The sequence below is a fragment of the Capra hircus genome (assembly GCF_001704415.2).
Source record: "Capra hircus breed San Clemente chromosome X unlocalized genomic scaffold, ASM170441v1, whole genome shotgun sequence".
Classification (NCBI taxonomy): Eukaryota; Metazoa; Chordata; class Mammalia; order Artiodactyla; family Bovidae; genus Capra; species Capra hircus.
The window spans coordinates 50,589,926-50,658,857 of NW_017189516.1; the positions used below are offsets into that span (position 1 = coordinate 50,589,926).

Sequence of the window (68,932 nt, forward strand, 5' to 3'; positions counted from 1 at the left end):
ACTGTTGATTTGGCTGGGTGAATGCCAACACTTTCCAGAGGTATTCTGGTAAATCAAAGGAAAAACACCCCTTTTGATTCAAATGGCCCTTCTCACCATCACTTGGAATGGCTAAATCTTTTGTACTTTGAATTGTGCCCACTTCCAGATGTGGGGGTAGAAGAGGACACCCACCGCCCATTCCTACACCTCTAACCAGTGAGCCAGGACCCAGGATGGGGGGAGTAAAGAAGGGAGGGGCCGAGAAAAGGTCAAACCCACTTTTCTTATTGTACCACTGATCTTAAAACGTTTCCATGTCTCTACCAGGAGGGAGGAAGGAGGGGGGTTCAGGATGGGGAACACATGTATACCTGTGGCAGATTCATGTTGATGTATGGCAAAACCAACACAATATTGCAAAGTAATTAACTTCCAATTAAAATAAATTTATATTAAAAAAATCACAAACTTGTTCTTTTTGTTTGAGCAAACTTTTTGTTCTGCGGTTACATTTGCCAAAAAGTTGCAAAGATCATACAGAGGGTCCCATGTACCCCTCCCCCAGCCTCCCCCAGTGTTAACATCTGACATTTTCACTGTCTGTAAAACAAAGAAACTGACATTGGGGCAGTGCTATTAACTCAACTTTAGATTTTATTTGGGTTTCATCAGCTTTTCTATTAATATGCTTTTTCTCTCCCAGAAGCCAATCCCAGGCACAAGATGGCATCTGGTAGCTTTTTTTTTTCTAGCAAACCTCCACTTGTACATGTCTAGCTGATCTTTTCACCAGCCTCCCTGAGCATCTATTTTATGCAGGCCCCTGGCTGGACTGACTCTGAGAGACAGGGTTGAAATGACCTCAAGCAGTCGCTGTCTAGTTGTTGAGCATGTGTGCGTGCTGTCACTTCAGTCATGTCTAACTCTTTGCGACCCCATGGACTGTAGTCCACCCGGCTCCTCTGTCTATGGGATTCTCCAGGCAAGAATACTGGAGTGGGTTCCCATGCCCTCTTCCAGGGGATCTTCCCCACCCAGGGATCGAACCCATGTCTCTTACATCTCCTGCATAGGCAGGCGGGTTCTTCTCTACTAGTGCCACCATATCATGGGATGCACACAGCTAGTGTGGTTTGCAGACAGAAACTCTAGGTTGCAGAAAGAGGTATCACTGAGGACACGTTTGCTATGAGCCCAGGAAAAATCAGAAGTCATTCCTAGCTAGTGAGTGGGCTGGGAGGGATATCTGGAAAGGTGATACACAGGGCTCTGCCCAATTTGACCTCACTAAGGAGGAGAAAATACTGCAGGGGCGTTGAGCTAATCATGGGAGATATAGACTCTTCAGTTCAGTTCAGTTGCTCAGTCGTGTCCGACTCTTTGTGACCCCATGAATCGCAGCATGCCAGGCCTCCCTGTCCATCACCAACTCCCGGAGTTCACTCAGATTCATGTCCATCAAGTCAGTGATGCCATCCAGCCATCTCATTCTCTGTCGTCCCCTTCTCCTCCTGCCCCCAATCCCTCCCAGCATCAGAGTCTTTTCCAGTGAGTCAACTCTTCGCATGAGGTGGCCAAAGTACTGGAGTTTCAGCTTTAGCATCAGTCCTTCCAAAGAAATCCCAGGGCTGATCTCCTTCAGAATGGACTGGTTGGATCTCCTTGCAGTCCAAGGGACTCTCAAGAGTCTTCTCCAACACCACAGTTCAAAAGCATCAATTCTTCGGCGCTCAGCCTTCTTCACAGTCCAACTCTCACATCCATACATGACCACTGGAAAAACCATAGCCTTGACTAGATGGACCTTAGTCGGCAAAGTAATGTCTCTGCTTTTGAGTATGCTATCTAGGTTGGTCATAACTTTTCTTCCAAGGAGTAAGCGTCTTTTAATTTCATGGCTGCAGTCACCATCTGCAGTGATTTTGGAGCCCCCCAAAATAAAGTCTGACACTGTTTCCACTGTTTCCCCATCTATTTCCCATGAAGTGATGGGACTGATGCCATGATCTTCGTTTTCTGAATGTTGAGCTTTAAGCCAACTTTTTCACTCTCCTCTCCACTTTCATCAAGAGGCTTTTTAGTTCCTCTTCACTTTCTGCCATAAGGGTGGTGTCATCTGCATATCTGAGGTTATTGATATTTTTCCCGGCAATCTTGATTCCAGCTTGTGTGTCTTCCCAGTCCAGCGTTTCTCATGATGTACTCTGCATAGAAGTTATATAAGCAGGGGTGACAATATACAGCCTTGACGTACTCCTTTTCCTATTTGGAACCAGACTATTGTTCCATGTCCAGTTTTAACTGTTGCTTCCTGACCTGCATACAGGTTTCTCAAGAGGCAGGTTAGGTGGTCTGGTATTCCCATCTCTTGAAGAATTTTCCACAGTTTATTGTGGTCCACACAGTCAAAGGCTTTGGCATAGTCAATAAAGCAGAAATAGATGTTTTTCTGGAACTCTCTTCTAACTGGGCAATATCCTGGTCTCCAAAAACCCTAATACTGGGAGAATTTGTGTGTGTATGATTTTCAAGCAGGGCTCATTAGGAAGAGACTCCAGCAATCTTTATTCTTCTTTATTACATGGTAGTTGGTTGAACTGTTTCATTTTACAGGCAAAGAACTCACAAAAAAGAGTGCGTTTATCCCCAGCTAAAAGCACAGGAAAACAGCCAAAACCTGTACCACGTCAGCGCACCAAACAGAAAAACCTGTCGTTTTCAGTGGTTGGTTATTCGTTTTGTTGGCAGTGATCATCTCTGCTCTTGCCTCACTCTGCCCCTGCTGACTCTCATCCACGTAGGGACTTGACTCGCGGGCATGGCCGCATTTCCTCCACTGAAACCAAAGGGCTGCAGGGAAATGGGACCAGCTGACTGACACACAGCCTCAGTTTGGTCTCCAGAGAGGATCTCTCGCGAGAGAGAGAGACCCAACACAGAGTTGAAAGCAGCGTTCTCCAAAAGCAGGGCATCCACTGATGTCTGAAGAAATTGCCGTGTTGAAAACCTATGGGATTTCAGGTGGGGTTCAGCCAAAGGGTCCCCAAGTTCTGCTTTCCATATTCAGAGCTTCTGTTCTTCTCATGAGAATTTGCTTTTTTGATGCAAAGATGGCTGAGATGTAGCACTGATACTCTAGCGGTCACATCTTCCACAAAATTCTCAACGTGCCCAGACCACCAGCAACCCCAGACTTCAGTTTTGGGAGCAGGGGTGGGGCTGATGCCTGAGGACCAGCCAGGACTGGGAGGGCTGTCAGGATTCCAGCTGTTTAGCTCCAGGACTTACCAGGCAGGTGGGCTTAACTTCAGGATGAGAGAAGGAGAGGCTGGGGGAGAATGGGGGAGGCCTCCCTGGGTGAGGGCCTGGAGGTTGAAAGGCAGGAAAAAAAAAATGTGCCTTTCATGGCTCATTGGAAGCCAGGGTGCCCCCAATAGCTGAATGAACCTGAATCTCTCTGAACCCTCAGATTTTTTCAACTGAACATGAGAATATTATCATCCACACTGTCTATTTCACAGGGTTCTGGTAAAAACTCAGGAAACACATGTATATAGAGTAAGTATTGGGTTGGCCAAAAGGTTCATTCAGATTTGCCCATAAGGTGTTATGGAATAGCCTGAACGAACTTTTTGGCCAACCCAATATATTACCTGATATAACAGAGGAGCCCAGCTACAGGCTATATGGTTGCAAAGAGTCGGACACGGACTTGAAGTGATTTAGCATGCCCACGTGCATAATGAGTACTGGAGTGGCTATTATTTATATGACTTCATGTATCTTAACATTTTCCTGCCTTTGAATTGCTAGAAATATGAGGGTCTTGTCACAGTACAAAGAGAACAAATGTTATGTTACTAAGGAAAAAAAAAATATATATATATATTGCCTGTTGTGGTAGAGAAAATAATGGTTCTGCAAAGATGTTCATATCCTAAACCCTAGAAACTGTGAAAACGTGTGTGACAAGGCAAAGAGGAATTTAGGCTGCAGGTGGAATTTAAGATTGCTAATCAGGGGAACTTAAAAAAGGGGGGGATGATCCTGGAGTACTTGGTGAGCCCAGTGTAATTCACAGAGGCCTTACAATGTGAAAAAGGAAGATGTGACTATGAAAAGAGAGAACCAGAGAGATGGTGGCATGAAGAGACTTGGCTAGGACAGAGTCAGCTTTGAAAGCAGAGGAAGGGACCCTGAGCCAAGGAATGCAGCACTTTAGACCTAGAAGAAGCAAGGAAATGGATTCTCCCAGAAAGCCTCCAGAATGTAACACATACATAGCCAACACCTTGATCTTAGCCTGGTGAGATCCATGCCAAGCTTTGATCTATAGAGCTGTGTGAGAAAAAAAAAAGTGTCTTATTTTTAAGCCACTAAGTTTGTAGTCATTTGTTACAGCAACGAGAGAAAAGTAATGCCACCTATCCATAGAAATTCTGGGAGCAAGTGCGTTCCTTGGATTAGGAATGAAATGTTTATATAGCTGCATGCTTTTCAGGAACCTCTTTCCTTCTTTTCGTGTATAATCACAGACACATTAGTATTTTTTGCCCATTTGCCTGGCATGAATTGTAGTCGCTGGCTTGAACAGCTATTTACAGAGCTTTTTACACTTTCTATTATAGTTTGCAGAGATTTATATACAAAATACCTTGCCTGCTTCAGGCTCCCTTGGTTGGATTTTGAACTGGGCGTGCCAGGCGCTAAATTAAAAGGGAAATTCCAACTCAAGGGCAAAGTGATGTTGATAAAGCCCTACTCAAAATATTTACAGAAGAAAGATGGGGACAGTCAATGAGCTTTTCCCCTATGATGTCACGCTTTCTGAACAAGGCAGATAATATTGCTTGTCTCTTTGCTTGCTTCTAACCTGAAGAAGCGAAATGCAGCCCACTCCAGTATTTCTTGCCTGGGAAATCCCATGGACAGAGGAGCCTGGTGGGCTACAATCCATAGGTTGTGAGAGGATGAATATGACTGAACACACACACAACCCACACCCACACACCCTAAAAGGAGGGTGAATTACAGAAGCCCAATTCATACTGTTTGACCCCTAGAGAGCTCAGGAGAGGGAAAGGGAAACCTAAGTCCTAAGTTGACATCTGTAAAAGGATTTGAACTGAGGATAAGAAGTTCTGGCTGCTAAAGGGGAAGGAAGGCTTTATGTACTGCGCCATGGATTGTACTTCCTGTTGTGAAGCTCAGCGTGTTTCAATAACAGCTGAGCGGCTCAGTGCATTGTGCGACAAGAGGAAGCCAGCACTCTTGGTTCCCCCACATTACACAAGTGAGTGAGCTCTAAGGTCCAGTGACACAAATGTGGGAAGACGAATGGAACGCTTGCACTGGCTCTTGCAGACATGATCAAATTTTTTTTTAATTGCAGAAATATGGAACGCTTTGCACTGGCTCTTGCAGACATGATCAAATTTTTTTTTTAATTGCAGAAATACTTTGCAAGAACATAATGAATAGCAGCATCTCCTTTGTTCCTGTAATGCTCTTTGCTTGTCTGCGGGATTTAAAAAGGCTGAAAGGGATAAGCACCCACTTAGGGCGCACTATGGTGTGTTATTTGTTGTCACTGCATCAGCTGGGACTAACCAAACCAGTCGTGTCTGTGAAAGAAAGCAGTCGATTTATGTCTTTCTTATAGAGTTTGTCACAAACGCCATTGAAAACTGTTCGCTGCAGCAGATTTGCCTGGCAAGTCAGCCAAGAATCGGGAAACAACATTTTCCAGCTAATGGAGGCAATATCCCCTGCCTGTATTGGCACCTTCTGAGGATCAGGGCTACTGGTGGTCAGCTTGCATGTGTAAAATGAATCGACAAACTACATAGACCTCCTGATATCTCATTGGATGAATACTCAGCCAATCTATGATTCTTTTTTTTTTTTCCTCAGCAAAAGGATCTTTCAAGTTAGAGGATAAGGATGATAAGGGGTTCTATCATCAACACAGTGTGGGTTCAATCTCGGGTTGGACCACTTTCAAGCTGTGTGACCTTGACTAAGTTAATTAACGTCTTGGTGCCTCAGTTTCTCATCTTGAATGGAAGGAGTAGTACAGTGTATGCCAAGTGGCTTGTGAGGATTAAGGGAGGGCAATATATGCGGCCCACAGAATTGGGCCTGAAGCTAGAAATCGCTTGATCAGGTGGTGCTGTTTTGATTAGATGGAATAGATGTATCATTGACGATTGTGAATGAAAGGTACAGAAGAAACAGTAAAGTCACCACAGGGAACAAAGCATTTGAAATTTGGGAGATCCATACATCACCGTGACACGTGGTTCCATTATATCCATGTTCAGGTCTGTATCTTTTCCAGTCTGCTGCCCCACCATTTCATCTTTCAGGAAGCTTATGCATCAGCCACCCGGATCTCCAGGACTTGCCCATCTCCTTTCCCTGAATGCAGACATTTTTTCCCCCTCACATCCATGGCTCATCAATTCTACTGAGAGTTCCTCTGTTTCTCTTCAACATCTCCTCTCCTTTTGAGCTGACACAACTAAAAGCTCCAGGGCCTTTTGCAAACACAATTATGTGAAGGCGACTTCAGTTACCTTGCTTATGCTTACACATTTCAAATCTGGACCAGAAAAGTTTCATCGGTTTGACAGTTTTGGAATTTGGAACTTGGAAGATATAGACTATGGACAAAATTCCAGATTTCAAACTCCCTTAATCACTGGGCCATAGAAAATACTGGGGACCACTGTCAAGCAGTCAAACTCTGCCTGCTATTAGTACCTTCTTTCCTCCTTAAACTTCAGGATTTAGTTTCTTATTTCTCCATTGAATCTAAGTGCTCTAGGGCAGGCATCAGATATAAGCCTTGGATTGCCAAGGATAGCTCTCAAATCTCAGGTCCTTGAAACTGTTGAGAATCTTATTAGAGTATCCCTGACATTTGCATCGTTCAGCATGAGGTGGCTTATTCTCTTCCCTTGCCAACGTCCTTAAGAGGCAGACTCTCCCCCCGACCGCAAAGTGCAGCCATCTCAGAAGTGACCCTGACTACTGTGACTTCTGGCTGCTTTCATCACAGCAGGTGGCATTCTGGACTCTTTCCCTGAACTTGGCTCCATCATGAAGCCCTGTCCTTGCGTTCTGTCCACTGACCACACTGGAGAAACCATAGGCTCCTTTTTTTCATGTCCAGGACACAGTGGATGAGGAAGAAATAAAGGCCAAAAGAGAACAGAGCCGCTTTGTTCCCCTTTAACCTCAGGTTTCCGAGGTGTGTGGATTTTGGGGCAGGCCCTGGAGGCAGCAAAAATTATACCATGTCACCTCCTTTGTAGACTTCAGGGCATGTGGCTTCCAAGTTCCTTTTGAGGGACTGACAGTTTGCAGTGTTCACTGTTGGGATCTTGCCTTGGAACCATAAGGAAGGGCAGGATCCTCACCTGGCATGATGGGCACTTGGGCTGTGGCATGCATATGCTAGCACAGCATTTTCCCAGGTCTGCACATGACTCTGGATGAAGAGGTCCCTGTGGTTGAGGAAAGTTCCCTCTATTGCCTCAATTAATGGCACATTCTATACTTGCCTTTCACGGCCCAAAATGTAAACCTCTGGACTTTTCTCTTCTGCTCACAAGCTCACTGTTAGAATTAATATCACTCTTGTTATTCATATTGACTGCGTCTTTGACAGATCCCAGATACCCCAGAGCCATTGTTCTGCAAGTGCACCCGCAATTCAAGGGGAAAAGCACAGCCCAGCGCCTTTTATGAATGGCCCTCCCCAGCCCCAGCCATTAATACTCTTCACTGACAAAGTCAGTCCCACTTTGCTATGTAATGTTTGGAAACATATATTCCTGACCCAGAGCCAAGGATGACGAACAGAAACCTTGATGCTCATCTCCTCTTCACACAAATACCAACATTCATATCTAACTGCGATAACCTCATGATTGTGAAAAAACTGGGAACCTTCCAAAAAAACATCTTCATACAACTAAAAGACATAAAGAAGGCAACCTTCAATAACAGATAGGAGCGGGTGCGCTTGCATATGAATCAAAATGTGACTTACCTCGCATCCCTTCTAGGAGAGAAGGTTGAACTCAGCCACACACCTATCAGACCCAATACCCCATGAGTCTCTCTTCTCTAGTGTATGTGTCCATGCGGAAAAAGGCGGAATTCGCGTTCCAGTGGCAAGCAGCCTGCTTTCTGGCTTGTGGTATTAAGCGAGTTTATTTTTCCAATGGCCTCAGTTTCCTCATCTCTAAATAGAATGATAGATAAGGTAGCCCTCAAAGCATGTGTGACAGACTTCCCTTTGGTGGTCGCAGAGAGTTAAGACTCTCACGCTTCCAAATGCAGGGGTGCCAGTTTCAATCCCTGGTCGGCGACTAAGATCCCTTCAAGTCACACTGTGTGGCCAATAAAAAAAAAAAAAAAAGCAGTGTTTGAAAAAAAGCTTAATGAGTCAGTGCATGCAAAGCAGAGGACAATGCCTCGAACACAGAGAGAACTGAATGCTTTAGTCTATTAAATTAGTATATTGTGTCAATAACATTAGGTCTTCATGGGATAAAGAAAAAGAATGGTCAGGTGAATCCTTACAGTGACATGTTAAAAAACACTAGGAAAGAGAATAAATGCCATTCGCTGTCATGGAATCTGCCTCTGCTCTCCTTCCTTTGGGCCCCAAATCATTAGCCATTGTTACTGCAAGATTTGTTGTTTGTCTATTCCACTGTATTTCACTTTTGGCATGTATCTGTATAAGTCTGACAAGGCATGGTCATGGTACTTAGAAAATAATAATATATTAACCTGATCGCTTTTATATTTGTAACCAACCGGTGTCCTATGGCAAATAACGGGAGGACGTCTTCCTCCGTACCATTCTCAGGGTGGTCTAATCAGCCTAGGGAAGTGTGAGGACTGCAGCCACACACAAATCAGCAGCGTCCCGAAGTTTTCCCACTGTGACAAACACTGGGAGAGCTTGAGTCTACACGGCACCAGAGCCAAAAGCCTTCTGCGGGACTGTGGAGCTGCGGCCTGCAAGAGCGCGCAGAAGGCGGAGCAGAGCCGGAATATAGCTCCCCCTGGGCAGCATCCTTCAACAGGCCTTTGTCTTCATTTTCATGAGGAACCTCAGATCTGAAAGATGAAGTCACTGTTCGCATCAAGTCAGGAAGCACAGCTTGCTCAGAAGGTCACTTCACTTTCTGAAAACCCCCTATGTCTTTTTTGGGCAGCCATCCTTCAGGCAGGGCTTTGGCTTCCATTTTCATGACGAATCTTCATGGTCTGGAAATGATGAAAATCACTGCTCTTGAGTCAAGTACAGGAGCACAGCTTGCTCAGAAGTGGCCTTACAGTTTCTGAATAACTCACTTGTCTCTGAGCCATGCCCCAGACCCTTGCCGACAGTGTTCACTCATATTTTCACTCCCATAGCCTTCCTGGGCTCTCTGAATAGTCAGTTGCTAAAGAATCTGCCTGCAATGCAGGAGACCCGTTCGATTCCTGGTCGGGAAAGATCCCCTGGAGAAGGGATAGGCTACCCACTCCATATTCTTGAGCCTTCCTGCTGGCCTCAGAGTAAAGAATCTCCTGCAATGGGGAAAACCTGGGCTTCAATCCTGCGTTGGGAAGATCTTGGATGGGTCCAACAGTCATTCATGGCATGCTTTCTGAAAATGAATAGAGGCTTGACTGATGTAGGCTTGCAAATTCTACGACTCATCTTGAATGCGAATGCAAAAATATGCCACCTGATGCCTTACCTTGTGCTCCAAGATCCCAAGTGAAGTAAAGTGCTCAGTTCATCCTCCACTCTTTGCGACCCGCGATGACTGTAGCCCACCAAGGCATTCCTCTGTCCCATGGAATTTGCCCAGGCGGAATACTGGAGTGGTGCCTCTTTCCTTCTCTCCAGGGGATCTTCCCACCCAGGATCGAACTCAGGTCTCCAGCGACGTTGCAGGCAGGATCTTTACCATCTGAACCACAAGCGGAAGCCCTCCATTCCTATCTCAGTCAAATCTCTTTCCATGGAATCTCAATTTTAAAGACTGTGCTTCTTTGCCTTAATTCACATTCAGTACAGCCACCTCTTCCCCCATTGCTCCTAACTACCTGAAGAACATTGCGGCAAAGAGAATGTTAGACACAGCCTCTGTTTGCGTAGCAGACACCACTTCCGTGACAACCAAACAAAAACAAAAAAGGGAGAAAACTATCTTAAAGCCACCCCCTTAATTCCGTTTCTGTCTAAAAACTGGGTACCGTGTCATTATCTGCTGACAAGTTGCTTATTTTTATCGACTGAGATCAAAAAGAGCGACAGAGTTTAAAACAGGTCTTTCTTTGCCTCTATTACTACTAAAACTGGTCGGAGATCCTCAGTACAAAACTATCTTCAATGAATGAATTGCGTGAACTGACTCAATAAACGCTGATTAACTACCTAGTCTATATTTCAGTACATTGTTTTGACTTTTTCTGCACCACTTTGATCTTCAATAAACCTGTATCCGTTTCCCCCAGTGGAGCCTTGTGGATTAGCGCTTAACGACACAGTGAAAGGTGCAGCTGATCTGTACGGTCACAATTACCTTCTATTTCTGGTTTTCCTCCCTAAAAATAACTCCCCACTGAAACTAACATTATCATCACAGGAATGCTCTTTCTGAAATCAATTTACATTTATTTTGCTACACATGGTTCATGTTCCCAGCCATAGTTCTTACCAAAGGCTGACTCACAGCTTTCAATTCTGAGGAACATGCACTATGTTCCCAAGGTGAAAGAAGAAGGCTTCATTGATTTGTCATTCCTCGCCTCCACTGCGCCTCTTTCAAAGCTTTCAGTCGGGATGCTGGGACAGACCCACGTGGAAATCTCCCGCCTCTTTTGCCCCAATCCCCTGCTCCATGTTCTTTCTTCTGTACCCTGGACAGGAACTATAGGAGGTTTCTGCCCAAGATCTCTTCCTCACGTGGAAAATGCCAGGTCACCCCTCAGCCTCAGCCTTAAGACCCTGCCATGGACTGAGATCTGGTGATGGAGAGAAGGGCGTTTGCCTTCACCATTCCCTTCCCTGAGGCTGGGAGGATGTTACAGGCTGGACCTGATATTGACCAGGAAACTAGTCTGTTTCCCTGGGTGGCTTACCCAGGTCGTAGAAGACAGTTCAGTAACTGATAAGAGAAAGGCGCCTTTACTTGCCACCCCTCGAGTTCAACTCCAAACAAAAGAGACTGATGAGAACTCCCTGAGTGAAGTCCAAACTGCTGGGCCACTGTTGGGTGGCTCAGAGGGCTCCATTTGTCCTTACTGAGAGTGTCCGGGGGGAGTCCAACTGGCTTGAGATGGAACAACCATCATATCTGGTCGGTGACAAGTCTTAACTACCAGAAGGAGGAAGGTAGTCTGCAAGATTCTGGCAAATGCAGAGAAATCCAATGTCAGCTCTCCACCACCCACTCACCACCCCATCCTCACAACTCCCACCAGGTCCTACTGAATACAGACAAATGGTCCCAAGTCTCTCAGACTGAGATGAAGCCCCTCGTAGCAATGAAACCCTATGCACACCACGATGGCTTTTGCCTTCACAAGAAAAAATGGGAACCGTTCAGCCTGTGTCTGCTTAGAGCTGTAAGTTTACTTTTTTCTTATTATCACTGAGATCATTTTCCTCTGATAAAAAACTGAGCTCACAAAACGACTTGGGGGGCTTAGTCCTCCCCGGCTCAGCCAGCTCACAGGCTGGGTGCCTGGCTTTTCCCTCCTAAACAGATCTCTGGGGCCACAGGACATGCATTCACATGTGAGGGTTCAGCCCAGGCGATGGACCCCAAGACTTGCAATAGCCAGTAGTGACTTGGTCCAGATGTCAACAACCACAGAAGGCGGGTTTTGTAAGAACCTTGCTCTCTGCAGATGGGCTCTGCCATCTATCCCAAACCAGGGCCCTGCGAATACTCCCCACTCCCTTCAGGGTGGCTCAAGCGAAGGATTGAACAGTGGGTGGTGGCAGCCCCTCACAGAGGAAAAGCCTCAGCATCAGACCAGCTCTTGGCTATTTTTATTTCCCAGTCAAGGATGCACGCTTTCATTTGCTGACAGACTGAGTCACCCTTGCAGCCGAGATTAGCATGCAGGAGTCTCAGCTTGCAATCTGGTGGGGAGACGCTTCCAACATTATTTATGCAACGGTCCTCCTTGCTCACTTCTCCCCTCCCCAGGTTTCTGACCCATGTACCCCTTCTTTTTGTGGCACAAACCGTGTGGCCTCCATCGCCTCTCTGATCAAGTGACTTGACCACGTGGCCCGGGCAGCCGGCGGAGATAACTCCGGGTCTGAAACATCTGTTTCTTGCCCAGATAATTACGTGCTTAACATTGTAATTCGGGCTTGGCACTGGTGTTTCATAACGTTTTCTTTTTTTAAGCTGGATTCTTCCAAGGGAGGGGAGGAGAGTAATGGGGAAGGAAAGAAAGGGAATGCCAGCTTTGACTCAGGTTCTTCTGCAGCTGTGCTGAGGCAAACTGGATCAGGGGCATCTGGCTCTCGCTACTCAAAGTGCGGTCCATGGACTAGCAACATCAGCATCACCAGGCTGCTTGTTAGAAATGCAGAGTCTTCATCCCCAGCTAGACATCTTGAATCGGAATCTGCATTTTCACAAGATTCCCAGCTGACTCTCATGCACAAGACAGTAGGCAGTGTCCTGAGTGCTTAAGGACCGTCCAGTTGGTGGGGTCAACTCTGGACCACTCTGAAGTCACCAACTGGTATACTAACCCTTTCTACTTAGGTCCGTCTAGTCAAGGCTATGGTTTTTCCAGTAGTAATGTATAGATGTGAGAGTTGGACTGTGAAGAAAGCTGAGCGCCGAAGAATTGATGCTTTTGAATTGTGGTGTTGGAGAAGACTCTTGAGAGTACCTTGGACTGCAAGGAGATCCAACCAGTCCATCCTAAAGGAGATCAGTCCTAGGTGTTCACTGAAAGGACTGACGTTGAAGCTGAGACGCCAATCCTTTGGCCACCTGATGCGAAGAGCTGATTCATTTGAAAAGACCTTGATGCTAGGAAAGAGTGAGGGCAGGAGGAGAAGGGGACGACAGAGGATGAGATGGTTGGATGGCATCACTGACTCAATGGACATGAGTTTGTGTAAATTCCGGGAGTTTTTGATGGACAGGGAGGCCTGGCATGCTGCAGTCCGTGGGATCGCAAAGAGTCGGACACAACTGAGTGACTGAACTGAACTGAACTGATTTTCCAGTAGCCATGTACAGATAAGAGAGTTGGACCATAAAGAAAGCTGATGCCAAAGAACTGATGCTTTCGAATTATTGTGCTGGAGAAGACTCTTGAGAGTCCCTTAGACTGCAATGAGATCAAAGCAGTAGATCCTAAAGGAACTCAACCCTGAATATTCATCAGAAGGACTGATGCTGAAGCTGAAGCTCCAATACTTTGGCCACCTGAAGTGAAGAGCCAACTCATTGGTAAAAGACCCTGATGCTGGAAAAAACTGAGGGCAAGAGGAGGAGGAGAGATGGAGGATAAGGTGGTTGGATGGCACCACCAACACAATGGACATGGGTTTCAGCAAATTTTGGGAGGTAGTGAAGGACAGCGAAGCCTGGCGTGCTGCAGTTCATGGGGTCACAAAGAGTCAGACACAACTTAGTGACCGAACAACAACAACATCTTAGGTACCATTACTGCTGGCATAAGTTGGTAGGGGGACAGTGTTGGACAATTATTTTGTACTCATAAGAAAATCAGTACAAACTGATTGCAAAGGGAAGAAATGATAAACCTCGAAATCTCACGATAGCAACCAATTTCCAACTGTGAGCAAGCCAAGAGTGGAAGCAAGAGCTTGGTTTTATTGATCTTGGGTAGCAAGAGCTTGGTTTTATTCCCAGAGGATATAAGTCAGCGGGGGACACTTGGGCCATCTCTCAATGCCCCCGTTTCTTCATCTGTACAGAGGGAGAATGGTGACGAGACTTACTGAGTTTTATGATCCTAATCTGTTTAAAATAGCACAGGTCCCCACCCTCCCATGCTCTGTCTCCTTTACACTATTTTACTTTTCTCCAAAGCATTTATCAATACGTCTAGCATATTATACAGAGAAAGCAATGGCACCCCACTCCAGTACTCTTGCCTGGAAAATCCTATGGACGGAGGAGCCTGGTAAGCTGCAGTCCATGGGGTCGACTGAGTGACTTCACTTTCCCTTTTCACTTTCATGCATTGGAGAAGGAAATGGCAACCCACTCCAGTGTTCTTGCCTGGAGAATCCCAGGGATGGGGGAGCCTGGTGGGCTGCCGTCTATGGGGTCGCACAGAGTTGGACATGACTGAAGCGACTTAGTAGCAGCAGCATACAGGGAAAGATAAATCTCATATGATATCATTACATGAAGAATCATAAAAAAAATTATACAAATGAACTTATATACAAAACAGAAAGAGACCCACAGACATGGAAAACATACCATTACCAAAGGGGAAGGGGGGAGGGGTGAATTAGGAGTTTGGGATTAACATATATACATTATTATATATAATAGATAAACAACAATGACCTACTGTATAGCACAGAAAACTACTACATTCAACATTTTGTAATAACCTATAAGGGAAAAGAATCTGAAAAAGTATATGTGTATATATATATATATATATATGAGTGCTTGTATGCTAAGTCGCTTCAGTCGTGTCCGACTCTGTGTGATGCTATGGACTGTAGCCCACCAGGCTCTTCTGTCCATGGGATTCTCCAGGCAAGAATACTGGAGTGGAATGCTGTGCCCTCCTCCAGAGGATCTTCCCAACTCAGGGATCAAACTCAGGTCTCCCATATTGCAGACAGGTTCTTTACCATCTGACCCACCAGGGAAGCCCATATATATGAAACTGAAGCACTTTGCTATACACCTGAAACAAGTACACCATTGTAAATCAACTATACTTCAATTTAAAAGAAATTAATTGAATGCATCATATCCCCTCTCCTTTTTTTATCACTCACTGAGAAATAGCTCTTCCACTTGGGTCCAGTATTTCAAAACGAAAACTAATTTTCCCTTCCCACCAAAACTTCATGGAAAGCTTGGAAAGGTACTTACGGGCAGATTAGTAACATCTTTCAAAAAGTCCTTATACAAATGCTCCAGGCCTATCAGATGTTGTCTTTCATAGACTCTTCATTTTTCTAAGATGTAAAAATATCAGAGGACTAGCTTGAGATGAATGGTGACAACTATGGAAATTTAGGGATGGCAAAAAAAGGAAAAATTTCCCTGTAGTAGTGTCATATGTTTTTCCTCATTAGTTGTTCCTATTTAAACCCTTAGCATTTCTCTCCATCTTCTATTCACACTCCCAGGCACATTTCAGATGTTCCTCACTCCCTGATTCGTTGTTACATCTAAAGGTTGGTGAGACAAAATCCTGTGGAAACTCACACAGATAATCACTTGCCTGGAACACATCTGTCAACTGGGATTCAAATGAACTTAAAGCTGTAAGCATAGGATTTGCTGGCAGTGTGCTTAGACCCAATAATGACATGGATCTCTGCCTTGGTTGGAGGCTGTAGGAAGCAATGGTGATGCACCATTGTCCAGCATTCTTGGTCCCAGCATGGTCACACAGCCCAGCTCAAGTGTTACTCATCCCACAGAGCTACTTGGAAGATGTTATTGCATGTAACATCGGTTCAGACAGTTTCCCCTCTTAGCACTGTTTTTTGGTTTGTTTTTTGTTTTGAAATCTTGAGACCCAGAACTCATCCTGATACATGGAGGTGTGGCAGCATTGGAAGTAGGTAGGCTGTAAATGTCTATCAACAGGTAAATGGATAAAGAAGATGTGGTATGTATATACAATGGAATACTACTCAGCCATAAAAAAGAACAAAATAATGCCATTGGCAGCAACAGGGATGGACCTAGAGATTATCATACTAAGTGAACTAAGTCAGACAAAGACAAATATCTGATATAGCTTATATGTGGAATCTAAAATAAAAAGATACAAATGAACTTAAACAGAAAGAGACCCACAGACATAGAGAACAAATTTATAGTTACCAAAGGGGAAAGGAACCAGAGATCAAATTGGCAACATCCGCTGGATCATGGAAAAAGCAAGAGAGTTCCAGAAAAACATCTATTTCTGCTTTATTGACTATGCCAAAGCCTTTGACTGTGTGGATCACAAGAAACTGTGAAAAATTCTTCAAGAGATGGGAATACCAGACCACCTGACCTACCTCTTGAAAAACCTATATGCAGGTCAGGAAGCAACAGTTAGAACCAGACATGGAACAACAGACCTGGTTCGAAATAGGAAAAGGAGTACATCAAGGCTGTATATTGTCACCCTGCTTATTTAACTTATATGCAGAGTACATCATGAGAAACAGTGGACTGGAAGAAACACAAGCTGGAATCAAGATTGCCAGGAGAAATATCAATAACCTCAGATATGCAGATGACACCACCCTTGTGGCAGAAAGTGAAGAGGAGCTAAAAAGCCCCTTGATAAAAGTGAACAGGAGAGTGAAAAAGTTGGCTTAAAGCTCAACATTCAGAAAACGAAGATCATGGCATCCAGTCCCATCACTTCATGGGAAATAGATGGGAAAACAGTAGAAACGGTGTCAGACTTTATTTTGGGGGGCTCCAAAATCACTGCAGATGGTGATTGCAGCCATGAAATTAAAAGATGCTTACTCTTTGGAAGGAAAGATATGACCAACCTAGATAGCATATTCAAAAGCAGGGACATTACTTTGCCAACAAAGGTCTGTCTAGTCAAGGCTATGGTTTTTCCAGTAGTCATGTATGGATGTGAAAGTTGGACTGTGAAGAAAGCTGAGCGCTGAAGAATTGATGCTTTTGAACTGTGCTGTTGGAGAAGACTCTTGAGAGTCCCTTGGACTGCAAGGAGATCCAACCAGTCCTTTCTAAAGGAGATCAGTCCTGGGTGTTCTTTGGAAGGGTGATGCTAAAGCTGAAACTCCAGTACTTTGGCCACCTCATGGAAGAGTTGACTCATTGGAGAAGACGCTGATGTTGGGAGGGAGTGGAGGCAGGAGAAGGGGACGACAGAGGATGAAATGGCTAGATGACATCACCAACTGGATGGACATGAGTTTGAGTGAACTCTGGGAGTTGATGATGGACAGGGAGGCCTGGTGTGCTGCGACTCATGGGGTTGCAAAGAGTCGGACACGACTGAGCAACTGAACTGAATTGAACTGAACTGAAAGGGGAAAGGGAGGGAGAGATAGATTAAGAGTTTGGGATTAACAGATACACACCAATATATATAAAGGGGGCTTCCCTGGTGGCTCATAAGGTAAAGAATCCACCTGCAATGTGGGAGATCTAGGTTCAATCCCTAGGTTGCAGAGATCCCCTGGAGAAGGGAACAGTAACTCACTCCAGTATTCTGGCCTGGAGAATTCCATGGACAAAGGAACCTGACAGGCTATAGTCCATGGGGTCGCAAAGCATCAGACATGACTGAACAACTTTCACTTCACTTCACTTCACTTCATATATAAAGTAGATAACCAATAACGACCTATTGTATAGCACAGGGAACTATACTCGAGATTTTATAATAACCAATAATGGAAAATAATTTGAAAAAGAATATATATATATGCATAACTGAATCACTTTGCTGTACACTTGAAACTAACACAACACTGTAAATCAACTACACTTCAATTTAAAAAAAAGATGCAAAAAAAGAAGGGAATATGACAGAGCAAAAAAAGAAAGGAGGTAGGTCTGCCAGAAGCCTAAGTGGATACACACGCCATCACGTTCTATTTCTCTTTGTTTAACAACGCCTTTACTTATTCTTATTTTTCCTTTTCTGGCTTTGAGCAGTGATGTGTTTTGTTCCAAAAGAGAACCACCATAGAAAGAAGTTGTACATTGCTCATCCAACCTCAGGGCTCTGTTTTTGCAGGATTCTTCTGCCTACTCACTGTTTCATATGCATTTAAATTCAAAACTCACTAAGTCAGAACTGAAACTGTGTGGGTTTCAGGTCTCCTTTTCCATTTGCCCTTCTTCACAAACCAGGGAGCTCTATACAGAGATATGCATGCATGCCAGGAACCAGGAGCAAGGCGACTCTGAGATTCTGTGCTGGAAGCTGTGGTGATGTGGCTTGCCTAGTCACCATAGACTTTTAGAGATGGAGAGGACCAGAAAGAGGCCTGGAGAGAACTTGATCCAATTCCATCATATTACAAATGAGAAAGTCAAAGCCAGAGAGAGTAACCCTTCCAAAGTCACTGGGCTATTTAGAAGCCAGCCAAGGGCAGACCCATACGTCTTGGCAGCAGTTGGGTGCCCATATCTAGATCTGTTTGGTCCACTATTTGGCAGCAAGGTCAGAGAACCATGCAATTTAAAACAAAAACAAAAAACCTGGAGACAGTGGCAAGTCTCTGTGCATTATTTAATATGAAAGAGCATCTCCACTTATTTTCAACGGGACAACATAAACTAGGATCTAGACCCCATGAAAAGTTCTTAGTAGTCCTTAAACAGAGAGATCTGTATAATTCCCAAGCAATTCTACGCAACCACAGTTAAGGTGACATGTGTTCAAAATCCAGCAACCTAGAGAAGAAGTACTAATGAGGTTTTGGAACTGAGTTAATCGGGACATTTTCTCGGTAGAGGTAAGGTTTGGAGGTCATTGCCACTTAGTTAAAGTCCCTATAAACCAGCCGGTGAGGAAGGTATCTGTGAATCTAGTGGGTCAAGATTTTCCAAACAAGTTCATATCAGCTAAGAGCCAATGACAGTCACAAAGGAATCTGAAGGGGAGCATCTGTGCTGAGAATAAATGGAGACTTTTCAACAATTTTTAGGATAACTTGGAACAACAGACTGGTTCCAAATAGGAAAATGAGTACGTCAAGGCTGTATATTGTTACCTTGCTTATTTAACTTATATGCAGAGTACATCATGAGAAACGCTGGACTGGAAGACACACAAGCTGGAATCAAGACTGCTGGGAGAATTATCAATAACCTCAGATATGCAGATGATACCACCCTTATGGCAGAAAGTGAAGAGGAACTAAAAAGCCTCTTGATGAAAGTGGAGAGTGAAAAAGTTGGCTTAAAGCTCAACATTCAGAAAACAAAGATCATGGCATCCAGTCCCATCACTTCATGGGAAATAGATGGAGAAACAGTGGAAACAGTGTCAGACTTTATTTTTGGGGGCTCCAAAATCACTGCAGATGGTGACTGCAGCCATGAAATTAAAAGATGCTTACTCCTTGGAAGAAAAGTTATGACCAACCTAGATAGCATATTCAAAAGCAGAGACATTACTTTGCCGACTAAGGTCCGTCTAGTCAAGGCTATGGTTTTTCCAGTAGTCATGTATGGATGTGAGAGTTGGACTGTGAAGAAGGCTGAGCACCGAAGAATCGATGCTTTTGAACTGTGGTGTTGGAGAAGACTCTTGAGAGTCCCTTGGACTGCAAGGAGATCCAACCAGTCCATTCTGAAGGAGATCAGCCCTGGGATTTCTTTGGAAGGAATGATGCTAAAGCTGAAACTCCAGTACTTTGGCCACCTCATGGGAAGAGTTGACTCATTGGAAAAGACTTTGATGCTGGGAGGGATTGGGGACAGGAGGCAAAGGGGAAGACAGAGGATGAGATGGCTGGATGGCATCACTGACTCGATGGACGTGAATCTGAGTGAACTCTGGGAGTTGATGATGGACAGGGAGGCCTGGCATGCTGCGACTCATGGGGTTGCAAAGAGTCGGACATGACTGAGAGAATGAACTGAACTGAACTGTTGACAAGATGACCATAAAAATTATGATGAAAAGACGTAAGAAACAAGTGATTTTCAAGCAAGACTAAAGTACAGGTGGAAAAAGTGGTTATTGAGAGCATTTTTTTTTTCACATGACTATTCCAGCAGTCCATGGGTCAGGTCTAGATCCTTTATCCATCGAGCCATGTGGCCCTGATGGTCCTTTCAGGAGGGAATAGGTCTACTGCAATCTCTATGCTCATCAGGAAACTGAAAGACTCTGCAGCAGTAAGAAAAGAAAGCAAAATGCGCTACAAAGGACAAAGTCTGCAAAGATGGAAAGTGTTAATTTACAAACGTGTGGTCAGATTCTCACTAGATGGAGGTTGGAGGCCCTTCACTTTGTCCTAACACATAAAATGAGTTGCTGCAACCAGAAATCTGTTTGAAAGGTCTGAGCATTCGTTCTGCCCAGGCAAAAGACGATCAAGAGGAGGGACCAAGCAATGCATGAACAGCTGGTGCTTAATTCCCATCCCTGGAAATGAGACACTGAGAAGCAAGTAGAAAACAAGGCCTGGAGTCACCCAAATGGCTGAGTGAAAACAAGCAGAGACTCGACACTGGGTCCCACCAAATGAATGCAATGCCCTAACTAGAAGATTCATCTTTTAAAATAAATTTCAAAATTCATAATATCTTGGGGGCAGGCCACAAAAAATTGAGGGTGCCAAAAAGGAGTCCCTTTTTTAAAAAGTTCAGAAATGCCGACAGAGCAATAGAAATGAAACCTATCAATATGAAGAAAAATATAAACAGACAAGGAAAAACCAAGGGATTTTCAGAGAGGAGAAAGATGCTGAAAGTTCTGGAAAAGGAGATTTTTAATTCTTCTGCTAGTTTCTTTGTGGCCACAAAGGTGGAAGTCTCTTTTGGTTTTAGCAGGACAGTTTGGTTAGCAGAATATGTGAATTAGGCTAAGGTTTGCAGGAAGAATCATCAAAATCTCTGAAAAGGGTTTTTGTTTCCAACCCAGAGGGAAAAAATTGGAATTTTTTTTTTTCCTGTACTGAATCATTTACTCATATACTGCATATACACACAGAATGACAAAGGAAGAAACGGCTTTGCAACTTTGGGGCCTGAATCTTCCGGTTCTAAAAGGAGCAAAGCACTGTCATATTCCTTCCAGAGACAGAGAAGTACAGTTTGATGAAATGAATCGCTACAGTTTTACGAGGTTCTTTGAAATGTTTAGCTTTAAGAGGCCATAGAAATGCAAATAATTAACAGGAAGTCAGGGAGGACCAAGGGCTGCCAAGCCCACCAAGGTGGCTGAAGGCAGATTTCTCACAAAATCTCCAGACACATGGAAAAAAGGCAAAAGTGGGCTTTAGAGATGCATGGTCTTGTAAACTTCTCGTCAATGTAATCCTGGCAGTACAAACTGTACCACTGACCCAGGAACTGATGATTCAAACCTAACATTATCCTAAACAGAAGAATTCGAAGGGTGGGTTAGAAAAATAGAAGGATAAGGAGGCAGAAGGGTCATGCATGCATTCAACAAACACGAACCCTGCCATCTCTGGTTGTCTGGGATACAAAGGTACATAAAAAGCACTGTCCTTCTCCCTCAGAGCTCACAGCCGACTTACATCTTAAAACCTTTAAGGTCTATTAATAAAGGAAAAAAAGAAAAAGAAAACCTTCAAAATCAGGGAAAGGGAATCCAAAAGCATTTTTTATTTTCTCATGCTATGCCAAATTTTTGCCCCAGCTTTATTAAGACATAAAAGTTAGATTTTAAAAAAATTACTCTAGTTTATGTTGTCTTAAAAAACGTTGCATGCTAGTGTGAGGGCAAGAGAGAATTCTAAAAATATGAGTTTGTGTATTTAACCTCATATTCTATTAAAGAGCTAGAACAAATGGATTTAAATCAGTGATATTTGAGCTGAAGGCTTTGAGTCCATTATCAGCCTGTCTGGAAATGATTTCCTTATTCTCTGGGGTTCTTAATTTTTATTTGCATGTGTTTCTGCCAGTGGTGGAAAGGTCGGCAAGAGGAAACACTGTTGTGGGCCCCCAATCCAGCTCATTCTTGAGAAACGGCTGAGCTGGCTCCTGGGGACAGGCTCATGCTTCTAGAAAATTGTGGGCCTGTCAAAGCAGTCATCACAGCCACAACAGCACTGCTGTTTCAAATGCCAGATTCAGTGTTTTTTTTTTTTTTAATTCCTTAGCCAGAGAACAGACAGCAAACAGACACTTTCTGCCTGCTTTGTTCAAGACTTTCTTAGCAAGGCCTTAGAAGAATGTATGGGCAGGTGTTCCTGCTCTGTCTGGAAAAATAAAACACAGCAGTGTAGAAGAGTACAAAAGGTTTCACTTCCTTTTTAACCTTTACTGAACGGAAAAGAACAACTTGAAGATGGTGTCTCTGAGGAGAAGAGAGTCATTTCCTGGCTGCCTTTGTCAAGAAAGACCCGGCCGGGTGACCCATCTTCAGACAGTACAGAGAAGCATGGTTTCTTATGCCTTTCACAGACACAGACAATTAAGTAATGTGGAGTGCTGACTTAACATCTTCTCCTGAACATTTCAGGGTTTCTGATAACCAAAAAGATGGTGCCACCTCAGATAAAATGCACCTCAGGTGTTTAAATGTGCTCCAAGGAGTCCAGCCACGGGCCAGCTGCTTAAATGGCTCCCACAGTCCAGAAATATAAGACGAAAACTGCAATAGCACCACATGGATTATTCCTTTTAACAATGCAAGTGGCACAAATAATATATAAATGTGTATATACAAATCATAGTATTATATACATAATATTATACATATCGGGAGAGAGAGAGGGAGCTAGTTGGTCATACTTTAAGAAAAATGTCTGGAAGGTAAAGAAGGAATGCATAAAACAAAAGTCATCAGGTTTGAGAAGCGAATAGCACAAGACATTCGCTCTCAGATTCTCTTAGCATCATGGGTAATACCCTCTGACCATATGAACCCTTAGTCGCATCTACTGCTTCTTTGTTTTGAAAAAGGCAAAGGCTTCCAGGTTTTAAAGAGAGGAATCTCAGGTGTAATGCTGAGCTTCAGATAACAATTATCCTGTTTTGTCACTGATTAAAAAGAAAGTGAGAAGAGTTGAATGGGGAAAAATACAGCTGGCGATCACTGAATGAGAAACGCACGTGGGAGGAAATGCGTGGGAGAAACCGAACACTTGGTTCAGAGGTGAAAACTGCATCTGACTGGTTGCTGGCAATTCTACCTTCCTGATGGCAGCTGGGCTGCTTGTTTTTCCCTCCAAGAGATGTGGAAGAGAGCAACAGAAAGCTGGCTTACTCCGACTAGAAGCCCTTGGTTTGGCTGCTGGTAAACTGGAAATCAAGCTAAACACATGTGCTGAATGACCAGCCAATTCAGCCTCACTCTTGTTCTCTTCTAGAATTAGGTAACCCGTGGAATGGTTTGGACCAGCTTTCCAGGAGATGAGTGAGGCGTATAGATGTCACCACAACTTTGAAAAACGCTTGTCACGAGATTTATAGTGCCTGGAATAGGAGCGCAAATTTCTCATGGCCAAAGTCCCTCTGTGTTTCATTTGTGTGCCTTTCAGTATCTTACACACAATAGATGCCTCCTAAGTGTGTGTTGAATGAATGAAATCTGCGCATGGCCCATCAGCCCCACCCCTTCCAAATACATGTGTTATCAATAAGCAAATAAACCAAAAGGGTAAACAATGAATCCATGTAAAGCCCAGACAATCTATGTGTATACAGACTTCTACTACGTCAAACACTTGGATGCTTGGAAACTTCTGGATGATTGCCTGCATCCTTCTACATTCCTCCAACGATTTAATGATAAAAATAGATTATATACTGGGATAGATTCTGAAGTAAGGCAAAAAATAATCTACCAAGCCTATTAAGTCATTCTGTTCTGTAGTCTAAAATAATTCCTATTTTATGAAAAACTGAGCAAGATATGGATCCGCCACTTAGGATGGTTTGCTAGTACTTGACAATGAAACTCAGAATGTTACTGCATCTTGATGTCATTTCCCTCCCTCTCTTTTCTATACAATTTTAGAACAGCGAGTTCTTTGGTTCACTCTGATGGGAACTCTGAGGAGCCCAAAGCATCAACCATGTCAAGAATCCCAAGATGGCAGAGTTTCTGGACCTATGGCACAGGCCCTGCTCCCAGGAATTTTCTTTTCCCAGTCTCCCCAGACACAGCCCATAGCCACACCAGCCACTCTGAAGAGGTTTCCTCAGTCAGCAGGCCCTCTCCCTGTTACCAGGGCAGCAGCCATTCTGGAGAACAAGAAGCCAATACAAGGAGAAGACAAAGGCCAGACTGTGTGATTTCTGTCTGCCCACTGCAGTAAGCACGCGTCAACGTGGGGATGTGGGTGTTGCGCATATCAGGAAGTCTGGAATCCAGGGAATCTATGTGACTTTACTTCCAAGTGCGAAAGTGTTAGTTGCCCGGTCGTGTCCAACTCTTTGAGACCCCATGGACTGTAGCCCACCAGGCTCCTCTGTCCATGTAATTCTTCAGACAAGAGTACTGGAGTGAGTTGCTATTTCCTTCTCCAAGGACATGAACAAATTTAGAGTGGTGTTTTTGTGCGGAGTCTTCATGTTTGGGGGGTTTTGTTTTTATTTGTTCCTTTCTTTTCCTTCAGAGAAGAAGGCCTTAAAAGAACCCTTCAGCATAAGACTATGAGGTAGGTAAGAATTACTGGCTTCCCTGGTGGCCCAGTGGTAAAGAATCCACCTGTCAATGCAGGAGACACAGGTTTGACCCCTGGGTTGGGAAAATCCCCTGGAGAAGAGAATGGCTATTCAGTATTCTTGCCTGGAAAATTCTATTGAAAGAGGAGCCTGGCGGGCTCCAATCCATGGGGTTGCAAAGAGTCGGACATGACTGAGCAACTAACACAGGAACTACAGATGCTGGGTAGAATATTTGTATTTCTCCTTTTGCTACACATACTTTATCAAGATCTTTGGCAAGTGTTCTTACACTCTGACTTTCTCTATTGGCTTCATATTAATAGACCTTACCTTAGATGAAAGAAGGCGGCAGGGGCCACATGGCAGATTAAGTGTCAGTCAGTTCAAATAGCTCTGGGGGTAACAATAAAGAGAAAAAAATAATTTGGTGAAGCAAGCGATTTGACTTTAAAAAGAAGATAATCCCATCAATCCACAGATAATTGCTATGTACAATTACAATGTACTTTTGTCCAGATTTAAATTCACTCTATATTTACTTGGTGCAGACACTTTCACAGACTTATCTCACTTTGTGTTCAAATACCATTTACTGAGCTAGCTTGTTCTCAGTAAGTCATTTGTATTATAAAACCAGGAATAACTTACATTCCTAATTCCTTCCTCTTGTCTGGCTTTTTGAAGATCCTGGGATGCACATTCTGGTGATATCTAACATAGTTTTTTTCTGTTGGATGAATAAAACACCTGTATGTATGAAAATGAATATCGAATGAAAATATCTGACACCTATCCACCACTTGCTATTTGCCAGTCACTGTGCCAGACCCTTTATAAGTGTAATCTTATTTAATTCTGCCATCAGCCCCAAAGTGATAGATGCAAGAATGCTAAAATGATGCTAGAACGATCTCCAATTTACAGCTGAGAGCGCTGAGGCATAGAGAAGTTTAATTACTTGTACATTCACACAGCTAGCTAGTGGAAGAGTGAAGACTCAAAGTTGGCTCCCTGTGATGCTGCGAGTCATGCTTTCCTCACTCAGTGTGATATTCTAAGATGATATCTACCATCTCGGGTCCTGGTGTTGTGCCATGATTCGATTTACGTTACATGACAAAGGAGGCTTCCCTGGCGGCTCAGATGGTAAAGTGTCTGTCTGCAACACAGGAGACCCAGGTTCAATCCCTGGGTTGGGAAGATACCCTGGAGAAGGAAATGGCAACCCCACTCCAGTATCCTTGCCTGGAAAATCCCATGGAGCCTGATGGGCTACAGTCCATGGGGTCACAAAGAGTCAGACATGACTGAGCAACTTCACTTCACTTCATATGCCAAAGATGATGGATGTTGCTCCCTTGATGGTGTAACATCAGCTGGCAAGGCAGAAGGGACTTTGCAAATGTAATTAAGGTTCCAAATCAGTGAACTCCAAGTCATCTAGAGGGTGATTATCCTGGGTAGGCCTGACTTAATCAGTCGAGCATCCTTTAAAAGAAGGCTTAGGCCTTCTCTGAGTCAGAGACTCTTCACAACCTTGAAGAAGCCAGCCACCACATGTTTTATAGCTTTAAGGAAAATAATTCTGACCCCAAACCAACTTGAACTTGGAAGGAGACCCAAGCTTGCAGATGAGACCACAAGCCCCAGCTGACACCTTGATTGCACGTTTGTGAGATCCTGAGCAAAGATCTAGCTAACCATTTCCAGACTCCTCATGGACAAAAACTGTGAGATGATAAAATGTGTTGCTGTAAGCAACTAAATTTGTGGTGATTTGTTATGCAACAGTAGAAAATTAAGCCAATAAGTATGTGAACAATTTGATAACACAAATAAAACTATCAATGAAAAGTTTGGGACTTCCCTGGCTGTTCAGTGGTTAGGACTCTGTGCTTCCATTGCAGGGGGCATGGGTTCCATCCCTGGCTGGGGAACTAATATCCTGTACACCGTACAGTGAAGCCCAAAAAAATTTATATCTTCTAATAACCTATAAGGGAAAAGGATCTTAAAAAGAATATATATATATACATACACACACACACATATGTATAACTGAATCGCTTTGCTGTACACTTGAAACACAAAATTGTAAATCAGCTATATTTCAATACAAAAATTTTAGAGTTTGAGCACACAAGTATGTAAAACATGTATTATGCATTTATAAATTATATACAGGAGATTGTGTGCTCAGTTGCTAAGTCATGCCTGGCTCTTTGCAATCCCATAGACTGTAGCCCTGGAGGCTCCTCTGTCCATGGTATTCTCAAGGCAAGAATATAGCGTGTGTTGCCATGCCTTCCTCCAGGGGATCTTCCTGACCCAGGGATAGAACCCGCATCTCCTATGTCTCCTGCATTGGCAAGTGGGTTCTTTACCACTAGCACCACCTGGGAAGTCCCATACAGGAGGCTGCTGTGTGCTGTGCTTAGTCCCTCAGTCATGTCCAGCTCTTTGTGACCCCATGGACTGTAGCCCCTGCCAGGTTCCTCTGTCCATGGGGATTCTCCAAGCAAGAATACTGGAGTTGGTTGCCATGCCCTCCTCCAGGGGATCTTCCCAACCGAGGGACAGAACCCAGGTCTCCTGCATTGCAGGAGGATTCTTTACCATCTGAGCCACCAGGAAAGCCCCCAGTACAGGAGATTATCCCCCAATAAAACATGAGATACTCACTTACTCACACAAACCAGAAATTACAAAGTATAACCACTGTTCTTAGCCAGGTCCATTCTCCACCATGGCCAAGGTTAATACAAGTACTGAAATTCTAATCTTCATTATACCCTCACAAATGGATGAAAATCTGTCCAAAATAAGAGGAAGGGTTTTTGAAACCCTGACTATAGCACTTCTACGGAGGCCATTTACGGAATTTACACAGACTCAGCCTTTACATGCCCACCACCAAAGTATGTGTGCTTTGACATGCTAAACATTCAAAGATCACCCTGATTACTGCCTACACTGACCAAGGTCAGAGGTGAGTGACCCTCATCCAACAGTCAGTCAGCAAGGGTTTGTGATGGCCTAGTGCTGCACAGCTCTGCAACCAGGAAGGGAAACAGGCTGGTCCAGAAAAGGCACATTTTGACAATATATAAAATATGCCCTCAATCCTTGGGCTCTATTCTCCAGACTTCCCCACAATGCGAAATTTAGATTTTTGGTTTTTACTTTTATCTCTAGATTTTAATTTCCCCCACTTACGCAAGATGCTGCACTAGAAATGACATCACATGTGAAGCTTGGTTTATATCCCAGGCCATTTCATTGCAATCATTTTTCTATGTCTACCCACTTCATGCTGGGGTTCAGTTCTCCTTCCCAAAATAGCTTTATTTGGAACAGGAAGCAGCAAACTTTTTCACATAGTAAATATTTTCTGTTTTGCAGGACATAGAGTCTCTGACAGAGCTACCCACTTCCGCCACTGAACATAAAAGCCACAGGCGAGCCACATGTGAACGAGGGTACCAATCAGACTTTATGGACACTGAAATGTGATGGTCATATAATTTTTATATGCCAAGAAATACTATTCCTTTGTTTTCCAGTCATTTATAAATATAAACACCAGCCTTAGCACTCAGGCTATAGAAAAACAGGTAGCTGGCCAAACCTGGCCCTCCAGCCAGAGCTTGATGACTCTGATATGTAGAGACATTATCAGAGTTAATGAATTAATCATTATAAAAGGTTCTTCTCTTTTTTAGGAATGAAGATTTTTACAGATGAAAAAGCAGGAGTAAGTATATACATATGTATTAAATTAGCAAAGATGTGTTTAGAGTGGTCAGGTTTATAAATCATGCCAGATCTTTATAGAGGAGGCTGATATTATTTTTGCTAAGGGCACTTGTTGTGCATTTCATTCTACACAAGAAACTCAGGTGTAGTTTGTGGTTCTTACAACTAAAGACCCAAGCAGGAGGTTAAAATTACCATGCAGTCCTTTGCACTAGTTGACATACACGTTACTATGTATTAAAAATGGACCAGGTGATGGCAGAATCCCTAAATGTGATTGGTGGCAATCAGCCAAGATAACTAAGCTGAAGTGACTCAGCAAACCCAGATCTCAGCGATCTTCAGATAATCATGGACAAACTCCAAATGTCCAGTTTCCCTATGTCCTCATTCATCGCACTGAAATATATAATTTTAGTCTCAGATAGAGCTAACTATAATGTCATGCTGGTATTATGTTATAAAACAAACAAGTATAATGTTACAGATGTAAAAGACTGGACTAGAGTTTGCAAATTCTTATAAAAAGCATTTCTTTAGCCGATGGGAACATAGCAAATGGCAATTCCACTTTCCAAAATTCAATTTTTTGGGCACCAAAATGCTACATATATATATATATATACACACACACACACATATAATTTTGTCTTTTTACAAACCTCAAAAGAAGGAATGAAAGAAAGAAGGAAGAAAGGGAGGAAAAGTATGAATCATTTTTCTAGAGCTAGACAGAAAACTACTGTCATGATTTTGTCTTGTCCTGTTGGGTTATCAAGAGTTTTGCTGGACTAACCCAGTGGTCATGTATGGATGTAAAAGTTGGACCATAAAGAAGGCTGGGCACCAAAGAATTGATGCTTTCAAATTGTGTTGCTAGAGAAGACTCTTGAGAGTCCCTTAGACTGCAATGAGATTAAACTAGTCAATCCTATAGGAAATCAACCCTGAATCTTCATTGGAAGGATCAATGCTGAAGCTAAAGCTCCATTACTTTGGCCACCTGATCTGAAGAGCCAACTCATTGAAAAAGACCTTGGTGCTGGGAAAGACTGAGGGCAGGAGAAGGGGACAACAGAGGGTGAGGTGGTTGGATGGCATCCCCAACTCAATGGACACGAGTTTGAGCAAGCTCCCGGAGATAGTGAAAGACAGGGAAGCCTGGCATGCTGCAGTTCATGGGGTCACAAAGACTCAGACGCAACTGAACAACAACAACCCCAATTTTATGCCATTGTGTCCTCTACAGTGTAATATCTTGACAGATAATGAAAAATGAGGAGGATCCACTTGGGCGGTCTGGCAAAACTCAGTTTAAAGTAAATATAAGCTCTCTGGAGATATCTACCATGAGGAATGTTCTTTTAAAAGCTCATTGCTTGTTTTAATCCAATGGAAAAAAAAGAAAAACTGAAGAATAAGGTCTATAAAGAGAAAGCACAAATATTAAGACTGGCAAGGGGAAATAGGCGGTCAGGGGATGGACTGAAAGCCAAGTTCAACTTTCAGATTGTCCTGGAAAAACTGATTATAGTGAAGGATTAAGGCTCACCTGAGCACAATATCTTAGTTAAACTCAGTAACTCTTAATGAAAAATCTATTAGTATATTTAAACTGAACAAACTTTTTGGCCAACCCAATATATGTCCTTATGTTTTCAAACACAGCTTTCTGTTTGTATGACTATATATATATATACACACATCTGAAAAATAAAGAAAAATACAAAGAAGAATATGCAATTAATAAGCAAATCCACCACCTGTAACTAATGCCTTCTGTTGTTAAGGAGAGACTGTATTCTTTATGGAGAGGTGGGTATTTCATGATTACAACAAAAATTTCAAACTTTTTCAGCTATGACAGTCAAGTAAGGTTAATAACCCAATGTCTAACTATAGAACTAAGGGACCTTTAATCGAGAAAAATTGTGACATGGCCAAGACCACCTAGATTCTCATATGTTCAATAAGGATAAGAAATTAGTGTCCTCCAACTTGTAGCCTAGTTCTTAAAATACTTCAGGCCATAATCCTAGGCAAGAACCAAAATTTGTCCTCAGCCCTGGAAGAACTGTGATTTACAAAATACCAGCTTCTGTGCAAAATGAGACCTTGATGCTGAAAAGAATTAGTGTGCCTTAAGTTTCGTAGCTCTCTAATTAAAGAGGAGCTTTAGACTTACTCCCCAGAGGTTTTAATATTGTTACTTTAATTTATAGCTGTTCTTTAATTTTAATAGTCAAATGAAAGCTTTAATTATAATCAAGCAGTTCTTCATATGGAAAGATAGCACTGCTGGGTCACCTTCAACACACCACGTGTTTTCAGTTATTTTCCAGGGTTGGGAAGAAGGCACCACAGTGAGTATTAAACCACCCCGATTCAAACAGTGTACATTTGCTCAAGATCTCTCTAGACAAAACTAGGACTGAGACTACAGCTAAAGAATCACACAGAACTATGCAGCCATATCAGATCTAGAGCCTTGATTTTTCTTGCTTTATACACCAAACAGATTGCCATGAACTGTTACAGAAGACTTCACCATGTTAACAGATGCTCTGTGTACTAACAAGATACGTGGAGTATTAAATTATTAAAAACAAATCTAGGTTGAATACTTGGTACCCAATTTAAAGATGTTATCTTCTGTCGTTTACTTTCTTTCAATCAACTTTATAGTGTTTGTCACAGCTAAGAAATTAACAAGCCTGTGTTACTGTTAACTAAACAGAAGATTTTATTCCAGTTTCATCCACATTTCCATTCCTCTTTCTGTTCCAGAATTCAATCCAGGATCCCACATTGCATTTAGTAATCATCTTCGTCTCTTCAGAACTGACAGTTTCTGCATCTTCCCATATTTTTTCAGGACCTTGGCAATTTTCAATAGTCAGATAGGAATTTAATAGAATGTCCCTTGATCTGGGAGTGCATGATGTTTGTCTCATTAGACTGGGGTTATTCATTTTTGGAAAGTGGCAAAGTTCCCTTCTCGTGGCAAACATCAGAAGGTACCTAAGATCTATATAACATCGCTGACAATGTTACCCTTCATCACTTGGTTAAGGTGCTATCTGGCAGGTTTCTCCACTACAATAGTGCTGTTTTTTCCTCCCCTGTCATACTCTAGTTTTGGAAGGAGTCACTAAATCTAGCCCAGTGTGGCTGGGAGGTGCGGAGGGGTTAATCTCTCCCTCTTGGACAGAGAATATCTTCATACATCATTTGGAATTATTCTGTAAGGAAGATGTGTCTTTTCTCCCCTATGATGTTATCTTTTCATGCCCAAAGCATGGTGACCAGGCAAATTTTCATTTAAAGAAAACGTCTTTTGAAACTCAACATTCCGTTTGAATGCAAGTCAATTGTTGCCAGACACTGGATGCTATATTCTTTTAGGAAAATTTCACCTCGCCATCTGGGTAAAATCAGACATTTCACTAACAGTGGACTTGAGGTAGGATAACAATGGGGTGACAAGGGTGGAAAGGAAAAGAAAGGGTCAGGTCAGCTGAAGTGCCCCCCACTGGTGTAACGAGTTAGTTTCCACCATTCAGCAAGAGACTTGCCCATTCAGCAAGAGGAAATTCCTCCTAGGTCACTAGCTCTTCAAGTCACTGAATCTAGAGACAAGTTTTTGCCTGGTTATTAACCGGCTAATCAATAGCCATTGTGCTTTATGCATCCAGTCTAGCAGGGACCACAGTGAGTATTAAACCACCCTGATCTCTGACTTGTAATAAAAAGAGCTTTATCTGGGCAGCAATCTAACACTAGGGATAGAGTCTAACTGAAGTGATTAAGTCGTTTAAATGATTATAATCAATTACAGGTACTACCATGGACATATTTTAGCTTGGCTCACCAGGCCCTTTCATTGATTGGGAAAGTGTTTTCTGATCTACAACAGGTCATCTTGGTTCTATTGTCTAGATTCCTTTTTTTTTTTTTTTTTTTGCCTCTCTCATTTTGTTGTTTTTGCTGTTCTCCATTTCTTATGTATTTTTCCACGGGATTTTGCAGATTTCTTAATAGATTTTTTTTCACCAGAACTTTTCTATCCTGGATGTCTCTCTGCAAATTCTGTTTCCTTTTACTCCCATGGAAGACACAGCTCCCTTGTCTTTCGCACTCTGACTTTTGGCACCTATACTCAGAGTTATACCTCCCTACCTCCTTTCCCCATGTGGGAAGTGGTTCTAGACTTCTCCTTTAAACCAGTATGTCCTGTGGTCAGAGGAAATCCTGTCATCTGGTGTGGGAAAGACAAGTGTCTTGGCTGACTCCCACCTGGTGGATTATCTGATGGAAAGGAAACCAATGGGTCTCTGGGAGGTTGCCTGTTTTCTCCCTTTAAACATCCCTATGTGGCCCACGTTACAGGATCCAAGGAACCACGATGCTGAAAGTTTATGGTAAGCCATGTGAGTATTAGGAAGACTTTGATTCTGTTAGATGAGAATACATTGTCATCCTCTCCCCATGGAATGTGGCAAAGAAGTTGACCGATTTATTCATCAGTTCAGTTCAGTCACTCAGTCGTATCCAACTCTTTGCAACCCCATGGACCGCAGCACAGCAGGCCTCCCTGTCCATCACCAACTCCCAGAGTTTACCCAAACTCATGTCCATTGAGTCAGTGATGCCATCCAACCATCTCATCCTCTGTCGTTCCCTTCTCCTCCCGCCCTCAATCTTTCCCATAGTCAGGGCAAAATAAGCAGAGAGAGAAACAAATAAGGAGAGAGAGCAAGGGAGAGGATGCAGAGGTAAGCTGCTGCCAACAGATGATGTTCACAATTGAAAATAGTGTTTCAGTTATGAACATGAGTTCTGGATCTCGATGCCAAAGTACAGCAAGTGCAGATCACATCATGAGCTGCACCACTCAGTAAACATCAGCAAAATCCAGACTGTGAGAAACTTTACAAGTCCAACACCCCAGGTGGTGGTGGTGTAGTCACTAAGTCGTGCCCGACTCTTGCAACCCCATGGACTATAGCCTACCAGGCTTCTTTGTCCATGGGATTCTCCAGGCAAGAGCACTGGAGTGGGTTGCCATTTCCTTCTCCAAATACCCCAAGTACTTCAACAGAAAAATTGTAAGGAAAAGGAAGGGTTGGCAGATGTAGATAAAAAGACACAAATTTTCAAAAATGACTAAATTTGTATTGTTAGAGTATAGCACCTCAGGGTGTACATACAATTGATAAAACCATAAGAAAATGAAAGCAGATTATTAGTATAAATGCAGAGGAGAGGTTCATATGGAGGTGTTGAGACTGGAAGGGAACCCAGGTGGGGCTCCTGGGATGGGTGACCAAGTTCTGTTTCTCGACCTGAGTTTCCATTATAAGAGCTGGATATCTGCCTCACAACACATTAAACTATAGGTTTGTGTGTTTTTTTGTAGTTTTCTTTACTTTCTTCAATTTTACAACAAAAGGTTAAAATATCTCTACTTAGTTGCCAATAATTAAAACCTGGGGGACTGCACATTTCAAGTTCTCCATTTCTGCCTTCTCTTGAAAAATCGGAATTGGCAACACTGAGTCCATGTTTCCTTATGGAGCTGAAAGGGCTGCCTCGTTTCTCTCGACAGAGCTTGACCTCTCCGGTTATTTATGTGACCTGCTGGGCACCTGTAAACACGTGAATTTCCGACCCCAGGGGTGGGGAAAACTAGCTATACCTTGCATCTTTTATTGGCAAGATTCCTATATGTTGTGTGTAAATTCAATAGAAAGCAGTTCAACTCACATTTCTCAAGCACGTACTCCACAGAGCTCCATGCGAGAAACTCTTCTGTTCCTCCCCAGCCAAGGAGCCTCCAATCTGGAAAGGGAAACCGAGATTTAGGTCATCACTCTATTCCAATGAGGTGTAGATTCTAAAGTCTTCATAGAAAGTACCAGTAGGATGCAGCAGGCATTGGGGAAGGGCAGAATCAATCTGAGCTTAGGTCTAAGGAGACTCCTTGGAGGATGTGAAAGGAACTGGGCCTTGGAAAATGACTGGGATGAGGATGGGGCAAATAGGGAAGAGAGAACTTGACAGAAAGAAAAATTTGAACCCAAGGACACAGCTTGTAGACCAGTGTTTGCATTAAATTCCCAGGGCTGGTGAATGATGGACGTGAGCAGCGAGTCACGAGATACAGGTGTCTTTTCAAGTGTCTTAAACAACAATGATGCCATTGACCAAGTTGGGAGGACAAGTTTTGTAGACAGGATGACTTTAAGCAATGGAGCCTGAAAGAGAGCCAGATGGAGTTCAAAGGAGTCGTAAAGTCATCAGGTTAAAGAAACTTTCTAGGCGAAGCCATGGGGAAAGGAAGAGCATAGATGAGGAAGACTATAAGGTCAAGGTTAGCTCTGTGCACAAACCAATATCTAAGGGGCAGGTGAAGCAGAACCAGAGAAAAAGATGAGTGAAGAGAAGCAGGAGAATTCAGGACCGGGGGGAGTGATAGGTGGACGAGAGATTAAATTTTCCAGGATGATGGAGAACAGATCTTGTCTACTTGGCCATTAGGATTAAAAAAAAAGGAAAATGCTATTTGGACATCAATGAGAGGTAGCTTTATTTTCTTTCCTAACTAAGCAGTGTCATTTATTGTCATGCTGTGGGCGTGCATGCTCAGTCGCTCAGTCGTGTTTGACTCTGGGACCCCATGGACCATAGCCCTCCAGGATCCTCTGTCCAAGGGATTTCCCAGGCAAAAATATTGGAGTGGGTTGCCATTTCCTCCTCCAGGAGATCTTCCTGACCCAGGGATCGAACCTGCAACTCCTGCACTGGCAGGCGGATTCTTTACCACTGAGCCGCCAAGGAAACCTGGGGCATTAATATTTGTTTCCCACATGGTATTCTGCTCTTGCCTTGTGCACATTTCCAATTGTTGCAGCAGCACCATTGTTTTCTCCTATGGCCACCTGGGCTCCTCATCTCTGTCATTACAGTAAATCTACAACCAATCCCAAGCCTTTGATTTTCCTTCCATTCTATTCCCCTTGGTCCCTGCTGATTCACAGCTCCTAGAAGTTTTTCCTTATGACTTCTTATATCATGGAATAACTTTCTGATGGATGCAAAAAAAAAAAAACTGCAATTATCCTCTCTCCTCCCACAAACCCATTTGTTCAGTAAAATTTTTGTCTCTGCCCACAGAGCTGATCACCAGTTTGCTACTTCAACCATCGAGGTTTAACTGGGTCATGATTCCTAGTGGGTTAGATGGTGCCTTGCCCCTCTCCCCAACAGCTCTACTCATGTCAAATCCCTGGAACTTGTGAATGTTGACTTATTTGGAAAGGGAGCTTTTACACATTTAAGGATTTTGAAATGAGAACATCCTGGATTGCCCAGGTGGGCCTTAACCCCAATGACAAGTGAGTGTCCTTAGAAGAGAAGACGACACAGAGAGAGTCATACATGATTGAAGACCAGCTTTTAGTGTGCAAACCCTAGAATAAGGCACTGCAAACCACACAAAGCCCACCAAAAATAAATATAATTTTAATTATTTCAAATATATTAACCTCTGTCTACACCAGTATAAAAATTGGAAGCAAATCAACATGAAATGAGTTTCCAGTATGGAGATCTGACTGCCTGTGTTGTTGAAAAGTAGACTAAGAAACACCAATACAAGTCTGATATATTACCTTCTCATGCTTGGTTAATGTCAATTAATTGTTAATGACAATTGGCTTTGTTGATGGCAAGCATGGGCAGTCCATTCTTTGCCCTATCCTCCATATAGCTTCATTTCAAACAGGAAGAATCTAGAAACTATCTCACGTGGGCTAAGTGAGTTTACTTCTGAAAAGCCCCAGTTGCTGAAGGGGAGTTTATAAAACTCCTTAGTGAAGCAGACAGGCCCTTAACCATCTGCTGTCATGGATCTCGCAACCCAAGTATCATGTGGCAAACATGGAGCTCAGTGAAATTGTTGGGTAAATGAACCGATCTATGGCTCACGCTCTATGTGGCTTTTCATGTACACAGGTCTGCCTCTCCCATCAGGCCCAGCTCAGATTCAGATTCCTATCCCTAGCATCTAGGAAAGAGCTGGGAACACAGGAAGTGCTCAATGTATGTTTTCAGAACAACTGTTTTTTTCTACCCACCATGCAAGCCATGACTTTAGGTTACAATAACAAGATGACATCGATATGTGTATATTATGTATATATAGTGTATATCTTTAACCTCATGAAATTTTTGTTCTTAGATTAGGAAAACTCTATGACAAAGTCTCTACATAGCCAAAGGTATTAGCCACTTACAAAATTCAGTGTGGTAATGAAGAAAAGCATAATTTCCTGTGGTTTGACAATAATGGGACAAGAACAGCCATTAAAAAGAATAAATTTGAATCAGTTCTAATGAGATGGATGAAGCTGGAGCCGATTATACAGAGCGAAGTAAGCCAGAAAGAAAAACACGAATACAGTATACTGACACATACATATGGAATTTAGAAAAATGGAATGATGACCCTGTATGCGAGACAGCAAAAGAGACACAGATGTATAGAACAGACTGTTGGACTCTGAGGGAGAGGGAGAGGGTGGGATGATTTGGGAGAATGGCATTGAAACATGTATACTATCAGGTAAGAAACGAAGTGCCAGTCTATGTTCGATACAGGATACAGGATGCTTGGGGCTGGTGGCATGGGGATGATCCAGAGAGATGGCATTGGGGGGGGGGGGAGGTGGGAGGGTGATTCAGGATTGGGAGCTCGTATACACCCGTGGTGGATTCATGTCAATGTATGGCAAAACCAATACAGTATTGTAAAGTAAAATAAAGTAAAAATAAGATTTAAAATAAATAAATAAATAAATTCTATTGTATTAAAAAAAATAGCTTCAACTGCTTTGAATAGATTACGAACATAACTTGTCCCTCTCTGTTGAGGCTCAAAGTTCTGGGGTCCTACTAAATGGAAGTGACCCAGCTGTCCATCAGCCAGGTGCTAGGCTTAAAGATATTCTCATGTGTTCACCATTTTGCTACACCATCTGAGGGATTTCAAAATTTGAATGACTGTTGTTTTTGCCCCTGTCAGTCTTGGTCAAATTGGAGAAAGAAGGTTGACAGAGGAAGGGTAAGAATTTAGCAATAAGAAGTGTTTCTCTGGACATACATAGAAAACAAACTTATGGTTTCCAAAGGAAAAAGCTGAGGGGAAGGGAAGGGATAAACTAGGAGCTTGGCATTAACAGATACACACAGTAGTATATATAAAATAGATAACCAATAAGGACTTACTGTATAGCACAGGGAGTTATACTCAATATTTTGTAATAACCTATGAGGGAAAAGAATCTGAAAAAAAAGATGTATGTGTGTCTGTGTGTTTGCTGTACATCTGAAAGTAACAGCACTGTAAATCAACTATACTTCAATAAAATAAAGTTTAAAAAAAAGAGAGAAGTCTTCCTCTGGAAATTCAGCATCTAAATAATAAAATCGTAGAACTGATTTTAAAACAACATCCAGCCAGTCCATTCCTAAAACTTGGGCATTTCTCATAAAAGATTGTTAGATGAGAGGCAAGAGTTACTATACCTAATCTTTCTATGCTGAAAAACATTTGATTGTGATGAAAAGAATCAGGTGGTTTCCATCAAATATCACTCACCCTTGAGCTTTTGGAGGGATTTCAATGGAGTCATTATACAGACCTTTGGGAAAAAGTCCACACCAAAGCAGAGAATAGATCTTCACACTCACCTAAATATACAAAGCCCTTGGGTTCGACATTCACCCTAAAAATGGAAAAGAATAACTTCTTAGCATTTTTTACTCAGGTTGAGATTAAAAGGATATCTTGAACTAAGGGAAGAAACAACGGCAGAGGCTACATTTTATTTATGACAATCTCTGTGGCAAATAAAATACCTGGCATGTATTGGGCAAGCAATAAACATCAATGGAATGAATGAATGATCCAGCACTCTGGCTTAATAATATGGAGTTGGTTACAAGCACTGATTGAAAACCACCTCACAATAGATGGTGGCAAATTAGCATTCAAAGCTCTTTAAATATATTTGTAAAAAGTATTAAATTTCACGAATGGAGATTCCACATTACCTGTGAACTTACTTTCATTATATTTAGGTGTGTATTAGCAATAAGTATTGAGAAGAATGTCCCTGTATAATCTCCTTAATAAGGAGACATTAATATATGTAGTGTCCTTGGTGGCTCAGACAGTAAAGAATCTGCCTGCAATGCAGGAGACTGGGGTACAATCCCTGAGTCAGGAAGATCCCTTGGAGAAGGAAATAGCAACCCATTCCAGTATTCTTACCTGGAGAATTCCATGGACAGAGGAGCCTGGCAGCCCCCAGTCCATGGGTTCACAGAGCTGGACACAACTGAGCGACTAACAACTTAACTTTACACACACACACATGCGGTGGGCGCTCCGCAGAAAAAGAGAGGCAGTGGAACTTCCCTCAGCAAAGCTGACGGTCCGAGGAGAGGTGAGCCTGCTGTCCGCCAACCCAGCCCCTCCGCGAGTGACAGACAATCACGGACAGGGGTTCTGTCTAAGCAGTTCCACTTCATTGCCACAAACTCTTGGTTTATATAGGCAAGCAAGGGGGTTTTGCGAGGGTTGGACCAATCACATCAAAGGTCAAATTGTAATATGCCATAGTTGCACCAATCACGTTAAAGGTCAAATCTTAATATACCATAGGTGCACCAATCACGTTAAAGGTCAAGTCGTCATGTGCTTCATTGTAACAAGAGTCTATGGTGATCACGTGCTGTCCACGTGCAGGAAGTCAAGAGAGCCAATCAAAAGTTTTAACAACCAACTTATGCAGCGCCCTCATCTCTTCTGCCAGGTGCCATCTTAGCTCTAAACCGCAAAGCTAGCCCTTCTTTTTCAAGGTTTCCCATTTAGGGCCCCCCACACACACACACACTCACACACACACTCACACACACACACACTCACACACACACTCACACATACACACACACTCACACTCACACACACACACTCACACACGCACACAGGGCTTCCCTTGTGGCCCAGAGGTAAAGAATCCTCCTGTAAGACAGGAGACATGGAGACATGGGTCGGATCCCTGGGTCAGCAATATCCTCTGGAGAAGGAAATGGCAACCCATGCTAGTATTCTTGCCTGGAAAATCCCATGGACAAAGGAGCCTGGCGAGCTGAAGTCCATGAGGCTGCAAAGAGGTGTACATGACTTAGCTACTAAACCACCACTACCATATACATATACATATATATTGGAATAGGAAATGGCAACCCACTCCGGTATTCTTGCCTGGAGAATCCCATGGCTAGAGGAGCCTGGTAGATTATGGTCCATGAGATAGCAAAGAGTTGGACATGACTGAGCAACTAATCAAACATATATATGTGTGTGTGTGTGTGTGTATATATATATATGTATATATATATATGCTCAGTAGCTCAGTTGTGTTCGACTCTCTGCAACCCCATGGATTATAGCCCTCCAGGCTCCCCCATTCATGGAATTTTCCAGGCAAGACTATATATATATATATATTTTTAATTGTATATAAAATTGCATATATTATATTAATATATATATTAAAATTGTGTTTTGAGCATGCTATTCACATACTCAAAAGTATGTTCAAAAACATGTTAAATGAGATTGCCATCAGTTAATAGAGGAAAAGGGTTTGCTGAAACCCTAGTATTTATCCACCACTACAAAAGGCACGCTATTGGATGTAGAAGAAAAAATACACAAATAGGAACACAGACTACATGGACCCTGCTCACAAAAGAGCTGGGCTGGTACCAGCATGAGTGTGTGACTAGAGGGATAAAAAAAATACACGTATCCAAGATAAAATAAGCCAGGTAAATAGAGGTCATAGACACATATTTTCTTCTTAGCTTACTTCATGGAACATCTGTATCTGCAATTTGTAATTCAATCCCTTCTCCTTACATGCAAATAAAATATAGTTGAACTCCAAACTGGTGTATGTCATTCTCTTAGATTGGTGTGTAAGCCACTCTTTAAAAAGTGAGAAATTGGGGTGAGGGACTGGGGAGGGTAATTTTCTTATTCTCTTGCCAGGCCAGTGAATGCTACCAGCGTAAATAAGCGTGAAGTACTTTTCAAGCTATGAAACAATTTTCAATTTACATGATTGAACTAAAAAGAGCTTAAGATTTCTATTTTTATTTTTTGGTCATAATGTTGTTTGCTAAATGCACTGTTTTTTCAAGTAAGCACAAAATTGGCCCCATACGTTTTTAGAAAGGATAGAAAATTCTTTTATTTTGGTGTCTTGAGGAGTTAGACGCTTCTTGAGGCAAATAAATCTTCCCGGTACATTTCAAGGATATGCTGTCTAATTCACAAGGCCGTGAGGAGGATGCAATGATTATCAGGCATGGAAGAGGCCCTGGGGGCCGAGGGAGCTCCACGTTTGGTAAGTTTGCACACATCCCCCCAGCTCCCCCATATACACAATCCTCCAAGATCGGCCCCAAGACTATGCTGTTCTGAATGAATTAGCCTGAAAACTGTATCCGTTGGAAGACTGAAAAGGGTGGCTGTGATGGTTGAGGCATTTGTAAGATTTAGAAATAAATAAGACTCGGTCCCAAGCCTCTGTCTGTGAGCCTCTTTTACTTCCTCTATTTTTGCTTTATTCTTCCTGCTCAATTCAAAGTTTGCAGAAGTCCCAGCCCAGACTGGACGGTGCAACCTTCAACTTTTACATAAGCTCCCTTGGCTTGTATTATTTCTGGGGGTTTGGGGGGAAGAGGGTCTAAGACCCTCACCGTCATTCTAACGGTGACCCTCAGGTCCCCTTTGTGAAAAGCATGGTCCACTTCAAACGCAATAGTGAGGGTATAAATCCGCAAACTGATTCATAAATACCCCAACCCTCTGCAAAGATCCTCACTTGAGGGGAGAATTCTCCGTTTCCCAGCAAAAAAACAAAACAAGCAGCCTCTCTCCCCCACCCCCACATCCATGTACAGCAGCAAAGTGTACAATGTGATAGATACATGCAGAAGCTTTTGGGTTTCGCCATCCCACACACCAAGCAGGCAAATTCAATCCTTACCAGATTTCTCATTGTTTTTTTTTTTCCTGGCTACGTTTGGGCTTTGTTGTCCCGGGAGAGAAAGGTCTTCTCTCCCATCACTTGATTTCATGACTCACCCGTTTCCCCTTAAATGCTCATTTTTATTTTAAAACTGAGGAAGACTGGAGTTGTGTGCATTTCTTACCATCTGATTTCATCTTGGCATTGTTTGAAAAATGCACTCAGTAAACACCTGGGCTTGGTTTTATCTTTGTGCCTTGGACATTTTCATTTTGCCCACACCCTTCCTTACAGGCAGGAAGAGAACACACAGGGCTGGGGGGGCGGACTCCATCTTGAGAAGGCTCCCGGACTTTTGTGCTCACTGCTCCGTTCTTGATCGATCCTGTAGGGCGAAGCCCTCCAGGTTTTGCAGCCACCGGTTTTGCACCTATCCCTTCCCTTGTGAAGCAGATAAAGGCTTCTTGGTGATGATCTGGTTGTCTATAAACCACAGGTAAATGGTTTCCTGTGCCTTTCTCAAAATAAGTGTTGAGCAAAAGGAAACGAAATCAACCGATTTAATCACCAACAATGTGCCCTCCAGCCCCTCTCCTTAAAAATGGTTATTTTTCCTAAGTCAGTTCTTTTTGGTGGGGGTATAGCTTGTCTTGGACATTTGCACTGTGAATCTCAGCTTTGCTCAACTATTAAATCAACTATCATTAAATGCTGTTTCCACTTAATTATTTAAAAAAATACTTGCACCCTTCCTTATATAAAGGAGGAATCCATTAAAGACGTTTAAGCCATCCCCTCTCCTTTAAAACCCTGCTCATTTCCCTTTCTGCACCTTAAACGCCCCTCGAACAAGGACTTGGGGGTTTTTTACCCATCGATTAATATAGGTATTCAAGTAATTGAGAAGTTATCAAGGACTCAAGAAAGGTAAAGCTCTGGAGGGTGAGCCCATTAAATCCTATTGGACTTGCACAGCAAGATTTTCATCCTTGCCCAGCTGCTGTGCTTTAAATTTGAAGATTTTCTTTCATTATCTAGATTAAATTTTAAGTCATGTTTATTAATCCTAAGTGCACTTATTTTACAAAAAACAATTTAAATATTGGATTCGAATTGGAATCAGCCATTAGACAAAGAAGGAAACACGTCTTCAATCCTTTATAAAGGAGCTGTTAAATAAAATGTCGTTTTTCCGTATATGACAAGACTGGTAACTGGCTAAATACACCAAGTTTGACACCTGAAGTAGTGTGCTGTGAATTATACCACCTTCAATTTCTTGAAGAGATGAGAGGTTCAACGTAGGCTTAACAAACCCTTTAAAAGTAAGGACTGCAAATATTTTTGTCAGTTTTCACTCAACTCCAGACACCAGGAATTCAATCAGCCTAAGAAAATGAACCATTTCCCAATTACCCAGTGTAGACGAGGTATTTCGCATACCTGGATGAAACCCATTTTGGTCTTTTACCCAAATTGCCAGATGTTTGCCATCTATCACTCCCCAGGCCACCCACTTTAGACCCTTTTACCAAGATTTCATCTGAGTAAGCCACTCCTTTCAGAGACCAAAGCGTCACACCAGCCAGGTTTTAAAACTTTTTATTTGCATATTAAAAAAATTGTGCATTCCAATAATTAAAATCATTTGAACAACAAAAAAAATGGCACTCTGATTAAACTGCATTTTACAGCCCGCAGAACACCTTGGACCAGCTTTTTACTCTAGATTTCACTGTCGTCCCACCCAGCTTCCTCCTTCACCAACATGCAAGTTCTCTTCCTTCCCTGCCGGCCACACAGGCAGATGGGAGAGGCAGGCGCCGCCTACGTTGTCAGCAGTTCTCCATTCTTTGATGTGAAAAGGGGTGGCACAGTCATTTAAACTCGATCCAACCTCTTTGCATCTTACAAAGTTAAACAGCTAAAAGAAGTAAAATAAGAAGGCAATGCTTGTGGAATGTACAGTGCATACTGGCGGTGCACGCTGCATTACGACTCGCCTGCTTGCTTCTCCTGTTCAATCGCTGTGACCGGAAAGAAAAAGAAAAATGATGGAGCGGGTGAAGATGCGAATTCAGTATAGCGTAACATAGGATTATAGTCCTTTCTTCTAAAAAGATCTCTCCTTATACAAATTCTATCAAGTACCAATAGGCATTCCATCATGAAATGCTTCTACGAAACAGAACATTTTTACAGATAAAAGGATACCGGCATCTGCATATTAATATGGAAAATTAAACACTGCATTAAATTATTAAACCCTATTGTTTGTTGGCTGCAGCAGTTTTAAATTAACCTTTGCAAGCCACCAGAATCAAAAAGCTGTTGGCTCCTCCCGCACTCCCTACCCCCACCTCAATTCTTCTCCCAGCCCCTCCCATCCTCTCCTACCCACCCGGCCACTCCCGCTCAGCCTTTTCGAAAGAAGCGGGGGGGGGTGGCTTACTTTCTTTCGAAGGCAGTGGATTTTTCTCTTGCGTTTCCGTTTTCTTCAATTTCGACTTATCGAACTTCTCAATCTCAGCCATATCGGGTTTGTCAGACATGGTTGCAGAGGGCGCTGCAGGTACAAAGCCAAGAGGTTGAGGATGAGCCACCTACCCCTCGTCTTTCTGGGCTCAGAAAATGCGTTCTGCCTTCCTGTCTCCTGCCTGAAGACACACTTTTAACTCCTTCCACTTTCATTCAGGGCTAAACATCTTCCTCTTTCTACTGGGAAAAAAAAAGAGCGCTTTCCCGCTGCCTTTAGGATTTCAAAACGCGAGGGGCCAAATTGGGAAGACCGCCCACGTTTTGGAGGCGGAATCTCTCGCAAGCGTGAAATTAATCACCGCCGATTAATGGCGGCGTTTCAACATAAAAGTGAAGTCATTTCAAGTTTAAGGGGAAGAAAATCGAGTAAGATTTCTGAAAATGAAGCCAAGGCTGCACAAAATGTTTTTTTCTATACTCGGCCTCTTCCCCAAAGATGCGAGCCGTGCGGCTTTCTTTTCTTCTCACAAAGGCGGCAGCTGCGGCCGGGCGCCACCGACCACCGCCCTCCCCGCTTCCTCCCTCTCGCCAACAATGCAGGCAGCCGCACACAAAGCTAGATCGATTAGGATCTCAATTTAGGAGCAATTCGCCAGCCCCGCACACGTCCGCCTGCAAGAAGGACGTTTTCCAGATTTCATAATATAGCCCCGCAGCCCTAAACCTAACAGATACAGCCCACGAAGCCACCGGAGGCGAGAGAAATAACTGAGTCTGAAGCTCCGGGCTTGGGTGGGTGTGAATTGGAACAAAGGATCTTTCTATTCCTGATTCATCACCGCCTAAGAGGCTATGCAGAATGCCTTTGAGGGTAGGAAAGAGAAAAAAACTATTCCCTTCCAAACGGCAATAGCAAAAAGCCAGTTTTAAAAAACATATTTAAGAGTCACCGAATTCCCGACCCTGTTACCCATCTGAACGGTCTGGCATTCCCCATGCTCCCGAAGAGCAGCATTTTCCCAGACGACCCCTCGCGCTGGGTTTCGGGGTTGCGGGCGGCGAGGGGGCGAGCGCGGGGCCGGAAGGGGAGCGGAGGGCAGGAGGTAGAGGGCCCCGGGGCTCACCGGAGCGAACTGCGAGAGAGTGAAGTCGGGTCTGCGCTGTGGCCGCCGCCGAGTGCCGAGCGGGGCGCGGCGGGCGCAGCTATATGCGCGCTCCTATGCAAATGGAGTGACGTCATCTGCCCGCCCGCTTAACTCCTTAGCGCCGGGTTTCGTCTCCGGAACGGCGTCCGGGGCCTGCATGGCTTTTGGGGGGGCCCCGCGTCCACCCATGCACCAAGCCACGACGAGGGCGGCAAAATAAAGCGCGTAAAGCGCCCTCTCGCCGCCGCACTTCCTTCGTAACGTATCCCCCACCCCTTTATGTCGGTTCTAGCTGCGTGGATTTTTGCAGCGGCCGCGAAAACCGGCCCTTGGGGATCCGAGCGTGATAACTAAGGGCCTGGGTGGTACCTAGCGGGACAGGCATTCCTTTACTGTGAAACTGCCTTTGTCCGTGGCAGACATCCCCCAGCCGGGGTGCAGTATGCCTCGCCCCGCGGCCTCGCCCACTTGCAGGGCTGCGATTCCTGTGACTCAGCTTTCAGACCAGTGGAAGCCCTACGCCCCACCCTGGCCCTCTTTGTCTCGCTAGCATTCTCCTAGACTTGACTGAGAAGTAAAGCACCCTTAAGTGATTTTTTAAAAGAAAATTTTCTCACTGAAACACGCCTATTCTTTTTCAATACTGTAATTGTGGTGGGCACCCAAACCAAATAACCGGAATATTTGCGAGTTGGTAGTGAATTTTTCGGGGTTTATTGAGTATGTCGCCTCCCTCTTAGAAAAATTAAGTCTCAAGTTCAAGCTCTGCTATTGACTTGCTGCCGGACCAGGGGGAAGTTCCTTTACTTTCCTGTTCCTTATTTCCCTAAATTATAAAAGTGATTGCCAAGGAGGCCCGGGTACAAGGCCAAAGGCTGCGATCCCATTATGTCTAAAACCTGAATATTAAATTGAAAAGGCGAACTCTATTTCGAAGGGAGTCTTTTGAGCAGGATTCCATTTTGAGGTGCGTATCTGAGTTATATCCGGAAACATGGGAGCTCGAGGTAGACTGGAGCAGTTTTCAAAATGGCACCTGACTCTGTGAACACGAGGGACCCCCGCCCCTTGCGGCTGAAACAAGTTACAAATACCATGGGGGTGGGGCTGCCCAAGGCCTGTGAAGGGGAAAAAAGCCAGGTTGGGTTTTCAGATAAAGCAGTTAGCGCAATGCTGCCCCACTCCTTCTCCCTCAGAAAATGTTTCTAGAAACCTCTTGTTAATCTCGTTTATGGCAGAGGCTTTTGTCTCACTGGGGATTAAAATCAATTGTTCTATAGACTCTTAACAGCCACTGCAGGAGCACCTCCGACTTCCCCATTTCTTCATCCACTAGACTTCCTTCTTCGTGGTGGGGGGCAGGTGACCGTCTGGTTCCCCAGTTCCTGCTCCGTCGGCGGGCAGCCATTCTGCTCCCGAACTGGGGGCACTGAGCCTTCAGGCAGGCACAGGATGTCACCTCTGGTTCCGCGTCCCTCTGACCTTCCCCTAGTTGACTGGTTGGTGAGTCCACTTCATCGTGGAAACTCAGGGTGGATTTGGGGCCCTTTTCAGCGGCAGCTGCTTCGTGCCAACACCATTTCTTTGGGGTTTGGAGAGTCCAGTTTCCCTCCGCTGTCAAAAATCACTTCTTTCCTCCTCAGTCTCCCGATTACAAGGGGACGCCACTAAGGCCCCCCGCTTCTCCCTGAGACCTTTTCCTCAGAGAGGGATAGGCCTTGCAGAGGCAATGCAGAAGTCTGCAGAAGCCTGGAGCATTTTTCCAGTTAGGTAATGGCAGCTTTCCTGCTGCCTGTCTGTTTAGATACCGATAGAAAGGAAGGGAGAGTGGGAGGCGGCTCTATAAAAGGAAGAGAGGGCCGAGTGTTGGCCCTGACGTCCTGACTTGCCTGGGGTGCTAGAAAGAATGGAAGGGGCAGCAGGAGGCAGATGGAAGCAAATGCGAACTCAAGGAATATTCCTCAGAGTTGTGTGACCCTGGCCTATGAATTCTGTGTTTTCTAGTCTGCGAAATGGGCTTGGTCAGTCCTTAACCTCTCAGGGTTGCTGGGAGACCAAAATGCTTCAGACAGTGTGTGACACTGTTGTTATTGTGTTGCTTTATATTATTATTATTTAGGATGGAAGGTTGAGGAAAAAAAAAGATTAGTGTTTGGAATTGACTGCATATTTTGTATTAGTTCTTTGTCTTATAAAGGACCAGTTGACTGAGATTTTCGTGGGATCTTTTGCTAATTTTTCAGCCAATAAAAAATAATTCCGGGCAGGCATTGTAATAGGGGCTTTACATGTGTTTTCACCTTTCCTGCCCAGGGACTTTCCATGAGGAGAGATTTACAGGTGGGGAAACTGAGGCTTAGAGATCCAGGGCTGTGAAAACTCAGCCAGTAGCAACTCTGTGGTACTTATGCTGAGAAAATTCTTCAGCCCCAGACCCCAAGGCTGCACCTGAGACCCATCAGGAAGAGCGTGGGGCAAGCTGTCTTGTTTCCCACAATGTCTGGTTATGTAGTAGTTGCTTAGTTAACAGTGAAAGACGACCTGGGACTAACTGGCGCCTGACTCAACTCCACTCTGCCCCTGTGACTCAGGCCACTGTGCTTTCTTCGCTTCAGTCCTTTCAGTATTTATGTTTTAGACGTCAGGGGGTCGTTCCTGCCTCCTAGAAGCTGCTGTCTGTAAGTGGGTTAGCATGTGCTGGGCCACTACTGGAGGTGGGAGGTCTCAAGACCAAGAAAAGGCTCGTGGTTTGGAGCATGCAGGAACATTAAGCAGGATGTGCCCGGTGCTCTCCAGCAAAAGCTGAGGAGACAGCCCACCCAGCCCTGGCCCTGCCTTCCTCATCCTGGGGTCACAGACCCCGTGCAGACCGTGCCGAGAGAGAGCCTGCCCTGGAACGTGGCCAGCTCCAAGTCCATGCCCAGTGGAACCAGGAAGCGGTGGCAGGGCACGCTGGGTTTCATGTTGCTTTCCGGGGCGGGCCGGACATAGATTTGGAGCTATTTCCAAAGCTGGAGAAACAGGCCTTGAAGTCTGTTGAGTTCAGGAAAATTCATCCTATTATTTTTAAGTGATTTTGCACACAGCACTGACCAGAGAAGAGGAAAAGGAATGGAGATGAAGCAGGGGCTCCCAACTCTTTGCTTTCTGAGGCCCAGGTCACTTGGTCCATGCTTCGGGGCCTCCTGCCATCTGCCCCCACCTGCCTCGATCCACCTTCCCCTGTGGCCCTGCAAGCCACATCTGTTCATCCAAATCCCCTTAAACACACAGCCCAAGCCCCCATCCCCGTGTCTCTTAGGTCTCCCACCATGATGACAGGGAGGTGATATTTCGTGATCTCGCTATGTATGTTGGATCCTCGGTTAAAAGCCCTTTGTGTATAACATCTGATTTAATTCTCACCCTGCACAGGGGCTACTAATATGCCCATTTTACTGCTGAAGAAGCTGAGGCTCAGGGAATCTAATTTGCTGGAGATTATCTCCCAAGATCTGTCTACCGTATCTACATTCCCCTCCACGGAGGCCTATCTCTACCGGAGTCCCCAGCATGGGCGGCTCCATGTTGCACTCAGTGCTAGGGAACCAAAGGCGCCCCCAGTGAGAGGCTGAAAAGGAGGGGATGTTGCCAGGAGAGCAGAGGAGAGTCGGAGAACACTCTTGAGAAGGTCTGCCCGGGGGGCTGCTAACTTCCCTATCCGCTTTGTTGATCTGATGGAATCTTAGAGCCCAGGGGAACTTTCCAGGGGATCTCATTCCGCCCAGTTCCCTTCTGTGGCTTGAATTTGCCTCTACAACATCCCCTCCAAGTGGTTACTTGGCCTCCTCACAGCAAGGGCAACAATAAGAAGGCAGAGAACTTTCCAGTTCGCGCAGGGGACAAGGATTTTAGCCCGGGGTTGCATTGAATGGGAAAAACTGACAGGAAATAAAGTTGTGGGGCAGGCAGGGGCCAGAGGGTATAATAATAACAAAAACAACAGCCAGAACCAGCACAACAAAACCAACGGCAGCAATAGTCATGCCCATAATAATAGCCAAGACTCTTTTGAGGGCTCGCCATAAACAGGGGAGCTTTCCATGTATCTCCCCAAATCCTTGCACACATCTCTGACGGAGGCACCCTAAGGTTCCCCATTTTGCCAATGAAAGAGTCTTGGAGAAATCAGATAACTTACCCCAAACCACACAGTGAAAGCCTGAGGCGACATATGAACTCAGACTAGCTGGCTCAGAAACTGCCTCATTGAAACACAACACTTTTCTAAAAACCTACCCTAAGGCCTTTCATTGTCATTCTGTAGGCCACTTCAGGGTAGAGTTCTGTTCCATTGCAAGAAACCATCCAGGGTTTCCAGCACTATAACGTTGAAGCATACACATCATAGTCATAGATCATATCAATTAAAAATTTGCCTGCTCCAATTTTCAAATGATTTTGTTACAGTAACCCAATCTGCTCTTTGCCTCCTCCGACACAGCCTGACATAGTTGTGGTAATGAGGATTCTTTATCATGAACACTGACAGTTTCACATAGCTTTTCACTACTTTAATATTTTTCCCCGCAGACGTTCATATTATGGTGGTTAAAAAAAAATTAGTAGGTCAAATAACATATTGAAAAGGGAGGTATTACGTACAGCCCATGGCCTCGTGTGTTAAAAATGAAACTTTATTCCACTGTGAAGTCGAATTATCATTAGCAAGTAGGAAGTGTTCATGTATTTTAATGTGCTTCTATGAAGGACGTCAAAGCTTTTTTATAGAATATAGTTCCCACATCATCAGCAGAAGGTGGCTAATGGCTTTATGGTGAGAGAAATGAAGCTGAGGTGGGCAATGGACAGGTGGCCCAAATTTGGGGGGACACCTCACATGGGCCCTAATCAGGCTTCTTGGATGACTTACCATTGCTCCTCCCCTAGGCTGGATTTTTGGGGCCTGTGATGTGTGCTGTTGCACGAGGGCCCACACTCACAGAGGCACTGTGCTTTGCTTAACGCTCTGCCACCGCCATCTTGAAAGTCTTAATAATTTTGAACCAAGGGCCCCGTGTTTTCATTCTGCACTGTGTCCCCAAGTTATGAAGCCAGTCCTACCTCTCTCGTTCTCATTCCCTCTGTGCTCCCAATGCCCCTGGCTTTTCCTGGGGTCCACTGACTCATCTGTCTCTTCTTCTGCCTGGAATGCTCTCTCTCATCTTGACCACTCAGCTGCCCAGGTGTGGAAAGGTTTGAGTGTATACATGAGACGGTTCAGCCTCTCCCTCCTCTGCTAAGCTTCGAAGTTGCACTTGGAGCTGGTGGCCTGGGGTAGTCACCGCCTTTTTTCAAGGAGCTATGCCTGATGCATATGCCAGCTCTCTTCCCTTCTTTTCTGCCACGTTATTTTTCCTGTTCGAGGGATGCCTGCAGTGATCGGCCTACTTGTGCATCAGAACTGACTGGCACATACCAAGGCCAATGAAGGAACAAGCCTTTCCCAGCATCTCCACCCACTCCCCCAAGTCTCCCTGGAGCCTTCCCAGGGAAAGAACCTCATAGGCATCATTTCCATCAAAGCAAGAAGATGAGGAGGAGGATGTCATCTTTTCACCCAAAGGCAACACATGGAGCAAATGAAAGCACCAGGAAAGAGAGAGCTGAGTTCCAGCTTTATGCCACGCCATTTTTAGACAGGAATGAACTGTCTGAGAGGGTCAAGATGATATGGACAACTGGGATTCCTAGACACCACAATGACCAAATCTCACTTTAGCAAATAGATTTGACTAAATATTTAAAAGTTAATCATATTCTTCACAGAGGTAAATAGTTAATGTTCATACGACCCAGCAATTCTACTTCTAGGTATGTGCCCCAAAGAACTGAAAGCATGTACTCAAATACTTGTACGCTGGTTCACAGCAGCACTATTCCAATTGCCAAAAAGTGGAAACGGTCCAAATGTCCCTCAGTGGATGAATGGATAAATGAAATGTGGTCTAGCCATATGGTGGAATATTATTTAGCCATAAAAAGGAATGAAGCACTGATGCATGCTGCCACATGGAAGGCCCTTAAAAACCTGCTAAGAAGCCAGATACGGAAGACCATGTATTGTATGATTCCATTTATGTGAACCATCCAGAAGAGACAACTCCATGGAAAGAGAAAGGAGATTAGAAGTTGCCAAGGAATTGGAGAGGGAGGAAAAGGGAGTGGTGACTTAACAGGTCCAAGGTTTCCTTTTAGGGTGATGAAAATGTTTGGGAACTAATTAGAGGCAGTGATTGCACCAGGCTGTGAATGTGCTAAATGCCACTGAATTGTTCACTTTTAAATGGTTAATGTTATGTGAATTGTAACTAAATTTTTAAAATGAAAAAAAAGAAGAAAAGTGAATCTAGTCCCATTTCCTCATTCCCCAGGGTCTGGTTCTGAGGAAATGGGAGGGGAGTCAGGGTGGAGTAAGCTTCAGGGGTTCTTAACTCTTTTTGTGCCAGGGCGAACTGAGGAAACCTCTAGACGCTCAGAATTATATAAATGCAGAAAACAAAACACCTGGGACCACGAATGAAAGCAGTTCCATTTCCATGCAGTTATCGCAAGGGTTGTAAGCACTGTGATGTAGTGATATACATGCTTCTTTCTGCATTAAATAACACAATTTAGGAGGAGGTCACACACCCAGCATAATTCAAACTGGAGATGAGTGTGTAGATAATCTGCAAAATGTGGACACGTATAAAAATACCTGCGATTTCTGTTGTTGCCACAATCTCAGGAACTGCTGATAACAGGGGTTGCTTGCTGTTACGGACAGAATGTTTGAACGAAGGCGGGTGTCTATAAGCCAGGAAGTGGGCTCTCACCAGACACTCAATTTGCCAGCACCTTGACTGTGGACTCCCCAGCCTCCCAAACTGTGAGAAGTAAATGTCTTTTGTTGGACTTCCCTGGTGGTCTGGGGGCTAACACTCCACACTTCCAGTTCAGGAGGCCTGAGTTCAATCCTTGGTCAGGGAACTAGATCCCACGTACCACAACTAAGACCTGACGCAGCCAAATAAACAAACATTTTTTAAAATGTCTGTTGTTGAAGCTGACTAAGAGATGTGCCTCCACCTACCCTTGAAGGAAAGGCTAAAATAACACTTGGTTAGAGGTTGATGCAAATAAAGATGTGATTTTTGTCTAAGTTCATGGATTCTCTCCAGAGATCACTTGAATGTCTGTGGACCTGAGTCTATCTAAAAGAGATGTCTCTTGAACTAGAGAAAGTCCCCGGCAGGGTTTCTGAGACAGACAGGAAGAGATGGCTACCGGTACATCTGGGCTTCCCTGGTGGCTCAGATGGTTAAGAATCTGCTTACAATGCAGGAAACCCAGCTTCCATTCCTGAGTCCAGAAGATCCTCTGGAGAAGGGCATGGCTACCCACTCTGGTATTCTTGCCTGGAGAATCCCATGGACTGAGGATCCTGGTGGGCTACAGTCCATGGGGTCACAAAGAGTCGGACACGACTGAAGAGACTTAGCGCGCATGCACACACATATCGGATAAACCACTGAAGAACTCTGCTGTGGAAATTTAATCTATTCCTTCCCCCTGCATACTGTCTGCATGGCCTAAATTCCACAGTAGAGAATAGATTACCTAAAAAGGTTTAGGCACTAGCTCAGGGGAACCAGCATATTGGACAACAGTTGGGAAAAAAATTAAACTAACAAGACCAGCTAACAGCTTACAGGTGTCACCTTACATTCTGGGCTGCGGTAATTCTATGTAATACAACTCACATTTATCTGATGTTTCTACACTTTATCAATGCATTTTCTCATTATGGCATCATTTTATCCTTCAAGCACCCTTATGCAGATAAAGGAATGAGGTGCTGGAATCAATCTTTCCCAGAGGATGAAACTCAGCACAGAGTTTTTGTGACCTGCCCAAGGGTATTCAGCTGGTTAGCTGAGCCAAGACTACAAACTAACTCCTGACTTGAAACTAGGCCCCAGTCCTCTAGGCATGGTTTTAGGTGTCTAGAGCTCAGACAATGCATACTTCAGGAGAAAGATTTGAGATCTAGGATGACAAGGAACCAAACTCAGTCACTTGTGAAACACAGTCATCTATGGGCAGTATTGTTAATATAACTAACTGTAGGATGGGGCTCCCCTTGTGGCTCAGCTGGTAAAGAATCTGCCTGCAATGTGGAAGACCCGGGTTTGATCCCTGGGTTGGGAAGATCCCCTGGAGAAGGGAAAGGCTACTCACTCCAGTATTCTGGCCTGGAGAATTCCACGAACTGTATAGTCCATGGGGAATTCCTCATTCATGATAGTGGCTCACCCAACATACTTATACACACGCTCTCCCCCCACTCTTATTTTACTACTTACGGTCCTTGGCACAGAGAGTAAGCGTACATTTGGACTTCAGTCTCTTTTTCTGTCTACATCCAGACAGGGACATAATTTTAGTTTGGGCCAGGAGGAGGTATTTTAATGTCTGAGTTTTCTATTTTGTACTCTATGGCTATGTTTGCAGAAATGCCTTACTTTTTTAGCTAAAATACTTGATCTGGTTTTGCATATGAAAGAATGTAGCTGGCCTTGGTCCCTGGTTCCCGGGAGGGAGCCTCAAAACTTTTGGCATTTCCCAAGTGTTTGGGGTGTCTTTATTATTCCTGATGGACCCCTTGGACCAGTCCCACTTGTTTATGACTTACAGAAAAGTTGCAAAAATACAATGAAGAGACAATGAAGAATTCCTGTTTACTCATCATCTAGATTCACCCATTGGTAATATTTTGCTTTATCATTCTCTGACTCTCTCACTCTTTATCTGTCATCTATCTCCTAAACCCTTTGCAAATATGACACTTTTTACCCCCAAATAATTGGTGTGCATTTACTAAGAGCAAGGACCTTCTCCAGCATAGCCACTGGACAATTATCAGTACTAGGAAATTTTACATTGCTCCAATGCTGTTATCTTAGCTACAGACCTAATTCACATTTTGCCAATTACCCTGAGACAATCCTTATAACATTTTATTTTCTGATCCAGGATTCAACCCAGGAGCATGTATCACATTTAGTTGTGATGTCCCATTAGTGTATTTTAATTTAGAACTTCCTCAGTCTCTCTCGGTGTTTCATGACACGAATATTTTTTAAGACGACAAGCCAGTTGTTTTGTGGAATTTCCCTTGAATTAGGTTTGCCTGATGTTTCCTCATGATTAGATTGGGGCTTTGCCTTTTTGGCAGGAATACTACACAAGGGATGTTGTGGCCTTCTCAGTGTCTCCCATCAGGAGGCACGTGGTACTGGTTTGTTCCATTGTTGGGGATGTTAATGTTGATCACTTGACTAAGGTGTTCTCTGCCAGATTCCTCCATGGAGAAGCCATTATGCTATGAGACGTGCTTTTGATTGTATCTCTGTTCCTTACGTGGTGTGGCTCTTTTAGCGGTCCTCGAAAAGAACTCTTAGCCCAGTAATACCACAGACTGGGTGGATTACAAACAACAGAAATTTACTTCCTACAGTTCTGCAGGCTGGATGTTGAGATCAGAGTGCCAGCATCGTTGGGTGAAGGCCCTCTTCAGGGCCACAGAATTCTCATTGTAGCCTCAAATGGCAAAAAGGCTAGGGAGCTCTGTGTGTGTGTATGTTGGGGAGGGGGTCCTCTGTTATAAGGGCACTAATAACATTCATGAAGGCCCCACATCTTGATACCATCACATTGAGGGATAGTATTTCAACACAAGAATTTTGGAGAGGACACGTTCAGACCATACCAATCACTCATGGTGGGATTAATTGTAACCTTCAAGCAGGTGAATTACTCTCCCCACCATGCACAAACCCAGCTGAGATTCTATACGACATTGAAGGATCTGGAGAAACCATGTGAGCACCATCCCTGCTTACAGGTAACTTGGCTGTCACTTGAACAGTACCACAGTATTCAGAGTGTACACCATTTCCAAAGGAGAAAATTTTAAAAGATAAAACATGGCAAATATATTTTCATGGAGTAGACTCATGAGGGTCTTTTCTTATTAGATGCTAGGGTATGGGGTAATGGGGGCTGCTTGTTGAACCTCATAGGATATAATTTGATCTCAAAAGGCAGACCAGAAAGTTGAAGGATTCCCTTCCATCAGTGCCCTATGCAGTGTTTAGAGTCTCAGAGCGTCTTCGGCTAGCCTGGCATTGAATATGTGTTCGAGAATCATTTGTTAGTTGAGGGGAGCCTGCTGTCCATCTACCCTGCTGGGGGACGTGGACTGAGCCTTTGAGGGGACTCGTGGCTGACAGTAACAATACAAAGCTCATCCCCAGAGGACTACCCCATGTGTTCCAGCATTCCCCTAACAATCTGGCTGGGTAGGCAGAGCAAACACCCAAAACATCCATCTTACAGTGGAAGAAACTGAGGCTCAGAGATGTAACATGCCCATGGATGCTTGGTGAGGGAAACCAACCATTTAATGTGACAGTTTCAGTTTTCTTTTTCAGCGTCTGATTTGCATTTTCCTCCCTCAAACAGGAGCAGCAAGTAAGGAGAAGGTGAGGCCTCAGATACTGCAAAAGTTGTTTTGACTAGGTCAATTGACATCAGTTTTTTATTTGGGGGCACATTTTGTTGTCTGGTTTGCTTTGATGGGAACACACTAACATTTGTAGTTCTTAATACTCTCTGTTGGATCCTCTTAATAACCCCAAGAACTTGGTCTTAGGATGCTCATTTCACAGATGGAAAAACTGAGGCTGCAGAGTTTGGCAAATGGCTCATGTGGTTCCAGAGTCTGGTCTTGAAGCCCCTTTCACTGAGCCAGAATTGATGTGAGGAGACACCTGCCCCCTCCATAGGAAGCTTTCAGATGCAAATCAAATAAGGAACCCTCATGTGTCCCTTTCAGACTGGCAAAGTGAGAAGGTGGGGTAAACCTCCCGACCTGAGGCTGGTCAGAACGCAAGGGAAGGAGAGTGGGGAGCAGTTCTCCCAGGTCCTGGTGCGAAGTATAAATTCAACTTTTCAGAGGTACCAATGGGTTTCCCAGCATTTCTAACGTGATCTAGCAATTCCACTGTTAAAACTGTTTTCAATGACTGTATTTAGACACACACACAGAGAGAGATCTACATCCATATACATATATATTAATAACCTTTTCCCCATAGCACTGTTACTAAGAGGAAAACCTACAATCAACCTAAGTGTATATTAATTAGGAGATCACTTAAATACAGGATAGAATACCCAAACAATGGAAAATGATGTGGCTGTTAGAAAAAGATTGGGGCAGGTTTATTCACAATGTCCTGGAAGAATGTCCAAAATATACTTACATGAATAAAAGAGAACCTCAGAAATAGTGTATGATCTCCTTTGTGCAATAAAAAAGTGAGGTGTATTGAGACAATTGCCAAAAGGGAGTTTTAAGAACCGTGAATAGAGGTTACCTCTGGGGAAGGAAAATGGACAATCCTCTATTATTTACATTTTTCCCAGAAGCATGTACTATACCTTTCTATTTTAAAATATTTAAAATATCATTTTATGTTTTCATCTTTTATAGATTTTAAAAATATTCTTTATGGGGATGGTGGGGGACGCTATGTATTACTGTGTGGCGGGGCAGGGGTATATGGGAAATCTCCATGCCTTTAACCCAGTTTTGCTGTGCACCTAAAACTGCTGTCAAAAATAAAGCCTACTGAAAAATATAAAGAGCTATATATATTATTTGTACCCTTTCCTGCCCCCCAAAATTTCATAAAACCAACACAAATGGGAGCTGAGTATGCGTTTGAAAAAAATCAAATGTGACTTTGGACTTGGGGTTTCTTTAGTAAGAAAACACCTTTGAAAGGAAGTGAAACAGGCCCTCAGGATGGTGTAGGGGCACTTCCTGCTTAGCTGCACTTGAAGGAACTTGAGTTCTTAAAGGGGCAGGAGGACAGTTTTCTCCAAACCATGGTTCTTACAATCCAAAATCAAACTGGCTGTAGACAGGTCCCCAGCGGACATCCATTCTAGAAGGCAACTCAAGTACAGTTGAGTTAGCCGGCCCTGCGCAGGCACAGTTCAGAGCCATCCTTCTGGAGAGCAGTTCTATATTGGAGGTTTCCTTGTAAGGTGTGAACACCACATTTCAGTTCAGTGGACTGAACTATATTTTCATGACACTCCAGCCCTGGACTCATGTAATGGTGTATGTGCGTGTCTGTTATTCACGTGTTGGATTTCTCTAAGTGGAGGTCCCAGGGGCCAGGCTGGCCCACGATAAAAGCTTATACGGGTGCAGAGGCTTCGTGTTTAGCTGCAGCTATTATTTTTACATCTGCTCACTCATTCCTGCCCTCCTGACAGCCCAGCAAGTGTGTGACAGGGCAGCCAGCATCCCACTTAGAAGGGAAGGAATGGGACAGATGCCCAGCGACTTGCCCAAGGTCTCTGGGTGTGTAGCGAGCCCACAAGCAGATCCCAAGCCTAGCAGGTTGGCCTCTGGCCCAGTGCCCCCACAGGGGAGGAGCTGTGGTTTCCTGGGGTTTCATCATCCGTCCGTCCGTTTATGTGCAAGTAACTTTCCACTGACTTCTCCTGTGCCTGCCTCGAGCGTTAAGTGCCAATGAAGCGTGGCTGTGGGGAGTTCTAACCAGGGCGGGGTCCACGTGTGTAGTGGATGAGGGGAGAGCCTGGGAAAACAGGTGATGTGTGGGCGGCATCGAACCTTCCCTCTCTGCCTCGCATCCATGCCCACGATCCCCAGTGACTCCCACTTGGTGACCTTGTGCGCTTCAGGGCCTGGGAGATGAAAAAGGGTGGCACAGAGGAGGAGGTGGGGGTGGGAGACAGAACAGAGCATTTTCACAGCTCATTCCTTCTGACATCAGCCAACTGTGGCTTTCCCGGCAGGATGTTCACCTCCATGGAAGCCCAGCAGAGAAGCTGCTCGCACCTGCCCTACAATCGCCATGATCACTGCCGATACTGACAGGATTCTGACGCCCTGGTGAAGACTGTGTCCTGTGTAGCCTTAAAGGAAACCCATCCTCTCCTTTTCCCCACTGTTTCCCACCACACCCCAGCACGGATGCTCCATTTAGCAGTTAGTTAAAAAAGCAAGGTGTTCCAAGACTGGACTTTCAGATAAATAACAGATAGCTTTTGGAGTCTAAGTTATCTAATGTGGTCTTCAAGACATTTAAATTTAAAGGTGATTCCTAGTGTATCTGAAAGTCCAGTTTAATGGGGCATTGGAGAGTTGATCTGGCAATCGTACCCTGAGAGGGGACACTTAGACCTGTCCACCAGACAGCTGAAGAGCTGTCTGTCCACCCAGATCCACCCAAACACAGGCAGGCAGACTGACAGACAGACAGACACACACACACAAAGAGCCCTTAGTAAGTCTCAGGCCTCTCCAGTTCTCCCCTAGGGCCTCCTGCCAGCCCTGCCCCACTGGGTCCTCTGAAAGAGGAGGGAGGGGGAGGGGAAGGAGCGGGGGGGGGGGCAGGGGGGCGGCGGGGAGAACTCTGGCATCAGGGGCAGCAGCCCAGAGGAGGCTGCAGACAGCCCAGCAGATGGGAGCCACCAACAGCACAAACAGGCCTGCGAGGCTTGGAGCTGGTCCACCAATCACGCCCACGATCGGACCCAGAGCTCCTGTGTTTCAAGACAAACGAGCCAAAAGACTTCCCTGTGCTGCCTAAGGCCCAGCGGGATCTGTGCATTGAGCTGAGGCTCCTCCTCCCGCAGAGGCTGGCCCCAGCCCGGGCTTCTGGTGGCCGCACAAAGGCAGGATTGAGAACTTGCAGCCAGGGAGAGCTGGCTCCTGGGGACACAGAAAGTTTCTGTCCTCTCGCCCCTCAGTGCCTTCCAGCTCTCATGGGGCAGAGAACGGCTGCGAGAGGCCACCAAGCGCCAGGCAGCATGCTCACACGACTGCAGGGCGCCTGCCCTTGCAGACTTCTCTTCCTAATGGACTCGATGGACAGTGAATCTACATCAAATAAAGCACATTCGTTTTAAGTTTCCGTCCGTGGATGTGGATGACCATGTGCGCCAGTGTCGCCATCATCCCGGTTGCTGGAGATACAAAATATTTCCGTGGCCCTAGAAAGTTCCTTGCCTCTCGGCCATTTGAGAGACTTGGCTTTAAATGACGCCCTCCTGGGTGAAGCTTTGACTTCCTGAAGCAGAAGGCAGTTTCCCCACACCCCCTGCCTCGGGAAAATCTTCTGTTGTGACGATTGCTCCCCTTGCTGCCATCTGTCTGCTTGCTCCCTGTCAGGCCTGTTTCCTTGGGGCGGGCCTAGGTTTTATTTCTGTTTCTAACTCTGGGACAGACACCTATCAGCCCTGAGGGAATAAGGCTTGCTGAATGCTTCCAGGGCAGAGTCGAACCCTTCAAGTAGGAAGATGATGAATCCAGATAGTTCCTCTTCCAAGGCAGGTAGAGATCGGGTCGTCTTCCCCTCTCCCCTGTGACCTGGCTCAACGCAGATTTCTGATCTTTTAGTGGTCTCTAATCATCAGGAGCCTGAATCAGTAAACAAAAGAAGTTTCGAGCATCAAGCCCTAAGCCCCTGCACCCGCCCCAAGCTGTGCAACTGAGGGGATTCAGGCTGGAGACAAGCAGGATACTGGCCCTGAGGTGCACATCAAAGGAATGATTTCAGTGAGCCCAGACTCTTGTATCTTCTCATACTTAGGAAAGCACCAAATTCATTAACTGGAGATGTCTGGTTTTCTTTATCAGTAATCTTTTGACTTGCTGACTACTTGGCATTTTTGCATAAACTCCTATATTTCCTGGCTCCTCCCTTACCTCTTGAGAGCACTTCTGCAGAGTGATTTGAGAGGCTGTGATCTGGGCCTAAGTCCTCAGTTTGTCCGCCGAATAAAACCTAATTCTCAACTTTTAGGTTGTGCTTTCCCTCTCTCTCTCTCTCTCTTTTTTTTTTTCAGTCAACAACCCCATGTGGGAGGACCAGCCCATGAGTCCTTCTTTCCAGGACAAGCAAAAGGCTTAATCCACCCTCGTGACCATAGTGTCAGCTGATGGTACCTTAATTCCCACTGACAACAGAGAAGTAACAATAAAGATGATATAACTTATATAGATGCTTCTGATCTTCAGTGTCATTCAGGATCATTGTAGAAAATCTGGAGAATATGATAACTGACATTTATGGGCTGCTTATCAAGTATGCCAGGGACCAATTCAAGCAATGCTCATTTCATTTTTAGAACAAGGTAATGTGGTAGGCATGAGGTAAGAACTAGCATTGTTAACCACCCCCCACCACACACACACACACACACACCCTTCATAGAAAGGAACCACCTAACTTGTCCAAATCCCATGGCTAAGAAGTGGGAGCTGGGATCTCAATCCAGGCATTTGGGCGTGAGGTGGGCCACTACCCAGGCCCCTCCCATGTATAAGAGAAGACTGGGAGAGATTCGGAAGAACACTCCTTTTTTCATACATTTTCTGATTTTGTTTTAACTACATAGTTTCTTTCCTCTGAAACTGACAATTATTGTCATATGATATAATTACATACAAGGAACACAATCAAAGAACTGATAATACCTCTGGAAACTGGAATATTCAGAGGGAAAAATCCAAATTGAGAAATAAGTAAATGTATAGCCAGTGACAGCTGTTCTTTTCAGGAAGTAAAACCAATTTTTGTCTTCTCAAAGAATTTCTTCTTCCTGAAGAAATGTATCCTGTTTACTACGGGCTCAAAGGCTAAGTGTGTGTAGGTGATGACACCCCAAGACAGGCCTGAGGTCCCCAAAATGAGAGGCCAGGTCATCAGGCCTCAGCAGCTTTTCCTTTTCCCCCCATATGCAGATGGTAACCCAAACTCATCATTTTGACTTGCCTGAGCTTGGGAAGATCCCTTGGAGGAGTGCATGGCAAACCACTCCAGTATTCTTCCTGAGAAATCCCATGGACAGAGGAGCCGGGCAGGCTATAATCTATAGGGTCACAAAGAGTCGGACACGACTGAAATGACTTTGTGTGTACACACACACACATACACACACACACACACACACACACAGAAGTTGTCCATTTCTCCCCATTTCCCTGCCTCTGCCCCCAGAGCCCCTCATCATTGTGCTCCTAGGGTGTCATCAGAACAGCTTCCTCCAGTCCATGCTCATGCCCAGGCCTGCCCTGTTCCACACAGCCCCTCAGGAGAGTTCTCTGACCTGTGTCTACATCACCTCCTGCGTCTAAACCTTCCAGTATGTTTCGAACGTATGCTATTTACCAGCATGCTTCTGCTTCCTGCAAGTCCCCAGACCTGCAGTCACAAGGGTACCTCATCCCTCATGCATATTCCTCTCCATTGCCTCCACTTCCAGACCACTGCATACACCATTCCCGCTGCTAAGAATGCACGAGTCTGGGGGGTGGGGTGGGTTGCGGGGGGAGGAAGGCTCAAGAGGGAGGGGACATAGATAGGATTCTGACGGATTCCCCTTGATGTGCAGCAGAGAGCACCACAGCATTGGAAAGCAATTAGCCTGAGAAAAGAAAAAAAAGCATGCTCACTTCCAACCTGTAATTGTCCTGACTCTGACACTGACAAGCCATGTAACTATAAAATAAAAATAATGGTGAAGGGCATAGAACAGGGTGGGCAACACTAGGAGTGAGCAATAAATGAGACACATCTTTTCACTCTGTCTCACACAAGAGGAAACAGAGCCTCAGTGAGTTCATCAGCAGCCCATGGATGTCACGTGACAGAAAGTGACGCAATTCACTTTCACTTCTCTGTGAATGTGAACTTTCCTACGTGGCCCTGACTTTTCTCAGCACGTGATCACATCTGCTCTCAGTGCATTAACTGTGTGACAGTAGCCAAGACCTGTTCATACCTTTTTTACTCCTTTTTATAAAGCCTTGAAAGTAATCCAAGCACAGAGCTGGCATTTCTCACATTTGATAAATGAGGGCAGAGTAAATAAGTGACTAGCCTAAAGGCTCAAATCCAATTATCAGCTTTGCTGAGACAAAGATGGCGACATCAGAGTCTGGGGCTCCTATAACTCATTCATAACGCTGTCTGGAACCAGAACCTTTCTTCCTCCCTGCAGATTGCCCAACAGGACACACACTGGTCTGGGGGAAAGGCTACTTCTGGGGCTGATGGGTAGGTAGTGTCGATCTTTCCTGCAGCTCCCAGACTGCACTGAGGGAAGTGAGGGGTGGGAGGGAGGTAGCTCTAGACGCTACCAAGAGATGCTTTTAACTGTCGTGCAGCTGTGACAGCCCAGCCCTATGATTCTTGGTGATGATGAGGTACAGTAATATTGCTAATATCAGAGTCTAGCATTCATTCACACATTAATTTCACTCTGAATCGAGTTACTATGCTCTGGTCTTGGGGAAAGTACCACGCTGGCAGAAAGTGATGCAAAAGTGAGGAGCAAACTCTCTTGCTGTCAGGGATTAGGGAGAAGACGGACAGGGAGGCCAAGAATTATAACCATATTGGAGGGGGAAATGGCAACCCACTCCAGTGTTCTTGCCTGGAGAATCCCAGGGACGGGGGAGCCTGGTGGGCTGCCGTCTATGGGGTCGCACAGAGTCAGACACGACTGAAGTGACTTAGCAGTAGCAGTATACCAGAGGGCCCCAAGCTCCGGGTCACGGACCAGTACCACCTGTCAGATGAGCTGCAGCATTGGATTAGAAGCAAACCTAGTGCGCCTGAATCATCCGGAAACCATCCGGAAATCATCCCGAAATCATCCCGCCCTCTCTCCGGTCGGAAAACTGACTTCCACGAAACTGGTCCCTGGTGCCAAAAAGGTTGCGGACCTACATAAACGCTAAAAGCCAGGTATTACGAGAAACTCAGCGGGTAAAAGCAAAGGTATAGAAAGGGCGAGAGGGGAAAAAAAAAAATAAAAATAAAAAAAGCCTCTCCCAGACGGTGGAAGCCAGTCCACTGTATTCCCTTCCGATGGCTGCTGTAACAAATGACACGATTTCGGCGGCTTAAACACCACAAATATATTCTTATGGCTCTGGACATCAGAAGTGCCTCATAGGTCTCACGGGGCCGCAGTCAAGGTGCTGGAGGGGTGTGTTTCTGTCTGAAGATGCTAGAGAAGAATCTGCTTTCTTACCTTTTGCAGCTTCTACAAGCCATCTGCACTCTTTGGCTTGCAGCTCCTTCCTCCATCTGCAAAACAGGAAGGTAGGGACTTCCCTGGTGGCCCAGAGGTTAAGAATCCACTGGCCAATGCAGACGCCACCGGTTCCATCCCTGGTCTGGGAAGATCCCACACACCGCGGATACAACTAACCCGCAACTAAGTCCCGGCACCCATGTGCCGCAACTCCTGAAGCCTGGGAGCCTAGACCCAGTGCTCGGCAACAAGAGAAGCCAATGAAACTAGAAGCCTGTACACCTGCGACAAAGAACAGCGTTTCCAAGCCCCAACCACCGCCCCCCCCTCCACACACACACCCCCAATCGCTGCAACTAGAGAAAAGCCTGCGCAGCAATGAAGACCCAGCACAACAAAAAATAAATATGGTAAAAAGGAAAAAAACTCCAGCAACGCAGCCTCTCTTTGGCCCTTTCCCTCTAGCTACATTCCCTCCGCTTCTCCCTCCCTCTTCCACTTGTAAGGACGCTTGTGATTACATTGGCTTTATCTGGGTAATTCAGGAGTCCCTATTTTCAGGTCAGCTGACTAGCAACCTTCATTCCAGCTGCAACGTCAATTCCCTTCTGGCACATGGCCTTCACAGTCACAGGTTCCAGGCAGTAGGATGCAAACAGCTTTGCAGGCCATTATTCTGCCTGCTGCACCCATTTCATAGATTACTTACAGTGTGGCCTTGAGTAGTTTGTTCTAGACTCTCCGAGCCTGTATATAACATCTGTAAACGGTAGAAATCACACCCACCCAGCCCATCTCACAATGTTGCCCTGAGAATTTAATGAGAGAGTGTATGTGAAAGTACCAGAAAAAATACTAAAGCCCTATGTCGCTGTATGTGGTGGCTCAGTGGTAAAGAATTCACCTGTCAATGCAGGAGACACAGGAGACCCGGGTTTTATCCCTGGGTTGGGAAGATCCCCTGGAGGAGGAAATGGGGACCCACTCCAGCATTCTTGCCTGGGAAACCCCCTGGACAGGGGAGCCTGGAGGGCTGCAGTCCATGGGTCGCACAGAGTGACTGAGGGCATGGCAGCATATGTGTTTGTATGGCCAGGGATGGGGCGGTGGGATGACCAGGACATAACCTCTTGTGAGTGTCTGTGACATTCTAGGAAGGCACCGCAAGATAGTTTCTCCCAGGTGGTACACATCTCTTCCCAATTCCACATTCAGCGACGTCCCACTTATCTGGAAATCAGCCACAGTGGGAGCATTTACATCATAGAAATAGGCAAACACTACCGATCAGGGTGCTTCACATGCCCCTCCCGGCCCCCACGTGTGTTTAAATATTCCCAGCACATCACAGCTTTATCCCGTCTCTTTAAGAGAAACCATCTGACATGATTATCATTACCTTGGAGGAAGGGTCCCCAACCTTTCTGGCCCCAGGGATCAGTTTCGCACAGGACAGTTTTTCCACAGACTGAGGTAGAAGGATGGTTTGGGGATGATTCAAGTGCATAACATTTACTACGCACTGTATTTCTATTATTGTTACAGCAGCTCCTCCTCAGATAATCAGGCATTAGATCCTGGAAGTTGGAGGTCCCTGCTTTAGAATACAGAAGAGCAAGGTGAAGCCCGAAGCCAGTGATGTAAGATCACACTCCTGGTGAGAGGGAGGTGAGGCCAGCTTGTCACATACTCCGAGGATCCAGCCCGTCCAGCACACCCCGTGACCATGTTACAGCCCCCCAATTCTGCCTGCCCTTAAGAGGGCAGTTAGTCTAACCATCCAAAAGAGTCATGGGACCTTACCGCATACTTAAAAATGTAACCATCAACATAAGGTGCTAGACGACCATTTTTTTGGCTGTGAAAGTGATGTGTCCTGGGGCTCACCCAAATCACCTCCTCCAGTGGTGGCCCCTGTGTACTAACCTTTAAACAGACTTGACCTAAATTGTGCCTAGAGCCTTCAGCTCCAGAGTTTCAGCAACATATGGAAACGGTGACATCACCTTCCAATGCAAAGGTTCAAAGAGATGTGGCACCACCAAGCTGCCAAGTCACTCAAAAGTCCAAGTGCCACATGGCTTCCTCTTAGACAACCTGGAAGTATTTGAAGGTCAGCCAATATGAATACAATCCCTTCATTCACAGATGGATAAAGTAAATAGCAGGCTGGTATTTGGGGGAGCACTTAATGGAGGCAATTGGAGAGAGAAAAAAAACCTGACTTTGCTTTATGTTCCATTTAAATCAGGTTCCCATGTCTCTGACCCTGCACTAAGTGTTCCTTCCTAAGGTTGGGCTTCTATTTCAAATGAGCTCAAGGCATGAGGAATCTAGTAGTGGATTTCATTAACACAGGAGCAAAGGCTCACATCTAACAGTGGTTCTGTCTTGGTGGAATACCAGAATCACCTGGGGATCTTTGAAAGCTCCAGCTGCCCATATTACATCCAGAGCAGTTCATCAGAAGCTCTGGGCTAGGATCCTGGAGCCATACATGCCCACGGAAATCCCCAGCCTATCCCCACGTGCAGCCCAGGAGAGACTCCCTGCTGCTGAGTTTATTTTTCTCACTCCCACTTTCCATTCAATTTCTGGGGGTTCCTGTTCTTCATAAAGTGTCTGAGAAAAGCTTAGTATCCAGTTACAGCTGGAGGCCCTGGCTGGGCAGGAGGTGAAAGGCATCAGCGCTTTCTAGATGTTTCAGGGAAGAAAGCGGCCCCACACCTAGAAAACCGGTTCTCCCAGCCTCATCTGACATCACCAGGAGCCAATGGAAAACTTGCACTTGAGGTGAGCGGTTCCTGTCTGAACTGATTAACCGAGAGCTGACTGGACAAACCAGGTAGGGTTATGCCCCCCGACGCTCTCTTTTTTAGGAGAGCCTATTCTCTGATGTGCACTGATTCAGCCGTCTATCAGCTTGCTTAGTCTCAACGCATTTGTTCTGAGGCTGTGGGTGGAGGAGGATTTGATTCCCCAGGCAGGTGAGAAGCCAGGTCTCAGAGTAAACAATAAGAATTCCACACCCCAAGATCCTTGCGAAAGAGAAGATTTTGGTAGATCGTTGCTGCCACCTGTCGGCAGTGATTGGTAATTGACTCCTGTGAAACCATCACACCCCTTGGTGGAGGTCAATCCTTAGCTGCAGCCATCTGACCCCGTTGCTCCATATGCGCCAGCAGTGCTGCAGGCAGAAAGAACTTTTCCTTAAACATATCAGATAGGGTAATGCAGATAGGGAGACACACGCATCAAAGCACATGAGCTTTGGATCATGTTCACTTGCAACTTAAATGAGCCTTCTTTTTGTAATCATTCATGTTCTGTGATCAGAAAATCATGATTGTGTGTTTAGATTAGGGCCAAACTTGATACTTTTGACCACTGGAAGCTGGGCAGGTGTGAAAAACCCATCCTGGGGAACTGGAGGAGCAGGGAGACTAGAAGTAGCCAAACTGTCACAGCTTGGGTGGTTCAGTCGGTAGGTGTTTGCTCAAACTATATCCTCTCAGCACTGCTCAAATGAACATCATTAGGAACACATTCATTTAAGATACTGCCAACAGGAAACAAACCCTGGAAATCTCTGGAAAGGCTAATGTGTGCATTATTTATGTAATAAACATATTTATCAGATCACTTTCTAGAATTTCATTCTGCCTATCTTAAACGACTGCTCTAAGTTACCCTGTGCTTAGCACTTGGGGAATACAGGTGTGAGGCAGGGCTTCTCAACCTTGGCACTGCCAGTATTTTGGACAATTCTTTGTTGGGGGAGGGGTGTCCTCTGCATCGTAGGATGTTTAGCAGCAAGCCTGATCTCTGCTCACTACGTGCTACTGGCACCCTCTCCCACCGTTTATATGCTACATCTATCAAGGAAAAAACATAATAAATTCCTAGAGTCCAAGTCTCTATCCATTGGCTACAGATTATAAAAAGTTGCCCACTTTTGTCCTTAAACTGGGGAGAGAAAAAAAAAAAAGAGAAGGTTTGTTCCACGTTTATACCACAGCATACTCACACCTGTATCCTCCTGAGTGCCAAGCACAGAGCATCTTAGAGCAGTCGTTTAATAAATGTAGAGTGGAATTCTGGAAAATTCTGGCAAGTGAACTGATAAATGTTTTCCCTTTGCCGCCTTCTTCGTCTGCGTTGCACTTGCTCTGAACTGCAGCCCCGCCTTCAGAGAAGAAGGCAAGTGATTTCTGTCCGGGTGCTGAGCTTCATGGACTCAGCATCACAGCATCCAAGATGGTTGGTGCTATCTAGGACCCAAAGGACAACTGGCATGCTTGCCACTGCAAGTGGGAAAGGGGGAAATGGAGGGTTAAGGAGCTCCTCCCATAGATGCTGTGCTGTGACATGTGACAGTGGGCCCTCCTGCCCATATCTATCTGAACTTTCACTCATGCATCCATTCATTCACTCACTCACTCACTTGAGAAGTATTTCCTGAGAATCTCTGTATGTCAGGCACGGTCATAAATGTTGGGGACACAATGATGGACCGAAAGGAACCTTCTCTCATCTCTAGAGGCCACAGTCTAATGGAAGACCCATGCGTTAAAAGCACTTTATCCATTTCTCTGTGGTCTTCACAATAAAACTTGTGATCAATGCTAAGATGATAGTCTAGGTGAGATTTGGAGGTTAGGGAACAGCCTCTCTAAGTGAACCTCTCTCTGTAGGATGAGCAGGAGTTAGGAAATTGAAGCCTGGAGGAGGAGGGGCCTCAGGGTAGTAGCCTGTGTGGAGGTACTGAGGCAAGAGGGTTCGGTGTGTTCTCAGCATGAACCAAAAGCTAGTGACAGGGATGCACAGAGAGGAGGCCTGAGGGGCAGGCCAATGGGAGGTTACAGAGAGTCCTGTGTGCCTTGTTTAGGATTAAGATTTTAAATTTAATTCAGTAGTTGCATCTTTTACACGAATCACTGGCTGCTGGAACTGAACTGGGGAAGGGATCAGAGTAGATACCAGCAAGCCAATAAGAGATGCTCGTAGCTTGGATAAGGCATGGTGATGATAGAGACAGAGACGGAGGATGGATGGGAGAGAAATTTAAGAGGTCAAGACTGCTAGATGGGGACTTCCCTGGTGGTCCAGTGGTTAAGACTTTGCTCCCAATGCAGGGGCCCTGGGTTCGATCCATGCTCAGAGGGCTAGATCCCACGTGCCATACCTAAGACATGGCACAGCCAAGGAGGGGGGCGGAAATCTGCTAGATGAATGGTTGGGTATGGGAGTAAGATGCAGTAGTCAACAGTGAGCCTCAGGTGTCTGGCTTGGGGAACTGCCTCTGAGCTTCTACAAATCCAGACATCGATCACTCTTGATCAGCTCTGAGTTTCTGGTATCATCATTACTGAGATAGAGAGTTATACTTAAAATAGGCCAGGTAAAATGTCAAAGGAGAGGAAGACTGGGAAAACAAAGGGGTCTTCTTTTCTCTCCTAGAAATGCAACTCACTAGAAATGAAAAGGCTCAAAAAAAACCAAAGAGCTTCCCCATGGCAATATTCTGCTATCATAAGTGGGGTTTTTGTTTTTCTCTTTGTACCTCTCATCTCTTCACACACTGAAGGGACATTTATAAAGACTATTTTCTCTTTGGGGTCATTGGCAGAGGATGTCCCGTGATGGCCCCTTCTGGTTCAAAACCCAGTTTTCCCTCACCTTGTTCCTCCAA

The 68,932-nt window shown here is 44.6% G+C and overlaps 1 protein-coding gene and 1 long non-coding RNA gene across 2 annotated transcripts in view; one reads left to right on the forward strand and one right to left on the reverse strand.

The window, feature by feature from the left end:
* Positions 1 to 43,028: 43,028 nt before the first annotated feature.
* TMSB4X (thymosin beta 4, X-linked) lies at positions 43,029 to 45,102 on the reverse strand. The gene is made up of 3 exons (NM_001287029.1): positions 45,046 to 45,102; positions 43,896 to 44,009; positions 43,029 to 43,470 (listed from the first exon to the last, which is right to left on the reverse strand). The coding sequence occupies exons 2-3, from the start codon at positions 43,993 to 43,995 to the stop codon at positions 43,436 to 43,438; spliced, it is 135 nt and encodes a 44-aa protein (NP_001273958.1). The 5' UTR covers positions 43,996 to 44,009; positions 45,046 to 45,102; the 3' UTR covers positions 43,029 to 43,435.
* A 20,901-nt stretch (positions 45,103 to 66,003) lies between these two features.
* Positions 66,004 to 68,932, forward strand: part of LOC108634354 — a 20,993-nt gene continuing 18,064 nt past the window's right edge. Inside the window, exon 1 of the long non-coding RNA XR_001917578.1 lies at positions 66,004 to 66,085. This is a non-coding gene — a long non-coding RNA (uncharacterized LOC108634354). The remainder of the gene's footprint in view (positions 66,086 to 68,932) is intronic.

What these genes read in the sequence shown, in the direction of transcription:
- TMSB4X (NM_001287029.1), bottom strand. Translation starts at nt 43,995, where the DNA reads ATGTCTGACAAACCCGATATGGCTGAGATTGAGAAGTTCGATAAGTCG. An exon ending in TCCACTGCCTTCGAAAGAAA is followed by an intron (nt 43,471 to 43,895) that starts GTAAGCCACCCC and finishes TTCCGGTCACAG; the next exon opens with CGATTGAACAGGAGAAGCAA.